This window comes from Pavona decussata, unplaced genomic scaffold (genome assembly GCF_977016875.1).
Source record: "Pavona decussata unplaced genomic scaffold, jaPavDecu1.1 SCAFFOLD_105, whole genome shotgun sequence".
In the NCBI taxonomy this organism is placed as follows: domain Eukaryota; kingdom Metazoa; phylum Cnidaria; class Anthozoa; order Scleractinia; family Agariciidae; genus Pavona; species Pavona decussata.
In genome coordinates this window covers 2,168,224-2,240,312 of record NW_028145519.1, presented here as the reverse complement: position 1 = coordinate 2,240,312, position 72,089 = coordinate 2,168,224, and the positions used below count along the sequence as shown (strand labels likewise).

General features: G+C 39.2%; 3 protein-coding genes across 3 annotated transcripts in view; all 3 read left to right on the top strand.

Annotated features, from left to right (window-relative positions):
• Positions 1 to 13,179, top strand: part of LOC146471371 (uncharacterized) — a 14,828-nt gene extending 1,649 nt beyond the window's left edge. Inside the window, exons 3-4 of the mRNA XM_085120981.1 lie at positions 2,716 to 8,473; positions 11,566 to 13,179. Of these exons, the coding sequence (XP_084977107.1) occupies positions 2,727 to 8,473; positions 11,566 to 11,611 (5,793 nt within the window). The 5' untranslated portion in view covers positions 2,716 to 2,726 and the 3' untranslated portion in view covers positions 11,612 to 13,179. The remainder of the gene's footprint in view (positions 1 to 2,715; positions 8,474 to 11,565) is intronic.
• On the top strand, positions 8,494 to 13,179 carry LOC146471372 (uncharacterized). The gene is made up of 3 exons (XM_085121040.1): positions 8,494 to 8,498; positions 8,534 to 11,382; positions 11,546 to 13,179. Exons 1-2 carry the CDS (start codon positions 8,494 to 8,496, stop codon positions 9,450 to 9,452), a joined length of 924 nt encoding a protein of 307 aa, XP_084977166.1. The 3' UTR covers positions 9,453 to 11,382; positions 11,546 to 13,179.
• An 18,207-nt stretch (positions 13,180 to 31,386) lies between these two features.
• On the top strand, positions 31,387 to 71,321 carry LOC146471370 (uncharacterized). Its single transcript, XM_085120982.1, has 5 exons — positions 31,387 to 31,569; positions 32,446 to 32,521; positions 37,055 to 37,114; positions 37,900 to 42,950; positions 70,105 to 71,321. The coding sequence occupies exon 4, from the start codon at positions 37,911 to 37,913 to the stop codon at positions 42,273 to 42,275; it is 4,365 nt and encodes a 1,454-aa protein (XP_084977108.1). The 5' UTR covers positions 31,387 to 31,569; positions 32,446 to 32,521; positions 37,055 to 37,114; positions 37,900 to 37,910; the 3' UTR covers positions 42,276 to 42,950; positions 70,105 to 71,321.
• Positions 71,322 to 72,089: the final 768 nt, after the last annotated feature.

The following is a 72,089-nucleotide window of genomic DNA, read 5'->3' as shown; positions in this document are numbered from 1 at the left end:
TTTATCAATTCTTTCAGACCTTTCAGTCTGCCGACGAGATTCACTGAACATCGACGCAAGCCGGGGATAAGTTACGAAGCACAATTAATACGGTAACAGTTTTGTCTCGGTATGAGTTTACGCTCTTAACGAGGTTTCAATAATAGACTTTTCCGTTAGTATAAAATCGAAATACAAAAATATCTGAAATATACACCCATCAGAAACTGACATCAGGTCCCGGTTGTTCAATAAGCGGATTGTTTTATCCAGCGGTTAATTCGCTATCCGGCAGATGATAAAATATATTAGTACGTTGGAGTCCATTTTATCCGCTGGATAGCGATTTATCCACTGGATAGAGTTATCCGCTCTTTGAACAACCGAGGCCAGATGTCTTTCAAAACTGTATGCAAATTTCAAGGGCCGTTTACACGACCGAAAAAATTGGAACGGCTCGGATAAAAAGACGAACGGCTCCGACAAAATTTGACGTGTAAACGGTACTTGACCCGTTCCAGTCTTCTCCGTTCCGTTCTTAAAAAGGTCCATCGGCGGCTATGGACCCCTTTCGGAACGGAACCGATAAAAAACGGTTCCGTACCCACATTTTTGTTTTCTTTTCAACGTGTAAACGCTCGTCCTTTTTTCGGTACCGTTCTGTTACGTTTTTTCTGAGCCCGTAGTACTCCACATCGGTTGTTTAGCATACCATTGATCGTCAGAGTAAGTGCTGTATGCAAGATCAAACCAAGCGCTTGTACTTGGAATTTGCCACAAGCTCCGAGCGACTGTGAAGTGCGATACAAGGGCTGTTAATAGAAGAACCGTAAGCCTTGTTTTTCTCCTAATTCGGTGCATTCTCTCAGAAGCATTTCTTTGAAGAATCACTCGCGCTATCAAACGTGAATTTCGTGTTCTCTTCTTCAGAAGAAACCAGAAAAGTGCTTGTAAATCTATGATAGTCGGAGATACGCACAGTGTACTGTATGTGTAAGCGCATATGAACAACTAATCGAAGCAGTTTTGTTTAATTATTACGGGCTCTATCGTTACCGGTCTCGAAGAAAACAACGTGTAAACCGTCTCGTGCCCGTTCCAAGGGGCTCTCAAGTACCGTGCCTTTTTCTGTTAGGTACATTACAGAATTTATACGTGTAAACAGGAGATTTCGTCTGGAACCGGTACTTGTTTCTTATCGAGCCGTTCATTATCTTTTAACGTGTAAACGGGCTTTAATAGCTCGCTTCAGTTCGACATTTTTACGGCTTTATAGTCGCGTATGTTTCGCGGCATTTTGGTAAAATACCTTTTGAGTAGAAGAGCAAAATAGTATGCTGGCCTGTAAGTTTCATTTTTCTCAAAGATTGAAAGTGTTTTACCGAAAATGATTCGCATTATTTTAAAGTTGGACAGTGTCGGCATGCAACAGGCGAACCGAAAATACTTTCTATTTAGTATTTCTAAGTTCAACAACGAAGCTGCTGAAACTTTAAACTCAGCTTCGTTTATTGCAAATATTTCACCTTGGTAGTTACACCTTACGTACACTGAGATATAAACGGACGAAAGGGCTACGTAAAAAAGTGTCGCGCAACTTGGGGCTGCAATGCCGGACATAGGAAAGTAATTCCTATTGTTTCGTTACATTTCTCTCTATTTCTTCAACAATCCAAAGAAATTGGACGAAACGTTTTTCCGATCACACAGTTATTAATTTGAAAAGAAAACTTCAAATATTCTGCTATAAGATGCTAGTGTTGGGTAAAATACAGAAAAAAGCCAGATAAAAAAATAACGACAACAAATATTCAAATTGAAACGAGCATGAAAGGGTGCACGATTTTGCCAAATTTGTTCAATTTAAGGTGTCGAACGCGCTCTATAATCTATGATCAATGCTAGTTTTTCGCGTTTTTCGCTTTTTCAAAAAAAATCGCCAAATTTAATACAAGCGCAGAAAAGATTTAGGTAATTTGAAACATGCAAGATTTATTATCATATATAATATATACATACAAAGAATTATGCAATCTCATTGGTGGAGGCCGTCTCAATTTATCCTAAATGTATAGTGCAGAAAGTTGAAATTAGTGCAACAAAGGAAAATAACAGTTACTTTCCCCGTTTAACCTTGTATGCACAATTCCTCTTGCCTATCACTATCGTCGCGAACCATTCACATAAAGATTTATGACAGGAAACTCAGTTATATTATAGAAAAATGCCGCATAACATAATTATGCATGACTTGTGTAATCGATGAGTAATTGATGTCATCGATAAGTGATCGATGGGCCAAAAAATTTTTGTTCATCGATTAGTCATCAATTAGCTATTGATCACTGCCATTAAACAATGGCTAATCCATCGATTACTCATTGATTACCCATCGATTACTCATTGATCATTGATCATTGATTATCACCTTCAAAAATTATCACCCTCTATAGTTTAGCACACAAAAGCCGTATCCATGCTGAAACTATTCAATTTTTATCCATCCAAAATCATTACTCTCCCCTCCCACCTCTTTGCCTGATCCCTCCCCACTCAAGAACAAAAAGGAAAAGAAAACGGAAAATGGGTTAAACTTGACGTCAAATGAGGGAGACGGGGGGGGGGGGGGGTCCTAAGAAAATTAGTTTTACTAAGCGGGACACATGACAAAAAAGGAAGAACGGTCACTTTGTTTTAATATTTAAGGATTAATCTTAGAAAGGTTTCGCTTTACAGGTTCACCAACAATGGAGTACTCATCGAAGGAGCTGAATTATTTTCGAATGTGTCACATTGCTGTCAAGTTACTTCCAGAAGGACTTCGAAAGATCTTCAAACAGGAATGGGATTTCCGTTACAGCACAACTTCGTATGGACCATGGCTAGACACGGCTCGGAATGGCAACGATTTCTATTTCGAAGAAACTAAACGGAAAAAGACAACAATGAATGGCCGGTTTCTGAATATCATACAGAATGGTAATTCTTCCGAGTGGGATTGCAGTTGTTTGTTTTCGATTTTTCTTGTTTCGAACACCATCGGCTCCACCCTTGGCCCAGTGATCCGTGCTGCTGTCGACGATCTACGTCTGGTAAGAAATGATGTAGCTCATATCACCAATGACGAACTCACAGATGCTGAATTTCAAGCTTATGTAACAAGAGTGTTAAACGCATTTACAAGTTTGGGTCTTCCCGTTCGTGCGATCGAGGACGTCAAAAACCAGTCAGGGTTTCCCACGGAAGAAGTCAAAGACTTGAAGAAGAGAATTGATGATCTCAAGACCGAGCTGGACCAAACAAAGACTGAACTGGATCAAGTAAAATCAGACTTGGATGCAACGACAAACACCCTACAGAGGACGCAAGTTGAAAACAAGGTTCTCACACAGGAAATTAATTCGAAGATTGAGTCATTTTCCTCTTTACCATTTATGCCACCTCATGACATTATCAGACGTTCCAGTGACATTAAAAGGATTACAAACAAGATGCAAGAACTTTATGACGGGAGTGACGGCAAAGTTAGCACCATTTATCTGTCTGGAAATCCTGGATGTGGAAAAAGTCAACTTGCCCGTCAAATTGGAGATGATTTCTACAATTTAAAATCACGAGACTCGGACACGGGTCTTACGTTTGTTGCTACCCTGAATGCTAAAACTCTTGAGACCCTTGCTGACTCGTACGCTGCCCTGGCTAAGAGGTTAGGAATAACAGAGTATGCAGTTACTGAGATGGAGAAATCGAAAACATCTAACCCTGCCGACACCCTTAAGAAGGCGATGTCCATGATTCCTTCAAAGGTTGCCAAGTTTCAAAGCTGGTTGATAATAGTGGATGGTGTTGTTGATTTACGCAAGGTCCGAAGCTACCTGCCCCAGACTGCAAGTAATGAGTGGGGTCACGGTCAGTTGTTGATCACAACTCAAGACAGCACTGCAATTCCCTCTAATGCTCCTCTCACTTACCTTGAATCACTCAGTCAAGGAATGCAGCCGGATGATGCAATCGAACTATTAAAGCGAGTGTCGCAGATTTCTGATCAACAGCATGTAGAGGTGGTTGCCGAGGTTCTTGAGTATCAACCGCTTTCCTTGGCAGCTGCTGCCTATTTTGTGCAAAGCATTGTCAGCGGTGGTTCTCCAAATTTCAGCTGGACAAATTACCTGAAAATGTTACGTGAAGGTCAACTAGAACCAACTGAAGAGATTCTTGCAGCCCAGAATCCGGCATATTCGGAAACCATGACATCTGCAGTAAAAATGGCATTACAAAGAGCAATGGACACCAGTGACGTCATTCGCCAGACTTTCTTGTTTCTTTCAATGTGTGCTTCAGAATCGATCGCAGTAGACATTGTTGTGGACTTTGTAGCGGCTAGCGCAAACGGCCACACAATCAAAGAGTTAATAAAAGCAGACATCTTGAAATCTTCCCTGCTTGTTAAAGACGAATGCTCTACGTTTATACGATTGCATAACATTGTCCATGATGCACTGACAGCTGCTAATATCTTTGATTCCGATTCACAGAGGCATCACTGTATTGCGACAGCAATAAATGTTTTTGAAAGCCATCTTAAAGAATGTTTGTCAACAGCTGGCTATGGAAATGTTCAGCTACGAAAAGTTGCCTCACACAGCAGAGTTTTTTGTGACATTGCTTTTCCTAACATTAATAATACAATTGTCACCTCCGGTATTGATCCTGAGAAAGTTATTTCATGTATCAGATACACTGCCAAGGCCTGTTGGTTTCTCTCTCAGCTAAAACACGCAAGCAGATTTTGCGAAATTGTTTGTGATTTGATTAAAAACGATGCTTCCACAGAAATGGAGTCTTCCAAAGTAAAATCAAAGATTTTTAAGCTACGTGGAGACGTAGCTTTTGACATGCACGATTTTGGGGCAGCATTATTTTATCACGAAGAAGCCTTAAAAATCAACAGAACGATTTATGGTGAGGTACATCGAAAGCTTGCTCGTAGTTATACCTTCATTGCACGCATTCATGACGCAATGGGACAACATGATATGGCTACGGAGCTTTACAGCAAGGCACAGGTGATCTGTGAGAAAAACACGGCAAAGAAGATGCAAAAACACAAGCATGCAGCCGACAACTATCACACTTTGGCCGTTGCTCACTGGAAATTTGGAAAGTACGAACAAGCTATAGAATGTGACAAAAAGGCGCTAAACATTAGAGAGAAGATTCATGGAAAGGAACACGCTGATGTGGCCAGGAGCTATCACAGCTTAGGAGTTGATTACGGGGATATTGGAAAGCACGAACAAGCTATAGAATGTGACATAAAGGCGCTAAACATTAGAGAGAAGATTCATGGAATGGAACACGGTCATGTGGCCTTGAGCTATCACAACTTGGCACAAGACTACAGGAATATTAAAAAGTACGAACAAGCTATAGAATGTGAAATAAAGGGGCTAAACATTAGAGAGAAGATTCGTGGAGAGGAACACGATGATGTGGCAACCAGCTATCACAACTTGGCATGTGACTACAGGAATATTAGAAAGCACGAACAAGCTATAGAATGTGACATAAAGGCGCTAAACATTAGAGAGAAGATGCATGGAGAGGAACACGGTGATGTGGCCAACAGCTATTACAGCTTAGGAGTTGATTACGGGAATATTGGAAAGCACGAAAAAGCTATAGAATGTGACATAAAGGCGCTAAACATTAGAGAGAAGATTCATGGACAGGAACACGATGATGTGGCCAACAGCTATCACAGATTAGGAGTTGATTACAGGAATATTGGAAAGCACGAACAAGCTATCGAATGTGACATAAAGGCGCTAAACATTAGAGAGAAGATTCATGGAGAGGAACACGATGATGTGGCCAACAGCTATTACAGCTTAGGAGTTGATTACGGGAATATTGGAAAGCACGAAAAAGCTATCGAATGTGACATAAAGGCGCTAAACATTAGAGAGAAGATTCATGGAGAGGAACACGATGATGTGGCCAACAGCTATTACAGCTTAGGAGTTGATTACGGGAATATTGGAAAGCACGAAAAAGCTATCGAATGTGACATAAAGGCGCTAAACATTAGAGAGAAGATTCATGGAGAGGAACACGATGATGTGGCCAACAGCTATTACAGCTTAGGAGTTGATTACGGGAATATTGGAAAGCACGAAAAAGCTATCGAATGTGACATAAAGGCGCTAAACATTAGAGAGAAGATTCATGGAGAGGAACACGATGATGTGGCCAACAGCTATCACAGATTAGGAGTTGATTACAGGAATATTGGAAAGCACGAACAAGCTATCGAATGTGACATAAAGGCGCTAAACATTAGAGAGAAGATTCATGGAGAGGAACACGATGATGTGGCCAACAGCTATTACAGCTTAGGAGTTGATTACGGGAATATTGGAAAGCACGAACAAGCTATCGAATGTGACATAAAGGCGCTAAACATTAGAGAGAAGATTCATGGAGAGAAACACGGTGATGTGGCAAGGAGCTATCACAACTTGGCATGTGACTACAGGAATATTGGAAAGCACGAACAAGCTATAGAATGTGCCATAAAGGCGCTAAACATTAGAGAGAAGATTCATGGAAAGGAACACGATGATGTGGCCAAAACCTATCACAACTTGGCATGTCACTACAGGAATATTGGAAAGCTCGAACAAGCTATAGAATGTGACATAAAGGCGCTAAACATTAGAGAGAAGATTCATGGAGAGGAACACGATGATGTGGCCAACAGCTATTACAGCTTAGGAGTTGATTACAGGAATATTGGAAAGCACGAACAAGCTATAGAATGTGACATAAAGGCGCTAAACATTAGAGAGAAGATTCATGGAGAGGAACACGATGATGTGGCCAACAGCTATTACAGCTTAGGAGTTGATTACAGGAATATTGGAAAGCACGAACAAGCTATAGAATGTGACATAAAGGCGCTAAACATTAGAGAGAAGATGCATGGAGAGGAACACGGTAATGCGGCCAACAGCTATTACAGCTTAGGAGTTGATTACGGGAATATTGGAAAGCACGAAAAAGCTATCGAATGTGACATAAAGGCGCTAAACATTAGAGAGAAGATTCATGGAGAGGAACACGATGATGTGGCCAACAGCTATCACAGATTAGCAGTTGATTACAGGAATATTGGAAAGCACGAACAAGCTATCGAATGTGACATAAAGGCGCTAAACATTAGAGAGAAGATTCATGGAGAGGAACACGATGATGTGGCCAACAGCTATTACAGCTTAGGAGTTGATTACGGGAATATTGGAAAGCACGAACAAGCTATCGAATGTGACATAAAGGCGCTAAACATTAGAGAGAAGATTCATGGAGAGGAACACGATGATGTGGCCAACAGCTATTACAGCTTAGGAGTTGATTACAGGAATATTGGAAAGCACGAACAAGCTATAGAATGTGACATTAAGGCGCTAAACATTAGAGAGAAGATTCATGGAGAGGAACACGATGATGTGGCCAACAGCTATCACAGATTAGCAGTTGATTACAGGAATATTGGAAAGCACGAACAAGCTATCGAATGTGACATAAAGGCGCTAAACATTAGAGAGAAGATTCATGGAGAGGAACACGATGATGTGGCCAACAGCTATTACAGCTTAGGAGTTGATTACGGGAATATTGGAAAGCACGAACAAGCTATCGAATGTGACATAAAGGCGCTAAACATTAGAGAGCAGATTCATGGAGAGGAACACGATGATGTGGCCAAGAGCTATCACAGATTAGGAGTTGATTACGGGAATATTGGAAAGCACGAACAAGCTATAGAATGTGACATTAAGGCGCTAAACATTAGAGAGAAGATTCATGGAGAGGAACACGGTGATGTGGCCATGAGCTATCACAGCTTAGGAGTGGACTACGGGAATATTGGAAAGCACGAACAAGCTATAGAATGTGACATTAAGGCGCTAAACATTAGAGAGAAGTTTCATGGAGAGGAACACGGTGATGTGGCCATGAGCTATGACAGCTTAGGAGTGGACTACGGGAATATTGGAAAGCACGAACAAGCTATAGAATGTGACATTAAGGCGCTAAACATTAGAGAGAAGATTCATGGAGAGAAACACGGTGATGTGGCAAGGAGCTATCACAACTTGGCACGTGACTACAGGAATATTAAAAAGTACGAACAAGCTATAGAATGTGAAATAAAGGGGCTAAACATTAGAGAGAAGATTCATGGAGAAGAACACGATGATGTGGCCAAGAGCTATCACAGATTAGGAGTTGATTACGGGAATATTGGAAAGCACGAACAAGCTATAGAATGTGACATTAAGGCGCTAAACATTAGAGAGAAGATTCATGGAGAGAAACACGGTGATGTGGCAAGGAGCTATCACAACTTGGCATGTGACTACAGGAATATTGGAAAGCACGAACAAGCTATAGAATGTGACGTAAAGGCGCTAAACATTAGAGAGAAAATTCATGGAGAGGAACACGGTGATGTGGCCGGGAGCTATCACATCTCGGCAGTTGACTAGAGGAATATTGGAAAGCACGAACAAGCTATAGAATGTGACAAAGAGGCGCTAAACATTAGAGAGAAGATTCATGGAGAGGAACACAGTGATGTGGTCAACAGCTATCACATCCTGGCAGTTGACTACAGGAATATTGGAAAGTACGAACAAGCTATAGAATGTGACAAAGAGGCGCTAAACATTAGAGAGAAGATTCATGGAGAGGAACACGATGATGTGGCAAGGAGCTATCACAACTTGGCATGTGACTACAGGAATATTGGAAAGTACGAACAAGCTATAGAATGTGACATAAAGGCGCTAAACATTAGAGAGAAGATTCATGGAGAGGAAGACGATGATGTGGCCAACAGCTATTACAGCTTAGGAGTTGATTACGGGAATATTGGAAAGCACGAACAAGCTATCGAATGTGACATAAAGGCGCTAAACATCAGAGAGAAGATTCATGGAGAGGAACACGATGATGTGGCCAAAAGCTATCACAACTTGGCATGTGACTACAGGAATATTGGAAAGCACGAACAAGCTATAGAATGTGACATTAAGGCGCTAAACATTAGAGAGAAGATTCATGGAGAGGAACACGATGATGTGGCCAACAGCTATCACAACTTGGCATGTGACTACAGGAATATTAGAAAGCACGAACAAGCTATAGAATGTGACATAAAGGCGCTAAACATTAGAGAGAAGATTCATGGAGAGGAACACGATGATGTGTTCAAGAGCTATCACAGATTAGGAGTTGATTACGGGAATATTGGAAAGCACGAACAAGCTATAGAATGTGACATAAAGGCGCTAAACATTACAGGCGCGGATCCAGGGGAGGTGAAATGGGTGAATTTTCACCACCCTTTTTCTGAGCCCCCCTCTTTCTTTTTTTTTTTTTTTCTTATCCCTCAAATATTGAAATAATATTTGATTTCTCTGATTTCTCTGATTGAGGTGGAGAATGTGCATAAGCGATGACTGGTTCTACCAATCAATTTATTCATTTTGAGCCTGCTAAAGCTAGTAGTGCACGGTAAAGTAGAATGAAAATGTATTATATATATTATTTATTAAACTATTTTCAGAGTGTAAAGCACGTTTAAATGGGGTTGACAGACCTGCATGGCTCCCGCTGTCTGCCCATTGTGTTGATAAAAGCCTTTATAGTTTTGCTTTAACAAGCATGTCTTTAAGCGATTTCCCTTTTCTTTAAGAGATCAAGGGAGGTTCCTTGTATATCTCTCTTAGTAGCGGCTGGTTTTGTACTAAATGCCATTTGTCCATTAGAATATTTTTCAAACATGGCAGTGATGGTTGAAATTGTGTCACGAAGGGTAGAATTTTCTTGTGCGCTTACTGTTTTTGTGTAAGAGCGTTCTTCCTTTCTGCGAAGTTAACTTCGGATAGGATTTTGTCCACCAGGTTACTAGAATAACCTATCGATACCAGGCGTGTTTTAAAGTTTTTAATGTTTTCCCCAAACACTACTTTAGAAGAGTTTGTCCTCAGAAGTCTAAGAGCTTCTCCTTTAACGAAGCCTTTTTTGATGCCTGCTGGGCAACTGTTGTAGTTTGTGTACTGAAATGTTTCAGTAGGTTTGTAATGTGTGCGTACGTCGAGAATCGATTCTTTCTCGAATTTCTCTCCCTTATAGACTGCTGTATCCAATTGTTTCTAATTGTGAGACTTCAGAGGTAAACTTTATGGTAAGCTGTATGGTAGGGTGGTACGAATTTGCTTGCTCAATGAAATGTTCTATTTCTTCTTTGTTTGTATCCCACAAGCAAAATACATCGTCAACGAATCTTTTCCACGTTATTGGTTTGTTAATGCTCTGCCTTAAGATCTCCTTTTCTATAGATGCCATAAAGATGTTGGCAAAAGCTACCGCCATTTTAGTGCCCATGGCGGTTCCGTGTGTTTGGAGATAGTCTTTCCTGTTAAATTGGAAGGAGTTCTCCTTTAGTATAAGGCTGAGCATTTCTCTGAGGAAATTTGTAGCTATAGGAAGGTTATTGGCATGAAAGTTCTCGTATGCATTGCATACTATAGTGATTCCTTTCTCCCGTGGGATATTCGTGTAAAGGCTAGTGACATCCATTGAGACTAGAAAAGCGTTTCTAGGCACCCTAGTGCTTTCAATAAACGTTATGAAATGTGTCGTATCTTTAAGATACGAGTCCTGTATTTGTGCTACTGGCTGAAGTAGTTTGTCTACGAATGATGATAGGCGTTCTGTTGGGCCATCACACCCAGATATGATAGGTCTTTCGACTAATGTCGGTTTGTGAATTTTTGTGAGGGTATAAAACACTGGGATTCGAGGCGGATTTGGTGTTAGGTTAAACCATTTAACCGTCATTTCGTCTATGCACCCTGCTTAGAGAAGGGCATTAGTGAGGTGTTTAACTCTCTGGGATGTGTCTCTAACGATTGGTTCGTCCAGTGGCTGATAGTTATTTCTATCATCCAATTGTTTCTGTCCCTCATTTATTTTGTTTTCTCTGTTCATAACGACGGTTGTTGTGCCTGTATCTGCTTTTTTGAGAATAATTTCTTTGTTGTTAATAAGCTCCTTGAGAGCTCGTGGCTGCACAGACCTCAAACACCTCAACCAGGCTTTGGTTCTATTACATTATTACAAAAATTCACCCCCCATTTCAAAATCCTGGATCCGCGCCTGCATTAGAGAGAAGATTCATGGAGAGGAACACGGTGATGTGGCCGGGAGCTATCACAACTTGGCATGTACAGGAATATTGGAAAGCACGAACAAGCTATAGAATGTAACTTGGCAGTTGATTACAGGAATATTGGAAAGCACGAACAAGCAAAAGCATGTTATAATAAGGCCGTGAAACATTAGAAAGAAGATGGGGGGTCAGCGAAATCAACCTGAACTAAAGTAACTCTGGAGAGTATGAGCTGAATTAAGAATGTAACAAGAAGGAGCCTAGAATAAGAAGATATACAGTACCAATACATCAGAAAACAAGATGAAGTCAAACTGAGCAAAGCACGAGAAAACGGAGAAGATGAAAGGAGAAAGAGCGTGCTTAATTAATCGACTGTGGAAAAGCTAACCTCCTCGCCGATTAAAAGATGTTCCCAAGACATGACCTTAAAGGCATTTCAATTTAACATTTTGTTACTACTTTCTAGTGAAAGCAATCAAAAGGTGTACAGAAAAAACTGGTCCGTTTGACATTTCCGTACTAGCATTGCTACACGCAAAGGAAGATACGGACGGTGCCTTCTTTTGCTAATGCGCATACATTCTGCGCATCTTTAGATGGTCAGAGAAAGTCATTTTTCTTACCGGCGATGCCTGGTAAAACAGCGATATTTTTGTGCGGTTTATAAGTACGCCAGAAAAGCAGATCGTGGCAAGGGTTATTGGGATATTAAAAGAAAATTTGGGGTAACCACGCATTTTTCAGAGATAAGTAAGCTACAATTAGGGGAAAACATGGTATACATTGCTTTGTATTTTAGCACCTTTCAGAATTCTCGTTGCTTAATTATCTATAAAAAAAAAGTGTATGGTTTCCCCCCAATTTTATTTTTTGGATTCCAATACCCTTGCTAAGATGCTTTTCCCGCATAGTCATCAGCTGAGCAAAAATACTTATGTATTAGTAGGCAACTTCCTTAATGAAGTCATAAACTGGAAACCGTGTTGCCTCTAGCATTGTCGTGAATAAGAAAGTCACGTGACTGTTGTAGGAAGAGTTGTGTGATGCTTAGGCATTGTATAATGTTGAACACTCGTCATAGAATTGAATGAATCCTCAAAACCGCTTAACACTATAGAAAAACACACAACAAAAACAAGGAAGCTTAAAAGCAGTTTGTATAGGCAAACGTAGACAAGATTAAAAGAGATTCCATTTTGGTAAGGCTAGAGTGTTTTTCAAGTTTAGCGCAATTTGCGGTATGAACGTATGATAATTGTCTTTATATGTTATGTGGCCATGATTTCATCAATAAATGAATTTTGTATCGCCATTTTCACGTTTAGAGCTCATAATCAACGAAAATGCACAAGAGCACCCAAAACACTGTGACCTTGGCCCTCTAAGCAATCAGGCATTGCTGTTATTTGCAGAAAACGTCAAAGTGAAATTTAAAAGGCATAGGATAAGCTATTAAGCTTATTGTTTTTTATTTACTTTCTTCATTCGCACATTGCGTCGCTATGATTCTAAAACCTATATTCTCTAATTTAAATTTACTGATTTATTTTTGTAATCCAATTCAAAATTTTGACAAGCTACAGGACTACGATTTTATTCTGACATTTTCATCACAAGTAACAATAGTTCACAACTGAACTTTTTTCCAAGCAACATGTTCAGAGAGGTTATCGCAATTTTTCTGCTTGTGACATTGTAATTTTTGTACAAAGCTTCATGTATGTTAGCTTTAATTCACTTGTAATTGTCAGGGAAGAAAATTACAATCATTTGTATTATTTGTTATTCACTTTCGCTGTTAAAGTAGAAGAGCTGACGTTGAATTATTTCCTCGAGATATTTGAGATTATAAAACCGTAACTACTACCTTTTTTATTAGCTCACAACTAAAATTAACGTTGAAGAGTAGTATTAAATCAACCCGCGTTTTAAAACCGTTAGAGCTGTTTTCAATGGATCTTGTTCGCTCTCTAGTTTTGTTGCCCCAATACAGATCGTGTGACATTATGCTGAGAATAACCTATTTCAGAATTCAGTGGTTATATTCATGCTGGCATGCTTTCTTTACTTCAAAAATGACAAAGGATCGATTCTGCTGAGATAATAAGGTCTATTAAGTGTCTCGAAACCAAAACCACTGTAATCACTCTTGCCAATCAAATTTGACTTAAACAGCACAACGAACCAATCACGACTAGAAGCAAATACATTTACTTCTGGTGCCAAGCGCGGGGACTTGAAACATGTGCGAGCAAGGCACGATTTTTGCTAACCAATCACGGAGCGAAGTAAAGCAAAACCGAGGCAAATGCGAAATTACCTCAGCGCTCGAGATGCGGTAAATAAAAACCGCTCTATCAACCTTTCATTTTTAAAGTTATTAGTTTTACACCAAAAGTAGTTGTTGTTGTTGTTGTTGATCTTTTAGCGGCTAGAATTTCTCAGTGAAACACGTCGTCAGCTTAGTCTAAATAAAGGGGCTGTTTAAGATAATAGTTGGAATATGCGCTGTGTAGTTATGTCCCTAGTCGGATCACCTCTAGCTCATACCAGAGTTCCTATATTGGTTTTGATTATTTCTCGTTCACTGAATTTTGGCACTTTCCTGAAGTTTTCGGAAAATCCAGAAATCCAAGATGGAATCGTGGCCTAATTATCGCGTCATATGACGTCGTAACTTCACGTTGTGGACAACAAAGGGGACATATTTGGTTGTATTATCTATCCCCCAAGTCCCACTTTCATAACTTATACTTGCGAAGTTATGAAGGGGAGCGGAATCCTGCGACCATGGAGGTAAACAAAAAGGAGGGATTTCACGAGCCGAGGTGAGAAAAGGGTCTTTCCAAATGTCTCGAACAAACCCACTATAGGTATGAAAAGGCCTGAGAGGGGTACCATTTCCTATGAAAAGTATATGAAAGAGTTACCTTTCCTGTCAAAAATGGCAAATAAAGGGTGACCGTCAGGATGTGGACATTGGGGCGAAGCCTCACCGTATAAAACTTTCTTGAATTCCATTCCCTTCCCGGTCGACCTTAGTGATGTATTAAGAATAAGTTGTGCGATTTCTTCACTGCAGATCACTGTAGGTTCGCCTGTAGTGTAGTGGTTATCACGTCTGCCTTGAATGTAGGAGACTGGGCTTCGAGTCCACGCCGCCGCGATGAATCATATTTTCACATAGCACGGTCTGGACTCGTCTTAGCGTATGGCTGCAAGACTTTCGCCTAGTATTTAGCAGTCCGAAATCGGTGACGTTCATCTGTTTTTATTTAGCACGATAGGCTTGTTACCGTTTGATTTCCCACATCTTAACAGGGAATTGTTCTACTGAGTCCGGTCGTAGTTTGAAGATGTGTTTTTTGAGAAGAAAGATCCTCACCGAAAAGAAAGCCTGAGAAAAAATTCAACAGGATTCGAACCCATGACCTCTGCGATACCGGTGCCGAGCGATACCAACCGAGCTATGAAGCCAACTGGGAACTGGTCATATTGTATAAGTCAGTGTTTGCAAATAATTGTTTGACGTCACCACCTCCCCACTCTATGGTTTTGTCGAAGATGTTATTCTATTCCTGCTGATGTTACCTGACACATTCACTATTGTAATTGAATCTATATTTAGCCTCCCTCGCAGACGCTCTTTTGGCTCGTCACGCAATCGTTTCTGGTTGTGGAGGAAAGATTGCGTGACGAGCCAAAAAGACGTCTGCGAGGGAGGCTAAATTGAATCACGGTGGTCTAGGCTAATGTCGCTCGAGCTCTCTAGCTCTTAGGCATATACAGTAGCAAAAATAATTGACTGACTGACTGATTGATTGATTGATTGATGGACTGACTGTTTGATTGATTGATTGATTGATTGATTGATTGATTGATTGATTGGTTGGTTGATTCATTGATTGATTGATTGATTGATTGATTGATTGATTGATTGATTGATTGATTGATTGATTGATTGATTGATTGATTGATTGACCGATCGATCGATCGATCGATTGATTGATTAAGTACATCTGTCTATGGACCATGCGCTTATCCACGAAGTAAAGGAACGCCAGATACACTGAAAAAAATGAGGGTTTGTATAACGAATCTGTATACATCACGTGTATGGTGACATTTACTGATGGATGGGACATCGATGTACAAGGACTGTAGAACGACCAGTATTGGTTTGATTCCATAGCTTGTACTTATGTATACGGAATCCTGGTACAAGTGTATAAAACCCAGGGTAAAATCCGCTTATTTTCTTGGCGTACCCCGACGTATACTGATCATCATATGGATCTCATACTCATGCCATGTCCTTATATTTTCCGTATACGACTCAGTTGTGTACTGACTGTGTGCGCTTTCTTGTCTAAGGCTCAAACGTGACTCATTAGAGATACTTATAACATTTGTGACCACTTGTGCAGGGGCGTAGCCAGGATTTCTAGGAGGGGGGGTTCCAAATTGGTTCCGACGAAAATAGTTGGTCTAAAATCATTATATTACGTACGAAGGTACGTACAAGACTTTGGCGTTTACGCTACGCAAACAGAAGACGCCTTGGTTGCCGTTGAGCGAACGTGTTCATCACTTCCTCGATATTTATGTCTCGGTGGTAATTGATGTTCATCAACGCCAGCCCAGACTCTCGCTCGCTTGACATGGTCGACCTCAGGTATGTTTTTAACCTTCTTAGTGTACTGAGCGCTCACATTCAGCTGACGTTATCGGCAACGTGCACAAAATGCAGATCAAGGTGTGGATGTTAGGAAAGAACTCTTGATCGCATGCTGCGAGTGTTTGAACTGCACTGGTGGGAAGGTTGGCATCCTCAGTGCTGCACCACTTTCTCTTCCATCGCAGGAGCTCAACATCAACCACATGAGGAGAAGGAAGGTCGTTCTCATAAAACTCCAGCGCTGCTTCAATGTCAGGATTTCTGTCTCCGACGGCTACCAGCTCAGATTAAAGAGGCTGCACAAGACAGCACCATTAGTAGGAAAACCACCAGCTCGAACAACACCAATGGATCGTCTACTAATTTCGCGGACTTTTCTGCTGTGCACACACGTGCATCTTGTTACAGAGGAATCCCAGCTCTGCTCATGTCTCGAGTGTTGTCCAATACACACAAACGGATTCCAATGGAATGGATTGGTATTCCATTGGTACTCCATTGGTGAATTGTATCTCATTAAGGAGACTTAGGCTATTCTCGGTACCGTTCTGTTGAGTACAGCTGGATTCCGTTCTTCCATTGGTACCAATGGTACGATTGGTTCCAATAGAATGACTTGGCATTCCATTGGTACACCGATGGTGAATTTCATCTCATAATGGGGACTTAGACTATTTTCGTTACGGTTCAGTTTAATTAGAGCTGGATTCCGATTGTCCATTGGTACCAATGGTACGATTGGTACCAATAGAGTAACTTGGCATTCCAATGGTACCCCATTGCTGAATTGCATATCATTAAGGGGACTTAAACTATTTTCGGTACGGTTGGGTTTGAGTACAGCTGGATTCTGTTCGTCCATTGGTACCAATGGTACGATTGGTACCAATAGAGAGACTTGGCATTCCATTGGTACACCATTGGTGAATTGCATCTCATTAAGGAGACTTAGGCTATTTTTGCTACGGTTGGGTTTGTGACAGCTGGATTCCGTTTGTCCATTGGTACCAATGGTACGATTGGTACCAATAGAATGACTTGGCATTCCATTGGTACACCATTGGTGAATTGCATCTCATTAAGGGGACTTAGGCTATTTTCGCTACGGTTTGGTTTGAGAACAGCTGGATTCTGCTCGTCCATTGGTACCAATGGTACGATTGGTACCAATAGAATGACTTGGCATTCCATTGGTACACCATTGGTGAATTCCATATCATTAAGGGGACTTCGGCTATTTTATGTATGGTTCTGTTTGAGTACAGCTGGATTCCGCTCGTCCATTAATACCAATGGTACGATTGGTACCAATAGAATGACTTGGCATTCCATTGGTACACCATTGGTGAATTGCATCTCATTAAGGGGACTTAGGCTATTTTCGCTACGGTTTGGTTTGAGTACAGCGGGATTCTGTTGGTCCATTGGTACCAATGGTACGATTGGTACCAATAGAATGACTTGGCATTCCACTGGTACACCATTGGTGAATTGCATCTCATTAAGGGGACTTAGGCTATTTTCGCTACGGTTTGGTTTGAGTACAGCTGGATTCCGTTCGTCCATTGGTACCAATGGTACGATTGGTACCAATAGAATGACTTGACATTCCATTGGTACACCACTGGTGAATTGCATATCATTAAGAGGACTTAGGCTATCTTCGGTATGGTTCTGTTTGAGTACAGCTGGATTCCGCTCAGTTTGGTTTGAGTACAGCTGGATTCCGTTCGTCCATTGGTACCAATGGTACGATTGGTACCTATAGAATGACTTGACATTCCATTGGTACACCATTGGTGAATTGCATATCATTAAGAGGACTTAGGCTATTTTCGGTATGGTTCTGTTTGAGTACAGCTGGATTCCGCTCGTCCATTGGTACCAATGGTACGATTGGTACCAATAGAGTGACTTGGCATTCCACTGGTGCACTATTGGTGAATTGCATCTCATTAAGGTATGGTTCTGTTTGAGTACAGTTGGATTCCGTTCGTCCATTGACACCAATGGTACGATTGGTACCAATAGAATGACTTGGCATTCCATTGGTGAATTGCATCTCATTAAGGTATGGTTCTGTTTGAGTACATCTGGATTCCGCTCGTCCATTGGTACCAATGGTACGATTGGTACCAATAGAGTGACTTGGCATTCCATCGGTACACCATTGGTGAATTGCATCTCATTAAGGTATGGTTCTGTTTGAGTACAGTTGGATTCCGTTCGTCCATTGGTACCAATGGTACGATTAGTACCAATAGAATGACTTGGCATTCCATCGGTACACCATTGGTGAATTGCATCTCATTAAGGGGACTTAGGCTATTTTCGGTATGGTTTGTTTGAGTACAGCTGGATTCCGTTTGTCCATTGGTACCAATGGTACGATTGGTACCAATAGAATGACTTGGCATTCCATTGGTACACCATTGGTGAATTGCATCTCATTAAGGTATGGTTCTGTTTGAGTACAGCTGGATTCCGTTCGTCCATTGGTACCAATGGTACGATTGGTACCAATAGAATGACTTGGCATTCCATTGGTACACCATTGATGAATTGCATATCATTAAGGGGACTTAGGCTATTTTCGGTATGGTTTGTTTGAGTACAGCTGGATTCCGTTTGTCCATTGGTACCAATGGTACGATTGGTACCAATAGAATGACTCGGCATTCCATTGGTACACCATTGGTGAATTGCATGTCATTAAGGTATGGTTCTGTTTGAGTACAGTTGGATTCCGTTCGTCCATTGGTACCAATGGTACGATTGGTACCAATAGAATGACTTGGCATTCCATTGGTACACCATTGGTGAATTGCATCTCATTAAGGTATGGTTCTGTTTGAGTACAGCTGGATTCCGTTCGTCCATTGGTACCAATGGTACGATTGGTACCAATAGAATGACTTGGCATTCCATTGGTACGCCATTGATGAATTGCATATCATTAAGGGGACTTAGGCTATTTTCGGTATGGTTTGTTTGAGTACAGCTGGATTCCGTTTGTCCATTGGTACCAATGGTACGATTGGTACCAATAGAATGACTTGGCATTCCATTGGTACACCATTGGTGAATTGCATCTCATTAAGGTATGGTTCTGTTTGAGTACAGTTGGATTCCGTTCGTCCATTGGTACCAATGGTACGATTGGTACCAATAGAATGACTTGGCATTCCATTGGTACACCATTGGTGAATTGCATCTCATTAAGGTATGGTTCTGTTTGAGTACAGCTGGATTCCGTTCGTCCATTGGTACCAATGGTACGATTGGTACCAATAGAATACCAATAGAATGACTTGTCATTCCATTGGTACACCATTGGTGAATTTCATATCATTAAGAGGACTTAAGCTATTTTCGGTATGGTTCTGTTTGAGTACAGTTGGATTCCGTTCGTCCATTGGTACCAATGGTACGATTGGTACCAATAGAATGACTTGGTATTCCATTGGTGAATTGCATCTCATTAAGGTATGGTTCTGTTTGAGTACAGCTGGATTCCGTTCGTCCATTGGTACCAGCTGGATTCCGTTTGTCCATTGGTACCAATGGTACGATTGGTACCAATAAAATGAGTTGGCATTCCATTGGTACACCATTGGTGAATTGCATATCATTAAGGGGACTTAGGCTATTTTCGGTATGATTCTGTTTGAGTACAGCTGGATTCCGTTTGTCCATTGGTACCAATGGTACGATTGGTACCAATAGAATGACTTGGCATTCCATTGGTACACCATTGGTTAATTGCATCTCATTAAGGGGACTTAGGCTATTTTCGGTATGGTTCTGTTTGAGTACAGCTGGATTCCGTTTGTCCATTGGTACCAATAAAGTGACTTGGCATTCCATTGGTACTCCATTGGGGAATTGCATCTCATTAAGGTATGGTTCTGTTTGAGTACAGTTGGATTCCGTTCGTCCATTGGTACCAATGGTACGATTGGTACCAATAGAATGACTTGGCATTCCATTGGTATACCATTGGTGAATTGCATTTCATTAAGGGGACTTAGGCTATTTTCGGTATGGTTCTGTTTGAGTACAGCTGGATTCCGTTCGTCCATTGGTACCAATGGTCCGATTGGTACCAATAAAGTGACTTGGCATTCCATTGGTACTCCATTGGTGAATTGCATCTCATTAGGGGGACTTAGACTATTTTCGGTAAGGTTCTGTTGAGTACATCTGGGTTCCGTTTGCTAGAGTACTAATGGTACAATAATTATTGGCTCCAATAGAGTGACTAGGCATTCCATTCGTACACCATTGGTGAATTGCATCTCAGTAAGGGGACTTAGACAATTTTAAGGGCAGTTAATTTTAAAAAGAGGGGCATTTGGCAAAACGGCATCGTTTCCAAAAAAAATATACCATGCAAATACTTACTTCACGCAGTTTCTCTGGCAGAAGCGTCCAGTCAAGGTCATTTTAATAACACTTTTCCAAGTCTAAATCAAGTCGATGCAAGCGACTGGCCATTTCTCCATACAGTTGTAACAAAACTCCAATGGCAATCCCGACAACGCGTGCAAACTGAACAGTTCAATTCAATTCAATTCAATTCAATTCAATTCAATTTATTAAAGAACATTTTTCACGAAGGTAAGGCAAGAATGACTAGCCCGCAAATAGCATAGGCTAATCTAGGCGGGTAGTGCAGTTGATTAGTATATATTTACAGAATATAATTTAAAGATATACCAATAATTAATGTGTAATATAATAAGTTAAGTAAAAAATAATGACTGTCTAAATTAAAATTAAGAAAGTTTCATATTAGCTAATCATACCACTGATATTTGAAGTTTTTAATCAGAGTGTTGACGTCAACATAAATATCCTCTTGATCAAGAAGTTTTAGTAATCTGGTCTGAAGGCATTTCTTAAAGGAGGCTTTAGTTTTTGCACGGAAAGATTCCGGTAATTCATTCCAGATTTTACAACCTAATCTCGAAAATGAGTGGCTCAGTTGTGTCAGCTTTGAGCATTTTATATGAAATTTGCCCGTGGATGCAGACCTGGTTCTATACGAGTGCACAGAATCTACTCGATCAAAAAGATTTATTAGGTTCAGGGGAGCACTTTGGTTATTGATATCATGCATAAGACTGGCTATAGATTTGAAATAAAGCATGTCAACTGGAAGGATATTAGAACATACGAATAACGGAATGGCATGCTCTCTGTTATTGCGGAAATAAATTAGACGTAAGGCTCTTTTTTGGAGGATTAAGATTTTCTCCAGATTTGATTTTGAAGTTTGGCCCCATACTGAAAGACCGTAAGAAACGTAAACAGTCCGTTTAGAAAGCGCCGACTATTATCAAAAATGTCTATACATGGACCAATTAGAAAGTGAGATGTGAACACATATTGTCTTTTCGAATGCAGCCTTTGTGATCATTCTTGACCGAAAATGATTGCAACTATAACAAATAACAATCATGATTGATCACTACAAATCTATTAAAACTAACATTGCCTAAAGTGGCGGAATGCAGTGTTCATTAAGTGTATTGCGTGAAATATACCTAACGGTATTATTTATTTTAATACAGTAAGTAAGTAAGTAAGTAATTTATTTAGTGTCAAATACACAGGGGGTGGTCTCCCAGTCCCCCGAGCCACAGGCTCATGATATAAGTGTTTGACAGTATAAAAAAAAGATAATAACTACTAATTAAATTAAAAAGTAACATCTAAATATAAATAAATAAAAATAAATCGGGTCAGAGGCAATTGCTGCATTGACAGCCGTTAAAATTTAACTTAGTTAAAAGTCTCCGAAAGGATGATGCATTAGGTGCGTTTTTTACAGCAGATGGCAACTGGTTCCAGATGTGTGAGATCATGTACGCATATGAGTCATGAAGGAATCTACTATTGTATGAAGTTTGTACAACATTTAGACCATTGCTTCTAAGATTATATGGTGTAACTCGGGATTTGAATAAATTGGCTACATAGCCTGGACCATTCTCCTTGAAACATTTAAAAAATATCATCAAAGATTGTTCTATGCGTCTATGTTCCAATGTATTCATGTCTGCCATCCTAAGAATTGATTCATAATCAGTACTTTTCCCCATGTTCATTATAGTTCGTAGACCATAATAGTTCGCATCTTCAAGTTTCTTGTTAAGTGTTTTACCTATACCCATAAGTAAAGAGTTGCAGTATTCAAAATGTGATAATACAAAACTCTTATAAAGAAGCAACATAGTGTTTGCCGGTACTAAGCGCTTAAGGCAGCGAAGTGCGCCTATCTTAGAATATACTTTCTTCAGCATGATACTTATATGTTCTTTAAAAGATAATTTGTTATCTAAACATATTCCTAGGATCTTTAAGTGGTTGTTAATATCAACGGGAGTGCCGGCAAACTCCAGGTCATATCGATAGGATGAGTTCCCAAGGATCATCGCTTGGGTCTATAATAAGACAGATTGCCAAATTTCAACACAAGATGATAAACATTCAACGTTGCTCACACGCCGATTCAATACTCTCTGGACCACAAAAGGCATACAAGGCAGTATCCAATAAAAAGGTGTGACAAAATTAAACTCACACGCCAGTTCAATGCTTCTTCAGTATCCATAGAGAGGTATAAGGCAACATCCAATAAAAAGGTGAGAACATTAAGTCATTTATAATTTCAATGTCAAACTTTAGAATAAAGATACCGAAAAAGTGCAAATCTGCATAAGACATTTACCTTATAACGCCGTGGTGCCTTTCTTGAAGTAGCCACTCATCAGTTTAACGAATTAAACGAAGACTGTCACTCCAGAGCGATGGCTACACTACGTGAATACCGCGAGACGGTCAGACACCTTTCGAAAAGTGAAATTTCCGAGGAAAGAGCGGACCTCTTCAAGACCATCAACGGAGACGCTTTCTTTCCCATTAAATGCTGGCCAAAAGATCTACGAATGGCTTTTTGGCGGAAGCCTATCGGAGATCGCGATACCTTCAAGATGATGCTATTCTGTTTAGGCAACGGCTGTTCCCCAATCTTGATTTCAAGGTGGATCCTGCTGTCACAAACTTGGGAGCCAGAGAAAGCGGAAAAGAGGGCTAGACAGATAGACTTCATCTTAAACAATGCAGATGGAAAAAGAAACACGTGGTTTTACTACGACCTTGATTACAAGAAACTGTTGTTTCTCAACGGGCTGCCAAAACAGTAAAGCCAGCACCTGCACTCAAGATGATGCATAAAGAAAACAAGAAAACATAAAAAAAAAATTAAAAAAAAAAAAAAACCCTGCGCTGCAGAAAAAAAAAAAACGGCTCCTTTAGGAGCCACCAAATGTATAAAAGATATAACCAATACGTGTTATTTTGTGTGCAATCGCGTTTTTTCGTACGGTTCACTTTTAGATCGAGGAGATTCAAGTTATGACGTTTGTCAGTTTTACTCAGTCGCTTGATATAGAACATCTATAGCGCGCTTGTTTCGGCTCATAGATTAAAGAACGCGATAAATTCATGTGTAGTGCACTTGTTTCGGCTAATAGATTAAAGAACAAGATATATTCATGTGTAGCGGGCTCTTTTCGGTTCTTGGATTAAAGAACGAGTTACCTCTATGTGCAGCCGCGCGCTTGCTTCGGTTCATGGATTAAAGAACGAGTTATATTCATTCATGTGTAGCGCGCTTGTTTCGGTTTATTCATGCGTAGCCCGCTTGTTTCGGTTCCTGGATTAAAGAACGAGGTATATTCATTCATGTGTAGCGCGCTTGTTTCGGTTTATTCATGCGTAGCCCGCTTGTTTCGGTTCCTGGATTAAAGAACGAGGTATATTCATTCATGTGTAGCGCGCTTGTTTCGGTTTATTCATGCGTAGGGTAGCGCGCTTGTTTCCGTTCATGGATTAAAGAACGAGTTATATTCATTCATGTGTAGCGCGCTTGTTTCGGTTTATTCATGCGTAGCCCGCTTGTTTCGGTTCCTGGATTAAAGAACGAGGTATATTCATTCATGTGTAGCGAGCTTGTTTCGGTTTATTCATGCGTAGGGTAGCGCGCTTGTTTCCGTTCATGGATTAAAGAACGAGGTATATTCATGTCTAGCGTGCTTGTTTCGGTTTATTCATGCGTAGGGTAGCGCGCTTGTTTCCGTTCATGGATTAAAGAACGAGGTATATTCATGTCTAGCGTGCTTGTTTCGGTTTATTCATGCGTAGGGTAGCGCGCTTGTTTCGGTTCATGGATTAAAGAACGAGTTATATTCATTCATGTGTAGCGCGCTTGTTTCGGTTTATTCATGCGTAGCCCGCTTGTTTCGGTTCCTGGATTAAAGAACGAGGTATATTCATTCATGTGTGGCGCGCTTGTTTCGGTTTATTCATGCGAAACGCGCTTGTTTCTGTTTATGGATTAAAGAACGAGTTATATTCATGTATAGCGCGCTTGCTTCGGTTCATGCATTAAAGAACTAGATATGTTCATGTGTAGTGCGCTTGTTTTGAGATGCAGATTCCAATGGTTAACCAATCGACTGACTAGTTTTCCATTTGTACCAATGGTACCAATGGTACCAATCGACCATTCGTTTTCGCATGGCTTACAAGTCAGTTAATGAGATGCAGTTTACAAATGGTATATCGATCGACTGAGGAGCTTACCATTCGTTCCAATGGTACGAATCGACTGACTAGTTTTCCCTTTGTACCAATGGTACCAATGGTACCAATCGACCATTCGTTTTCGCATGGCTTACAAGTGCTAATGAAATGCATTTCACCAATGGAATTCCGATCGACTGAGGAGCTTACCATTCGTTCCAATGGTACGAATCGTAAGGTGTCTTTGACAAATCGTAATCTTTTACCAATGGTTCGATTGGTGAGGGTGCTTTGGTACCGAGAATAGCCTAAGTCTCCTTAATGAGATACAATTCACCAATGGAGTACCAATGGAATACCAATCCATTCCATTGGAATCCGTTTGTGTATATTGGACATGAGTGCGCATGTCTCCGAAAATGCAAGTGAAACGCAAATAGATACCACAACGACGTTCACTGTACTTATTGTAAGGATAGAACAGAACGAAGAATTTCAGGAATCGAGAGTCCATTACACTCTTGCTGGGATAAAATCACTGTTAAAAATAGGAGAGAAGGGGGGTTCCTTGACGCGAGAGGGGGGGTTCCGGAACCACTGGAACCCTCCCCTGGCTACGCCCCTGTTGTGAGTGGAGGAATTGTAGACTTGCCTGACGGAGTGGCCAAATTTTGTGCTCTTTCTCTAATGTCGATTTTCGACATACTATGTTGTAGTATGTAAAAGAAGAGCACGCGTTTGCTTCCATAGAATCCAGGAAAAATCCAGTTTGGAGGAATTGTTCGTTAGTTATTATTATTTTGTCGCCAGTTTCTTTGAACTGTTTCTAGCTGTTCCCAAAACTAAGAAATCGCCGGATTTTTGCAACTGCCATTTATCATTATCACTCTCCTCTAAATCCCACGTAGCACTTTTTCTACCACAGTACTAAAGAGCAAGATTTAAGTAACATACATTCTGCAGGGAGACGTTTGTGACTTTCATTATGTGTCTTCGAGCTGCATACGGAATCGAAAGTTGTACAAAAAAGGCTGAGAACTCTGCTTAACAAACTTGATGGTTTGTCGTGTCCTGAATCCAAGAAGTACAAATAGGCAAATAAAAGCAGAGGTATTTTTTCTATTAAGCCAGAATTTTAGGATCAAAGGGAAATTTTGCAGAAAATACGGATGACCTGTCCTCTGGAGGTGCAATGCAAAGGAAATAGGCCTTATCATGGTTTTCGACGCCATTTTGACGAGTAGGCAAACACGTCTTAATAACAGTGTTTGTATGGAAATCTGATGTCAAACAATTTTCGTAAAACATCGCTTCTGAAAAATTCATCAATTGGAAACTTTAGGCACTATGCAAAGGATGTTACAGGAAAATAACTGAGGAATGTAGCTGTGCTAGAGAGCATCTAGCTGCGTTTTGACATTTCCAGCTAGACATTTGTCTGTATAGCGAGCGCTCGTCGGCGAAAACGAGTGAACGAGGAATCGAGTGAACGAACCCGCGAAAGTAGATGAACAGCTGGACAGCTCTTTTTTTTTTTTTTGCAGTCATAAGCGTTTAAAAGGATTAATTTTCTGATATTCTAATATGCCAGTGGAACAATTGTTTACAAGTCGTACGAGTTGAAAACGCACTTTCATGACCCGAACAAATGGTGAGTATTGAACAACCCTCGTCGAATGTTGACACAACTGACAGCAAAGGCAGATACATCAAAGCTTACAGGCGTACTAACAATAAAACTAGTAATCCTTACAATGAGAATGATGTATTATCCTAGAAAGTGACACAGGCATACTCGGAAAAAAATCCGAGTGCTCCTATCAGGAGTCGAACCGAAGACCTTCCGATTACTAGTTCGGATGCTCTACCACTGAGCTACAGGAGACTCGTGAAAGCTAAGGCCATTAAACCAGGTTATGGGACAAATATCCTGCATATTGCTAGACTTTAAATGGCTGAAAAAAATATATACCATCACATTTATTTCATAATCCTTACAATATCACTTAACAACAAGTATGATCAACTATGGTGTTTACTGCAACACAGCAATAATCTAAACCCATAAGTTTTTATATTATTGATAGTTGATTTTTAAACTTAATCACGAGTATAAGACGAATTACAACATATTTACAAATATACTAAACAGAAATGATCAAAGTGTTTGTTACAATAACAGTCGCAAATATTACTGCTGATGGGACTGGGTTACAAGTTAAGAGCTTGCCTAAATGTATTTTTTTTTTATAATAACTTTATTGAACTTAGACATAATACAGCATAACAAGATACAAATTCGAAATAATACAAAATCAAGCTTAAAACAAGGAATCACTGAGTAACACAGTACGGTACCTACACTACCTACGATACTTACACCACGGTACTTACACGGCTTACAGTACAATGCTTACTAGCACAACTTACAATACAATCTTATTAATTATTGCTATAAAGGTATACATTTATAATGTTCTTAGTAAGTGTCTTCAGATTACAAAACAAAAGCTATACAAACAATTCGGTTACTTAACAGGTAGACTGGCGTTACTTGCATCACTTACAATACAATCTTATTAATTATTGCTATAAAGGTATACAGTTATAATACTCTTAGTGAGTGTCTTCAGATTAAAAAAACAAAAAATACTATACGCACAATCCGGTTACTTAACAAGTAGACTAGCATTACTGCGGAAAACGCGTGGGTGATTTAGGCTGAAAGATTTGAAAAAAAAAAAAAAAAACATTGGTAGAAAAAAAAGGATATGAGTTAGGGCTTACCAGGTGCCAGCAAACCAAGTTTAACGAAGAAAGAGCCTCCATTTATTTTTAAAGGCAGATGAACGATAACTACGGAGAGCTACTTGTTTTTCAATTTGAATAATTGTGTTCAGTTTACTATTAAAGACAGAAAAACAAGGCCACACTCCCCCTAATTTACAAGAGTGAATATGGTATCTTGCGAGTAGAAGAACCAGATCAATTGCTGTATGAGTAGGGACATTTGACAGCCCCGTCAAATGAAGATCTGTGAAGACAAAGTCACTTCCAAGGCCCTTTTGAAAAAGGAATTGTTTAACATCGTTCCAAAAACCTTGTGTCATGTAACAGTGCAGAAAAAGATGAATAATAGTTTCTGTTTCTTGTTCACAGAAGCAACATTTATCTGATTGAACAAGGTTGATTTTCTTTAGAAAATCATTCGTTGCAATCCTTCGATGTAAGAACTTAAAATGGAAGGTTCTTAATTTGGTAGAAAGAGTACAGTTAAAGGCAATTGTGTATGCTATCTTCCAATTGACATCACAGTCATTATGACCACGCAGGTCTCTGCGCCACTTTCCTTGGCTCCGGATGGGTGGGGAAGTTTTTTTCTTCAAAAGAGAAGTATAGATAAAATTATTGACCTTACGTTTGGAGATAAGTTCAGTTAAAGTCACTCCTTTCACAGTTTCATTGGCACGCATCGGAGTACTATGAAGCTTCCTCATAAAGGTTTTTACAGATGATAGAACTCCATAGAATTCTAACCATTTCAGTTCTTGAAAAGCGGTCCTCAATTCGTCATACCTAAGGAGGGTACCATTCTCGGCTTGTAAGTGAGAAATTTTGCTGATGCCGTGGCTTGACCAATGTTTATAGAAAACGGGCCGGTCATTTATTCGAATTAGGGAATTGTACCAGATAATCTGATCACCAATATTTTCACTATTAATAGTCGCGACGTCAGAGAAATGTAGCTCCGCCCAGGTTTCTAGGGCCTCAAGGACATATGGGTTACTTATCCCTAATATAGGGATGTCTTCTTTATGGAGGTTATATGAGAAAATTGCCTCACCTCCATGTTTCTTTAAACTGTCATCAAAAATAAATTTCCATTTTCCCCTATTTGTCTGATCAAGGTATTTTTTGATCCAGGAGACTTAAAGAGATTGATTGAACACGTTAATATCGATCATCTTCAAGCCACCCTTATCGTAGTCCTTGGTTATGACAGTTCTTTTAATCTTGTCGCCTTCACCGTTCCAAAGAAAATCGAAAAGGAGTTTATTGACCTTTTGTAATACCTCCGTGGAGGTGGGTAGAGGTGTTAGAATATAGACAAGTTGGGAAACCAGAAGACTTTTAATGAGAGTTATTTTGCCAAGCAAAGTAAGCCTTCTGAACTGCCATAATTCGATCACACTCTTTATTTTCGTGATCCTCTCATCGTAGTCGGAACGAAACATTACATTTCTGTCTGCTGCGAACCAAACGCCCAACGCAAAAACTTATCCTTTCACCCATCTGGCTTGTCACACTGTATTGGTCCCCTCTCTTTTGCTGAACCCACCCAAAGCACTTTGGTTTTCTCGAAATTTACTTTGAGCCCAGAGATCATGTGAAATCTGTCCAAAACCTATACTGCGCGTAGAAAGGAGCCATCTGAGCCATCGAGTATTAATGTCGTGTCGTGGGCGTATTGGCTTAGTCTGTGTTCGATCCCGTTTGTTTCAAACCCCTTTATGTCATTCTCTGTCCTTATGAAGTTGGCAAATATCTCGACTGCTATTATAAACAAATAAGGGGACAATGAACACCCTTGCCTGACCCCTCTACTTAGAGTGAAGTGCTCTGAGACCCAACCATTGTTCTGGATAGCGGTCGACGCATCGTTATAAAATTATTTGAACCAGGTTAACAGCGAGGGACCAAAATTAAAATGAACAAGAGCTCTTTCTATAAAGGTCCACTCGATCGAATCGAATGCCTTTTCGAAATCTACGAACATCAACAAACCGGGTTTATTCGTGTCGTCCGCAAAATTTATTATTCCGTCAATTAGTAAAATATTTTCTGCAATGGAGCGTCCTTTTAAAAAACCACTCTGGTCATTGTTAATAATTTCAGGGAGTAGCCGTTTCATTCGATTTCCTATTGCTTTCGATGAAATTTTGTAGTCACAGCCTAAATGTATTACAAGTTTCAATTTCTAGAAACCTTAATATAAACGGGAAAATATCTACAAAGATTGAAAAACCAAGGTTGAAAAAAAAATATATTCTTTTATCTACCTGTTCGGAATTTTGGCAGCGTGTAATTGGTGAAGATGTAAACAATTCCACTGAAAAACTATTAATACTTGAAGAAAACAACTAATAAAGAGTTTAACAATCAGAATTCGGTCGCACATGCAACATAACGAGAATGATAAATCAAACGATGAAATACGAAATACACATAACATTGAATAGATTTAAACTTATAAAAGATGAAACGACATGAACATTTTGCATCGTTGTGTCTGTATCATTAATTCCTTTCGCGTCGCTTTTACCTTCTCCACACTAGTGACATATAACTTTAAAAGATCTTGCCGCCATGCAACGTAGTTATTGGTGATCCTAAAAAAATAAAAATTGCAGAAGTAGCCATTGGTAGGCACCGCTAATGTTACACTTATTGGTTTTGTTTTCTTCAATAACTCTCACGTAAAAAAGGGTTTTACCAGATATTCTCTCTCACAGAGTGAGAAGAAGTTTGACACTGAATTATGATTAAACTTGCATTTTTGCTAAATTAACTTGAACTTCACAAAAAATGGGGTAAAAGAAAAACTACAAGTAACCAAGCTAATTGGTTTTACATAGGGTCCTCACACTCTTACAATCATCCTTATGACCTTTTTTAATAATAATAATAATAATAATAATAATAATAATAATAATAATAATAATAATAATAATAATAATAATAATAATAATAAACTGAATGATAATAATAACTATTAAAATAGATTAGGAAACGATGTGTTTTCTTCGCTAATTCCGTAATGATTAAATTGTAAATTTAAATTCCATTAAACTGTAACAAAACAAAACTAACTGTTGCAAACTGTAACAATAATTGTTTTAAAACTTATGGTACATCATCATCATCATTATCCATGTTATGGAAACGAGGAGTTGGGCTGTGTGCTCTTTCCTTCTATAAGACTGTTTTGAAACGTCTTCTTCAACAGACAAATATTTAAGTAAATTAAGAGCTTTGACCCTTTGAATCACGCTCTCGATAACTTTCAGTCTGTGTGAGAATTTAAAATCTTGCTCTACACTCCCTTAAACGAGGAACTACTTATTAAACCACAGCTCGTTGCAAGATTTGAACACCTCACATCCACACCAAGCAGGCCTTCAATTCACTGCCGTCTACGTGTCAACGTTTTTTAACGGGAGTAGATTCGGCATTACAGACACCAGCTGAATGATAACAACTTTATGACCTGACCAGTACATTTCGAAATCTTACGGCAACATGACAAACTCGGTAGTTCGACAGTTCTTGGGTATTTGTGGGTAAAGCCTATAGAATAAATAAATAAATTGCGACCCGGAATAAAATCAGTAAATCCACCAAATGATTTTCATCAGACTTCGCTCCTCTAGCGCGCTTCGGTTCCGATTTGCTGACTTACCTGGAATTTTCCCTCACTCTACCTGTAGTTTCACTTCGCTACCTTCCGACAAATTTAACAGCCTTTTTTTAAAACAAGTTGAAACGGGGTAACCAGAAAATGGATGAAACAAAAGAGGAAGAAAGTATGCACTCAGGTAACTTACCGCTTTAGCCCTCAGCACTTCTTAATTGGAGATTCCGCCATCTGTACATACGGTCTGAAGGAATTCACGTTGCCTCTCTCTGTCCCGTAAGTTATTGCTTCCTTTATAAACAGCGTTGTTTTATTTTATGCCAACGAGTGATTTAAGTTTTTTTTATTCCGTCTTTATTACCCCAAGTCATATATTTCACCATGAAATATTTCTCTCTCCGATTTCGGGTTCCGGGTTCCGGGTTCCGGGTTCCAGATTCCCCATTCCGGATTCCGGTTAGTGCTGCCCATAATGATAGAAACGAAACCGGAAAAAGTACAGTATGCAAGGAAACATTCGAAGGTGATCAAGGGATAATGATTTATCATTCTGTATTTTGCTCGCTTTTATATTCCTTATTTTCACCTGCTTCGTTTTCAGGGTTTGGCTGTTAAGTTGAGAGGAATATACGCCATCAGAAGGTCTCGTTGGAGCTACAGGTAAGGAAAAACGTTTCATTGAAGCTTCTCGATCCAAGATCGCTAGATCAGAATCCCAAAAGTCGCGTCGCCGTTTTGCGACAAAATCACAAGAACTGTTTAAACTATGACTTAATTGAGTCAAAAATACAGTCAGTTTGGGCGATTCAATTTATCAAACCTGGAACAGGGGAAGTCTTAATTGCTTTGCTGGATGATTTTGTACGTTGTTTTAATGTGTCAGAATATGATTACCGGCACAAATAACTCGTCTACCGGTATCCACAACAAAGCTTACGTATGATCCATTTCATTTTGGGATTTATAGATCACGATGCCGCAAAAATACGCCTTTTAGTTTTGAATTATTTCCTTTATCGAACCAGGGGCAGCCATAAAATCGCTTTCTCGAACGACGTAGTGAAAATATGCTTAGCAAGCACAATTTACAAATTTTAATATATGGCATACAAAAACAGAAGCCAAGGGATGAAATGCAAAAGAGTCTATAAAGACCCCATATTGAAGAAGATCTGATCACCAATCACGATCACGATCCCGCAAAAAGCCTTTCAGTTTTGAATTATTTCCTTTTATATCGAACCTGCAGGCCGGCCGGCAGCCAGATATATATATAATGCAATTCTCGAACGACGTAGTGAAAATATGCTTAGCAAGCACAATATAAAAAGAGAAGGCAAGGGATGAAATGCAAAAGAGTCTAAGATCGCATATTAAAAGATAAAAATAATGATGCAAATTAAAATGTGCTGGTTATAAATATATTTAAAATGGAAAAAAGGCGATTGTTAGCAGATGTAGATTTCTATAAATTAAGGAAACTGATCACTATTCGTTTAGACACAATGATATTAATAAGCTTTAATTTGATATAAGGGTTCAGGTATCTACAGTTTAAACCGGACGCGCTACATCGCTAGGACGCGAGACACCTCTGAAGACACCTCTGAAGGTACAGGGTAACCTTAAGTTAAAAAGTTTTTTTACGGATTAGTTCATTCTCTTAGTGTTTTTATTGTTAAAATATTTATTATTAAAAACTGAATCATTGTATAATGCAATTCAAGGGATTTGATTGGCTTAGCGGCCGTGGTATATGAGCCAGTTTTACCATGGCCGAGAAATGCCGTGACCATTAGATTGTCTGTTGGTTATTCTTGCACTAGCGAAATCAGTAAGATCTAGCAATATTAATTTCTTGATTGTTTTTGATAAAACAATTATTCCACTTGGGCTTGTTGGATATGACATGATTAATTATAGCCAACTCGGCGCTACGCGTCTCGTCGGCTATCTATCATCATATGTCCAACCCACCCTCGTGGAATATTGGATAACAAATTTAGTTTCTTTAGGCCGTCAGCACAGCAGTCCTCCGTACAGTCTTTAAGATAAATTGGCTGCCCTTTTATTTTTCATATCACTTGTACACATAGGACCCCATAGGACAAATAACTCAGGTACCTTTTTTCCTAATTCTTTCCCTATCTGCAAGAAAATATTCTGGGATTAATATATTGATCACGCAGTACAAAATTCTTTTGAAGGTCATATATTCACGTATGTGGACAAAGTTGGGGGAGGCGGGGTGGGGGTACTTGACCCGTGTTTAGGTATAGGGGTGCCGCTGGGGTTTTGAAACCCTGACCCTGTTTAGGACGACAACAACGTTAAATACCTATCCTGCGTGAAGGACAACACCCTCTATTTGAAGACTCTATTTAGGACAAAGGACAACTTCTAGCTCTTGTTTTACATAAGTGTTTATTGGCAATAGTAATTACATTTTAAGACCCACTGTCACTTACCTGACGTGATGTTCCACGCATTGAAACGCGAATTAACACCAATCACAACAGATAAAATAATACAATACCTAGAAGTGATGGCAAAAAATCCTAAAATTTCGCATTAACAGCGGTGAACCTTAGATGGAAACTTAATTGATGCAAGGCATTGTTCACTAAAACAAACACAGACAAATGTCTCTGATTTAGGGTTGCCAAATAGTCAATGACAGTCTTGCAACCATACCCCGAGTCTAGGATGGGTCCAGGACAGACTCACTTGAAATTATATACCTGCAGTTCAGGGCAGACGGGCCAAAAACCATACCCTATCCAGCGGCACATCCCCGTATAGCCCAATAGGGCTTCTGGCCGCGTGACGAGATGCAAATAGCTTGCAACCGGAAAAGGGTGTTGAGCAAACTCACAACATGGAACACTCCAGAACATTCCGGAGAATGAAATAGAATGAAATAAATTCATGACAAAATAAAAAAACATGAAAACCGAAAGTGAGACGAACTGAATTACATAAAAAAAGATAAATGAGCTGAACTACCTTGTTGTTACTAACTTTTAAGGGTACAAATTTTGGGTGTCTCGACAACTCAAACCTCGAAAACTCAGACCTGAGACCTTAGAAAACTCAGACCCTCTGGGGATCTCGAAAACTCTGACCCAAAAATAGAACAAGTTTACACTGCGTGATGCTGCAAGCCGACTTGTTTACTGTTCGTAAAATCTACGGAGAAAAGAAACACAGCTCGCAGTGGTACATATCTGCCGAATATATAAGGACCCTATCTGTCACATGACGCTGTTTGCAAAACCATGACATGCAACACACCGCGTTAGAAAACAATCACATTTTGGCTAAACTTGGCTTATACTCATAAAGAAACCAAGAATCAATGCCAATGTTGAGTATTATTTTCTTGATCAGTGCAGATATCTACCACTGCGAGCTGTATTTCTTTTCTTGGCAGATTTTACGAACAGTAAACAATGCAAGTCGACTTGCAGCATCACGCAGTGTAAACTTGTTCTATTTTTGGGTCTGCGTTTTCGAGACACCCAGGGGGTCTGAGTTTTCCAGACATCCAGGGGGTCTTAGTTTTCTAAGGTCTGAGTTTTCGAGACACCCTACAAAATTTTGCATTTTCCCCTTTTTAAAAAAAGTTGCCAAATTTAATACACATGCAGAAAAGATTTAGGGAAATATTATTTAAACACCCAAGATTTTTTTATCATATATAATAAACATACAAAAATTTATGTTATCTGATTCAGGTGGAGAGCATCTCAATTGATCTTGAAATGTAGTGCAGAAAATTTCTGCACTAAATGTGAAATTGAGTGCAGAAAGTTGAAATTAGTGCAACTTAAAGGTTACAGTTACTTTCCCCATTTAACCTTGCATGCACAATTCCTGTTGCCTAATCACCATCGCCAACCATTCACATAAAAATTTGTAACACTAGGAAACTAAGTTCGTTATATTATAGAAAAATGCTGCATAACGTAATTATACATGACTTATGTAATTGATGAGTAATTAATGATATCGATGAGTGATCGGCCACAAAATTTTTGTTCATCGATAATAGTCATCAATTTAAGCCATTGATCATTACCATTTTATAAACAATGGGTTATCAGTTGATTACTCATTGATTACCCATTGATGTCATTGATCATCAATTTGTTTATATCTGGAAATAATTTTGTACATTGTATGAGCACCCTGGTCGCTTTTTTAGCTCGGTGGGTTTCATGAGCTGAAAAATCTAGATAGAAGCATCTTCGCTTTTAAGAAAGAGTGATGTGAACATAGGGAATAGATGTAAAGATTGAAGGCACATTCAAGCCTGGGGTCATGCAGATTCCTCTGATTTCAGGTCAACTCTGATTTTAATGATTCCCCCTGCTGGCCAATGATAAAGACAATTTTTTAATTACTATTCTTTTTTTCAAACTCAACACTTAACTCCAAACACATAAACTGTACATGGGAATTTGAATAACCATGCAACAACATTAACATTCTGGAAATAATCTGTATCCCAGTTTTGTAAAAAAATATATCCCTTAACTAAAAATTTCTACAACAACCTATATATGGTAAGCCCCCTTTACCATCCTGTGTCACATGAATAGACTTATAGGTACTGTATGTCAGATATGTCAGGTGTTGTATTTCTATACCCCTGAGTGATGAAACGTAGGGGTGGTTACTCAGAGGTTATGTTACTAAGGCTGTGACCTTTGAACGCATGTTTGATGAAAGTGTTATGACCTATATTAATACACAGGCATTGGGGGCTTGGAATTTTGACCAAGAGACGTTACCAACCGGAGATGAATGTGTGTCATTCTTTTTATAACTTTTATGACCTTTTAATACTTTTTTATTTATTTTATTTTAATTTTTAATATATTTTTTTTTTTGGGGGGGGGGAGGCTTTTATTAAAAAAAAAAGATGTGACAATTATGCCCGATAATAAGCCATTAATAATTCTAAAATGCAACACAAATAATCCATAATATTTAGTGGTCAATAAGCCATATTCCTTGTCTAAAAAACCCCTAATAATCCAAAACCCTAAAACCCTAACATGGCCTCACTATAATTTATGAAAATGGATGAAAACAATGAAGGATGTCTAAAGGGGATGGTCTTTCATTTATTCATTCTTTCATCTGCAGTTCACCTTCTTCCATCACTTCACCTCTACTGGTATAATGCAAATTCCCATGATGGCCAGCTCCCAGTTGGCTTGATTTCTCAGTTGATAGTGCACCTAGTGCACCAATATCACACGGATCATGGGTTTGATTCCCATTCAAGCCTGAATTTTTTTAAGCTTAATCTTTTTACAACACAGACAGACCAAGCTCACAGTCTTTTAACGTGTTATAACTCTCACCGGTGGCCTGTAACACTTGCACTCAAAGGTCATTGTCCCACTAGCAATTAATTATTAAACACTCTCTACTGGTATGAGCTTGGGCTGCCTCTGTTTACAACTGCTTAAGTTGTTTACACAATTCTGATGTTCTCTCTCTTATTCACTCTTTCATCTGTGGCTCAAACACATGTATTTCACATATTTCATCTCCATCAATACCCTTTTGATCAATTGCCTTACTCTCTTAGCTGTTTGAGTTCCAGAATCAATGTGCAGACTCTTCTCACCGTTTTGTTTAATTTTTATATAGATGCATTTGGGAGAATTTGTTTCAACATCAAGAAATTTTATCTTTGTTGATCATTTACTTTATTGATTTACCCAGCATGTTTGATGAAGTAGTGACATTGTAAGAGGAAAATAGATTCTGGTCACTACTCAGTACTGGGGCCCAGATGGTTAAAGGTTCTCAGGATAAATCTATAGTGTTTATTATAAATTAACAATGACAATCAAACCACAAATTTTGCAACTGAGTTACAGTTACTTAAATACAGGATGTCGCTTGGCACTTAGCCGTTAGGACAGCCTGCCTGTTGTAGGTAAAGAAACAAGATTTTTTTAAAAGTCAACCAAGTATTTTCGACTAACAATTGACTTGTGGAGGTAGAGAGAGGGATGCTTAGGGAGAGGCTGGAAACAGGGATAAAAGTTTGGTATTTTGAGGGGGTGGGGGTGGGAGAAAAGACAAACAATGTTAATATTGTATTTGTAATGCTTTGTAACAGAAACAAAGTACAGAGGTGGGAAATATCAAGGAAGAGGTGAAAACCAGGAGTTGATACCAGGTATGACTACCGTGATATTCAGATCTCCTTACGCTTTCCCCTTATAGCACATTGAGTAGCCATTATTCATTGTGGACTTTTGAGTAAACTCCTTTTCCATTCATTTGTTTGAAAGGTGTGACTTCCTCCAACTCCCCTTTTAATTGCTTTTATCTTCACTTTCTGAAGGTTAAGACTTTGTAGGGGGGGGGGGGGGGGAATATTTGGTATAATAATGATACATAATTTATATTATTGAAAAGTTTTTTGCAGAAGATGCATATTTCGACATATTAGAGCGTATAAAAGGTGAATTTCGAAGGATGCGTTTATCACATCAAATTGCTACTACATTAAAGGAAAGGTAGCTTTCGCCCCCCAAAAATTATCACCCTCTATGGTTTACCACACAAAACCCGTATTCATGTTAAAACTATTCAATTTTATTCATCCAAGATCATTACTCTCCCTAGGCTCGATTTCCGCTGCTCTTTCGAATCCGGTCTTTGTTCCTTCCCGAGAAAAGACTTTTCGGGGGAGGAGCGCGGGCTCGTTTCCCGAACACCGGCTGGAAATCGAGCCTATACTCTCCCCTCCCCCCTCTTTGCTTGACCCCTCCCCACTCAAGAACGAAAGGTAAAGAAAACGGGAAATGGGTTACACTTGACGTCAAATGAGGGAATAGGGGGGGGGGGGGTTCTAAAAATACTAGTTTTACTTAGCGGGGCACATGACAAAAAGGAAGGAAGAACGGTCACTTTGTTTTCATATTTAAGGATTAATCGTCGAAAGGTTTCGCTTTACAGGCTCGCCAACAATGGAGTACTCATCGGAGCAACTGAATTATTTTCGAATGTGTCACATTGCTGTCAAGTTACTTCCAGAGGGACTTCGAAAGATCTTCAAACAGGAATGGGATTTTCGTTACAGCACAACTTCGTATGGACCATGGCTAGACACGGCTCGAAATGGCAACGATTTCCATTACGAAGAAACTAAACGGAAAAAGACAACAATGAATGGCCGGTTTCTGAATATAATACACAATGGTAATTCTTCCGAGTGGGATTGCAGTTGTTTGTTTTCGGTTTTTCTTGTTTCGAACGCCATCGGCTCCACCCTTGGCCCAGTGATCCGCGGTGCTGTCGACGATCTACGTCTGGTAAGAAATGACGTAGCTCATATCACCAATGACGAACTCAAACATGCTGAATTTCAAGCTTATGTAACAAGAGTGTTAAACGCATTTACAAGTTTGGGTCTTCCCGTGCGTGCGATCGAGGATGTCACAAACCAGTCAGGGTTCCCCACGGAAGAAGTCAAAAACTTGAAGAAGAGAATTGTGGATCTCAAGACTGAACTGGATCAAGTAAAATCAGACTTGGATGCAACGACAAACACCCTACAGAGGACGCAAGTTGAAAACAAGGTTCTCACACAGGAAATTAATTCCAAGATTGAATCATTTTCCTCTTTACCATTTATGCCACCTCATGATATTATCAGACGTTCCAGTGACATTAAAAGGATTACAAACAAGATGCAAGAACTTTATGACGGGAGTAACGGCAAAGTTAGCACCATTTATCTGTCTGGAAATCCTGGATGTGGCAAAAGTCAACTTGCACGTCAAATTGGAGATGATTTCTACAACTTAAAATCACGAGACTCAGACACGGGTCTTACGTTTGTTGCTACCCTGAATGCTAAATCTCTTGAGACCCTTGCTGACTCGTACGTTGCCCTGGCTAAAAGGTTAGGAATAACAGAGTATGCAATTACTGAGATGGAGAAATCGAAACCATTTAACCCTGTCGACACCCTTAAGAAGGCGATGTCCATGATTCCTTCAAAGGTTGCCAAGTTTGAAAGCTGGTTGATTATAGTGGATGGTGTTGTTGATTTGCGTATGGTCCGAAGCTACCTGCCCCAGACTGCAAGTAATGAGTGGGGTCGCGGTCAGTTATTGATTACAACTCAAGACAGCACTGCAATTCCCTCTAATGCTCCTCTGACTTACCATGAATCACTCAGTCAAGGAATGCAGCAAGACGATGCAATGGAACTATTAAAGCGAGTGTCGCAGATTTCTGATCAACAGCATGTAGAGGTGGTTGCCGAGGTTCTTGAGTATCAACCGCTTTCCTTGGCAGCTGCTGCCTATTTTGTGCAAAGCATTGTCAGCGGTGGTTCTCCAAATTTCAGCTGGAAAGATTACCTGAAAATTTTACGTCAAGGTCAACTAGAAGCAACTGAAGAGACTCTTGCAGCCCAGAATCCGGCGTATTCGGAAACCATGACATCTGCAGTAAAAATGGCATTACAAAGAGCAATGGACACCAATGACGTCATTCGTCAGACCTTCTTGTTTCTTTCGATGTGTGCTTCAGAATCGATCGCAGTAGACATTGTGGTGGACTTTGTAGCGGCTAGCGCAAACGGCCACACAATCAAAGAGTTAATAAAAGCAGACATATTGAAATCTTCCCTGCTTGTTAAAGACGAATGCTCTACGTTTATACGGTTGCATAACATTGTCCATGATGCACTAACAGCTGCTAATATCTTTGATTCCGATTCACAGAGGCATCATTGTATTGCGACAGCAATAAATGTCTTTGAAACCCATCTTAAAGAATGTTTGTCAACAGCTGGCTATGGAAATGTTCAGTTACGAAAAGTTGCCTCACACAGCAGAGTTTTTTGTGACATTGCTTTTCCTAACATTAACAATACAATTGTCACCTCCTCTATTGATCCTGAGAAAGTTATTTCATGTATCAGGTACACTGCCAAAGCCTGTTGGTTTCTCTCTCAACTAAAACACGCAAGCAGATTTTGCGAAATTGTTTGTGATTTGATTAAAAACGATGCTTCCACAGAAATCGAGTCCTCCAAGGTAAAATCAAAGATTTTTAAGCTACGTGGATACGTAGCTTTTGACATGGACGATTTTAAGCCAGCATTATTTTATCACAAAGAAGCTTTAAAAATCAACAGAACGATTTATGGTGAGGAACATCTGAAGGTTGCTCGTAGTTATAACTTCATGGCACGCATTCATGACGCAATGCGACAACATGATATGGCTAAGGAGCTTTACAGCAAGGCACAAGTGATCTGTGAGAAAAACACGGCAAAGAAGATGCAAGAACACAAGCATGCGGCCAAAAACTATCACACTTTGGCAGTTGCTTACTGGAAACTTGGAAAGTACGAGCAAGCTATAGAATGTGACAAAAAGGCGTTGAACATCAAAGAGAAGGTTCATGGAAAGGAACACAGTGATGTGGCCAAAAGCTATCACAACTTGGCAATTAATTACAGTAATATTGGAAAGTACGAACAAGCTATAGAATGTGGCAACAAGGCGTTAAACATTAACGAGAAGGTTCATGGAAAGGAACACGGTCATGTGGCCTTAAGCTATCACAACTTGGCAGCTTGTTACACGAATATTGGAAAGAACGAACAAGCTATAGAATGTGACATAAAGGCGCTAAACATTAGAGAAAAGATTCATGGAAAGGAACACAGTGATGTGGCTAAGAGCTATCACAACTTAGGAGTTAATTACGGGAATATTGGAAAGTACGAACAAGCTATAGAATGTCACAAAAAGGCGCTAAACATTAGTGAGAAGATTCATGGGCAGGAACACGGTGATGTGGCAGACAGCTATTACAACTTGGCAGGTGATTACAGCAGTATTGGAAAGTACGAACAAGCTATAGAATGTGACATAAAGGCGCTAAACATTAGAGAGAAGATTCATGGAGAGGAACACGGTGATGTGGCCAGGAGCTATTACAGCTTGGCAGTTGATTACAGCAATATTGGAACGAACGAACAAGCTATAGAATGTGACACAAAGGCGCTGAATATTAGAGAGAAGATTCATGGAAAGGAACACGGTGATGTGGCTGGCAGCTATCACAACTTGGCAGATGATTACAGGAATATTGGAAAGCACGAACAAGCTATAGAATGTGACATAAAGGCGCTGAACATTAGAAAAAAGATTCATGGAGAGGAACACGGTGATGTGGCCTGGAGCTATCACGACTTGGCAGGTGACTACAGGAATATTGGAAAGCACGAACAAGCTATAGAATGTGACATAAAGGCGCTGAATATTAGAGAGAAGATTCATGGACAGGAACACGGTGATGTGGCAAGGAGCTATCACAACTTAGGAGTTGATTATGGGACTATTGGAAAGCACGAACAAGCTATAGAATGTGACAAAAAGGCGCTAAACATTAGAGAGAAGATTCATGGAGAGGAACACGGTGATGTGGCAGACAGCTATTACAACTTGGCAGTCGAATACAGGATTATTGGAAAGCACGAACAAGCTATACAATTTGACATAAAGGCGCTAAACATTAGAGAGAAGATTCATGGAGAGGAACACGGTGATGTAGCCAGGAGCTATTACAACTTGTCAGTTGATTACAGGAATATTGGAACGTACGAACAAGCTATAGAATGTGACATAAAGGCGCTGAACATTAGAGAGAAGATTTATGGACAGGAACACGGTGATGTAGCCAGGAGCTATTACAACTTGGCAGTTGATTACAGGAATATTGGAAAGTACGAACAAGCTATAGAATGTGACATAAAGGCGCTAAACATTAGAGAGAAGATTTATGGACAGGGACACGGTGATGTGGCAGGCAGCTATCACAACTTGGCAGGTGACTACAGGAATATTGGAAAGCACGAACAGGCTATAGAATGTGACATAAAGGCGCTGAATATTAGAGAGAAGATTCATGGACAGGAACACGGTGATGTGGCAAGGAGCTATCACAACTTAGGAGTTGATTATGGGAATATTGGAAAGCACGAACAAGCTATAGAATGTGACATAAAGGCGCTGAATATTAGAGAGAAGATTCATGGACAGGAACACGGTGATGTGGCAAGGAGCTATCACAACTTAGGAGTTGATTATGGGAATATTGGAAAGCACGAACAAGCTATAGAATGTGACATAAAGGCGCTAAATATTAGAGAGAAGATTCATGGAAAGGAACACGGTGATGTAGCGAAGAGCTATCACAACTTGGCAGTTGATTACAGGAATATTGGAAAGTACGAACAAGCAAAAGAATGTTACAAAAAGGCGCTAAACATTAGAAAGAAGATGGAGGTGTCAGCTAAATTAACCTGAACTAAAGTAACCCTGAAAAGAATGATCTGGTTTAATAACGTAACAAGTAGGAACCTAGAATAAGAAAAAAATACAGTACCAATACATTAGAAAACAAGATGAGGTCAAAGGAAAACACGAGAAAACGGAGAAGATGAAAGGAGAAAGGGCGTGCTTTATAAATCGACTGTCGAAAAGCTAACCTCCTCGCCGATTGAAAGATGTTCCCAAGACATGACCTTCAAGGCATTTCGATTAAACATTTTGTTACTACTTTCTAGTGAAAGCAATCAAAAGGTGTACAGAAAAACTGCTCCGTTTGACATCTCCGTTTTTGCATTGTCACACGCAAAGGAAGATGCGGATGGTAGATCTGATAAGAAGAGTACTCAGCGGCGTAAGGACGGTGCCTACTTTTGCTGCGCATACATTCTGCGCATCTTTAGATGGTCTGAGAAAGTCAGATTTCTTATCGGCGATGCCTTGTAAAACAGAGATATTTTTGTGCGGTTTATAAGGACGCAGGAAAAACAGTTCTTGGCAAGGGTTAATGAGATATAAAACTAAAATTTGGGGTAACCACGCATTTTTAAGAGATAAGTAAGCTACAATTTGGGAAAAAATGGTATACATTGCTTTGTATTTCAGCACCTTTCAGAATTCTCGTTGCTTAATTATCTATAAAAAAAATGTATCGTTTCCCCCCAATTTTCTTTTTGGATTCCAATAGCCCTTGCTAAGATGCTTTTCTCGCATAGTCATAAACTAAGCAAAAAATACATCTGTATCAGTAGGCAACCTCTTTGATAAAGTCGTAAACTCGAAACCGTGTTGCCTCTAGCATTATCGTGAATAAGAAAGTCACGTGACTGTTGTAGGAAGAGTTGTATAATGTTAAGGCATTATCTTTACTTTTCCATTTTCTATCTATCCATCCATCCATCCATCTACCTACCTACCTACCTACCTACCTACCTACCTATCCAGGTCCAGGGGACACAAACAACGGAAATAAATAAAGATATGATTATTCAGTTTTCTTTGTTTGTGTCCTCTTAGCTTTGTTATCAAGCTCAATTTTGATATATCGAAAGGAGCCTGTTGGCATTGGCAATCAAATCCTTGCAGTTAAAGGGGCTAGGTCACGCAATTTGAGGGCATTTTAACACGTTGAACACTCGTCATAGAATTGAATGAATCCTCAAAACCGCTTTATGCTATAGGAAAACACACAACAAAAACAAGGAAGCTTAAAAGCAGTTTGTATAGGCAAACGTAGACAAGATTAAAAGAGATTCCATTTTGGTAAAGCCGGACTGTTTTTCAAGTTTATCTCAATTTGCGGCATGAAAGTATGATCTATAATGTTCAGAAATTGTCTTTATATGTTATGTGGCCGTGATTTCATCTATGAATAAATTTTGTATCGCCATTTGCGCGTTTAGAACTCATAGTCAACGAAAATGCACACGAGCACCCAAAACTCTGTGGCCTTGGCCCTTTAAGCAATCAGGCATTGCTGTTATTTGTAGAAAACGTCAAAGTGAAATTTAAAAGGTATCGGATAAGCTATTTATTAAGCTCATTGGTTTTTTTCATGAACTTTCTTCATTCGCACATTGCGTCGCTGTGATTCTAAAACCTATATTCACTAATTTAAATTAATTTATTTTTGTAATCCAATGCAAAATTTTGACACGCTACAGGACTACGATTTTATTCTGACATTTTTCAACATAAGTAACAATAGTTCACAACTGAACCTTTTTCCAAGCAACATGTTCACTGAGAGGTTTCCGCAAATTTTTGCTCGTGACATTGTAATTTTTGTACAAAGCTTTATGTATATTAGTTTCAATTCACTTGTAATTGTCAGGGAAGAAAATTACAGTTATTTGTGTTATTTGTCATTTACTTTCGCTGTTAAAGTAGAAGAGCTGACGTTGAATTATTTCCCTGAGATATTTCAGATCATAGAACCGTTTTTAATTAGCTTACAACTGAAGTTAACGTTGAAGAGTAGTATTAAAACAACCCGCGTTTTAAAACCGTTAGCGCTGTTTTCAATGGATCTTGTTCACTCTCTTGTTTTATTGCCCCAATACAGATCATGTGACATTATGCTGAGAATAATCTCTTTTAGAATTCAGTGGTCATATTCACGCTGTCATGCTTTCTTTACTTCAAAATCGACAGAGGATCGATTCTGCTGAGAATGTCACGTGGTTTGTAATAGGCAATTACTGGGTCATTACTACATAGCGCGAATAAGGTCTATTAAGTACCTCGAAACCAAAACCACTGTAACCACTCTTGCCGATCAAAATTGACTTAAACGGCGCAACGAACCAATCACAACTAGAAGCAAATACGCTTGACCGGTGCCAAGCGCGGGGACTTGAAACGTGTGCGAGCAAGACACGATTTTCGCTAACCAATCACGGAACAAAGTCAAACAAAACCGAGGCAAATGCAAAATTACCTCAACACTCGATATTCAGGAAATGAAAACTGCTCTATCGACCTTTCGTTTTTAAAGTAATTATTTTTACACCAAAAGTAGTTTTCTATATACATCTTTTAGTTAATAGGGCTTTTTTTTAAAGTTTTCTCAGTAAATCGTGTCGTCAGCTTAGTCTAAATAAAGAGGCTGTTTAAGATAATAACTGGAATATGCGCTGATTAGCTATTTCCCTAGTCGGATCACCTCTAGCTCATATTAAAGTTCCTTTAGTGGTTTTGATGAGAAAGCCTGAGAGGGGTACCATTTCCTATGAAAAGTATATGAAAGAGTTACCTTTCCGGTCAAAATGGTAAATAAAGGGTGACCGTCAGGATGTGGACCTTGGGGCGAGGCCTCACCGTATAAAACTTTCTTGAATTCCAGCCCCATCCCGCCCCCACCTCTCCCAACCCCGGGTTTATAAACTTTATCTAACAAAGCAGGCTACAATAAAATGGCTAATTTCTTATAACATATTTCAGTTGTTCTAGCCATTTTGTTTATTTTTCGCCATCTCCGCCGTTAGGATTCGTCTGCCGTTTATATTTTACAATAAAATGGCACTCTTCTCTTTTATGTTCAAAATGACGGCTCAGAGAATTAACTCTACAGTGTATGTTGAAGTGCTTAGTGAACCAATCAGTTTCCCATTGAGCGTTAGTAAGGAAGGAAATGGCAGACCGCACAAGAAAAAAAACGTGCCCACGGCCGCCATATTTGATCACTGCTGCTCTACCGACTGAGCTACGAGGCCAGACGCGAGCGAGTGCGAGCAACACAATATTCATTGTTCTTTCTTATTGTCTATTTTCTTTGACCACGCATAAGCAATTACTTTCCCTATCTTGAGGTTTCAGGTTGGTGCCTACTAATGAAGAAGTATTTTTGCGCGGTTGATGACTATGCGGGTAAAGCAGATCTTAGTAAGGGCTATTGGAGTCCGAAAAGAAAATTGTAGGTAACCACGCATTTTTTAGAGATAATTAAGCAACAATTATAAAAAAAAAAACAGTGAAATACAAAGCAATGTATGGCGTTTTATTTCCAAATTAAAGATTTATTATCTCTGGAAAATGCATGATTACCCTCAATGTTCTTTTTGGATACCAAGAGCACTTGTTAAGGCGGGGTACACTTGAATTTGAGTGAAATTTGAAGAGGTTTTAAGAACGGATAGAAGAAAGAAAATGGAATTGGAACACTAACAGACAGTCGATAACCACGCAAGAGCGCCGCAGGTTGCTAGTGGACTAACTTGGTATCCGTCTATTAATTATTAACCGCAAATTCTAATTTTAAAACTTCACTAAATCTTCAATATTTCTTATTTCTCTTAATTTTACTACTCTTTTGAGAAAAACTATCTCCTCCCAAATATACCTAAAAATCACCCAAAAATTTACAAAACACCCCAAAACATTGATTTGTGTAATGAGCATAGGGTTTTTGTATTGCTTGAAACGCGAACGAGATATTTCCGTTGAACCGATTAAAAGCGGCGTGAAAACGGCTTTCAGGTGTACCCCCGCCTTAAGTTATGCTTTCACTGCATAGTTTTAAACCGCGCAAAAATATCCTTGTATTAGTAGGTAGCACACATAGGAAACTCGAGTATCTCGAGATGCGCAGAACGTATGCGCAGGAACAAAAGTAGGCACCGTTATTAACGGATCATGAACCAAACTTTGTTTGAACTAAATCCGAACCCAACTCCTCGTAAATGACTCGTCCCTAGTCGCCTTTCTTGTCTTTGGGGAGAAGCGCTTACGAGGGTAAACGACCCTCGCGAAAAAAGGCAGCAGAGATGACTGGGGATGAATCGGTCGGGTGCAGTGTGTGATCTGCCATTATCAAAAATTATCGAACATCTTAAAAACTCAACTAGACAGCCAAAAATATACGATAATTTAAAGAGACTGCAACATCTAATGGCAAATGTGAGTGGGGAATGCTGAAACTTGAAATATCCCTCTTGAAAAACCTCAAATTTACAGAGGCTTATGTGGCCATATGGCAAGAAACGCCTATAGAGGTTGCAATTTTTAATTATCATTTGAAGTCGTTTTCTAACTTTTCTTTCAACTGACTAAGCTTATACGCGGTTTCGTCATTAAGCTATGTGGTCTTGGGTCATTGGTTGATTAAGAGGAGCTGCCTACCCAGCTCACTTCGGAGTGGCAAAAAAAGAATAAGAACTAATTATGAAAGAAAATAAATGTAATCACTCTAAACAAGTGCCTTGTTAGATTTTTTATGCTAAGGCAGTGACAAAAATACGATATTTTCTGAGGTGAGTTGTAAGCCGGAGCTCACAGGCCTCGAGATGGGAAGCAGCTGTCCACCGAGAAGTATCAAGTCTCGTTCAGAGATGTTGACAGTGAATACACAGATTTTGGTGACTGCCAAATTTCCAATCTTCTTTAAGGTTTCAGGAGTTTCTGTTAAGATCACTGGATTTCTTCACTGCAGATCACTGTAGGTTCGTCTGTAGTGTAGTGGTTATCACGTCTGCCTTGAATGCAGGAGACTGGGCTTTAAGTACTCGCCAGTGAACCATGCATATTTTCACATATTACGGTCTGGACTCGTCTTAGCGTATGGCTGCAATACTGTCGTCGAGTATTTAGCTGTCCGAAATCGGTGACGTTCATCTGTGTTTATTTAGCATGATAGGCTAGTTACCATTTGACTTCCCAAATCTCAACAGGGAATTGTTCTACTGAGTCCGGTCGTAGTTTGTAGAAGTGTTTTTTGAGACATTAGTCCATGTTGCAAATTTTGCAAATAATTTTGATTCGACGTCAACACCTCCCCACTCAATGGTTTCGTCGAAGATGGTATTCTATTCCTACTGATGTTACCTGACACATTCGCTATTGTAATTGAATCTATATCTAGCCCGATCCCTCGCAGACGCTCTTTTGGCTCGTCACGCAATCTTTCCTGGTTGTGGAGGTAAGATTGCGTGACGAGCCAAAAGAGCGTCTGCGAGGGAGGCTAAATTGAATCAGGGTGGTAAAGACTAATGTCGCTCGAGCTCTCTAGCTCTTAGGTATATAAAGTGGCAAAAAATGATTGATTGACTGATTGAATGACTGACTGATTGATTGATTGACTACTTCTCTCTATGGACCCTGCGCTTATCCACCAAGTAACGGAACGCAAGATACACTGAATGAAATGAGGGTTGGTATAACGAATCTGTATACATCACGTGTACGGTGACAAGTACTGACGGATGGGGCATCGATGTACAAGGACTGTAGAATGACCAGTATTGGTTTGATTCCTTAGCTTGTACTTATGTATACGGAATCCTGGTGCAAGTGTATAAAACTCAGGATAAAATTTGCTTATTTTCTTGGCATACCCTAACGTTTACTGATCATTATATGGATCTCATACTCATGCCATGTCCTTATCTTTTCCGTATACGATCCAGTTGTGTACTGACTGTGTGCGCTTTCTTGTCTCCAAACGTGACTCACTAGAGATACTAATGACATTTGCGACCACTTGTAAGTGGAGGAATTGTAGACTAGCCTGACGGAGTGGCCAAATTTTGTGCTCTTACTCTAATGTCGATTTTAACTGTAATACGTTTCTAGCTGTTCCCAAAACTAAGAAATCGCCGGAGTTTTGCAACTGCCCTTTATCATTATCACTCTCCTCTAAATCCAACGTCGCACTTTTTTCACCACAGTACTAAAGACTAAAGAGCAAGATAAAAGTAACATTACAGTTTTTCTGAATTCTGCAGGGAGGCGTTTGGTTTGTGACTTTCATTGTGTGTCTTTGAGCTGTATACGGAATCGAACGTTGTACAAAATTCACTGAGAACATGACTCTGCTTAACAAACTTGACGCTTTGTCGTGTTCTGAATCCAAGAAGTACAAATAGGCAAATAAAAGCAGAGGTACTTTTTCTACTAAGCCAAAATTTTCGGATCAAAGGAAATTTTTCCAGAAAAAACGGACGACCTCTGGAGGTTTCTTCCATCTTAACCGCGCGGTTGCCAAGGAAACAGGCCTTATCAAGGTTTTCGACGCCATTTTGACGAGCAGGCAAACACGTCTTGAAATAACAGTGTTTTTATGGAAATCCGATGTCAAATAATTTTCATAAAACATCGCTTCTGAAAAATTCATGAATTAGAAACTTTAGGCACTATGCAAAGGATTTTACAGAAAATAACTGAGGAATGTAGCTGTGCTAGAGAGCATCTATATATAATTGCGTTGTGACATTTCCATACATTTGTCTGTATCAGGCGTGAACTGCAGCTAAAAATAGTGCGCGGGAAAAAATACAGGGAAATGTATGAAAAATTCAAAACACGACTGGACGCTTTCTGGCACAGCTACATCCCTCCATTTTTTTTCTTAAAATCCTTTTCCAAGTTAATGATCAAACGGTCGACCGAGCGCTTGTCGGCGAAAACGAGCGAACGAGAAACCGAGTTAACGAACCCGCGAAAGTAGATGAACAGCTGAACAACAGAGTGGACGGCTCATTTTTTTTGCAGTCATAAGCGTTTATAAGGATTGATTTTCTGATATTCTAATATTCCAGTGGAACAATTGTTTACAAGTCGTACGAGTTGAAAACGCACTTTCACGACCCGCCGAACAAGTGGTGAGTATTGAACAACCCTCATCGAATGTTGACACAACTGACAGCAAAGGCAGATACATCATAGCTTACAGGCGTACTATAAGACTAGTAATCCTTACAATGAGAATGATGTATTATTCTAGAAAGTGCCACAGGCATAAATCGGAAAAAAGTTCAAGTTTCAAGTTTCAAGTTTTATTAAGTGTTTTCAAACGTTACTTACAAATGAACACCGCCTGCAAATAGCGAGCTAATCTAGGCAGGCCGTGTTAAGGACATACATAAACGAATTACTATTTGAAGGCGTTAAAAAAGTCAGTTTTGAATACATTATTTGTCAAAAGAGTAAAAAGTAATGTAAAGTGAAGAAAAAAAAATTATGATGTATGATTGAATTATAATTAAGATGACTTTTCTTATTTCAGAAATAAGAGCGCTAATGTCAGCATAACTGTCCAGAGTTTCTAAAGTTTAAATAGTAATGCTTGAATTTTCTTTTTGAATATGTGCTTTGGCAGTCTTCGGTAGCTTTCGGGAATGCTATTCCAAATTTTAGCTCCAACGATGGAAAAAGAGTTTTTATGATGATTGAGCCTAGAATAATTAATATAGTAGTTACCAGAAGGTGCTGAGCGAGTATTGTACTGATGTATGTCTTGTGTAGAAGTAAAAAGATTGCAGATATTTTGAGGTGCAGAATTTAATAGTAGTTATATCAAGCATTAAGGTTGATAAAAGTACTTGGCAAAAAATCCGAGTGCTCCTATCAGGAGTCGAACCTAAGACCTTCCGATTACTAGTTCGGATGCTCTACCACTGAGCTACAAGAGACTCGTGGAAGCTAAGGCCATTACAGTCAACCCAGGTCACGCGTGAACGATATTTTTGAAATTTGAACGGAGTTTTGAAATTTACATGTCAGTTTTCAAAATCGCCAACGAGATTTCAGAGTTCCCGTATAAATTTCCCCAGCTTTTGACAGTATAAAGCTATGAATTTTTCTTTACATTGCAAAAGTGAATATTTCTAGAATAACAATTGTTTCCCAAGTATTTTGAATCTTTTTTTCAGTTAATGCGTCTTTTTCGGAACGACTTCCAGACAGATGTCCAACATTTCATTCACACGTCAGACATTACAAAGAGAAATTCGAATGTTCATTTCATTCTTGGAATTACTGTTCACGCGTGACCTGGACTGACTGTAAACCAGGTTATGGGACAAATATCCTGCATACTGCTAGGATTTAAATGGCTGAAAAAAAAATATACCATCACATTTCTTTCATAATCCTTACAATATCACTTAACAACAAGTATGATCAACTATGGTGTTTACTGTAACAAAACAATAATCTAAACCCATAAGTTTTTATATTATTGATAGTTGATTTTTAAACTTAATCACGAGTATAAGACGAATTACAACATATTTACAAATATACTGAACAGAAATGATCAAAGTGCTTGTCACAATAACAGTCGCAAATATTACAGCTGATGGGAGTTAAGAGCTTGCCTAAATGTATTACAAGTTTCAATTTTTAGAAACCTTAATATAAACGGGAAAATATCTACAAAGATTGAAAAACCAAGGTTGAAAAAAAAAAATTCGTTTATCTATCTGTCCGGAATTTTGGCAGCGTGTAATTGGTGCAGATGTAAACAATTCCATTGTAGGACGATAAATACTTGAAGACAACAACTAATAAAGAGTTTAACAATCAGAATTTTGTCGCACATGCAACATAACGAGAATGATAAAACGATGAAATGAATATGAAATACTCATAACCCATGAATAGATTTAAACTTATAAAAGATAAAACGACATGAACATTTTGCATCGTCAAGCCAGTATCATTAATTCCTTTCGCGTCGCTTTTACCTTCTCCACACTAGTGACATATAACTTTAGATCCTGCCGCTATGCATTGTAGTTATTGTTTATCGTAAATAATAAAAATTGCACAAGTAGCCATTGGTAGGCACCGCTAATAATGTTACACTTATTGGTTTTGCTTACTTCAATATATTATATAACAATCACACGAAAAAGGATTTTACCAGATATTCTCTCCCAAAGAGTGAGAAGATCTGGGTACTAGAATAGTTTAACACTGAATTTTGTATAGCTTTCTAAATAAACTTCAACTTCACAAAAAATGGGGTAAAAGAAAAACTACAAGTAACTAAAGTGATTGGTTTTACATAGGTCCTCACACTCTTACAATCTTCCTTACGACTTCTTTTTTAACAGCAATAATAATAATAATAACTATTATATTAGATTAGATTTAGATACACAATTAAGGATAAAAATTAGCCAAGAAAACACATTGAGTCAAAGATAGTTTAGACGGTGTTTAACAAAACCACGTTCTAAGCTGTTTTCAATTTTGCCACCAATCATATCTAAACATTGTCTGCTGCTGACGGTAACAAGAAGGCTTGCATCCCAGACTAGAAAACTATTTATCTACTTAAGATAAACCACTTATAAACAGATTTGGAGGCCCACTGATCGTATTAAGCCACGGCCTAAGTTAGACTTTGTTTAAGTAACTGGCCCATTGTTTCGATGTCAGCATTTTGTCACATGAGAATGATATCATGGCGACATGGAAACGATGTGTTTTCTTCGCTAATTCCGTAATTACTAAATTGTAAATTTAAATGCCATTAAATTGTAACAAACAAAACTAACTGTTGCAAACTGTAACAATAATTATTTTAATACTAATGGTACATCATCATCATTATCCACGTTTTAGTAGATAGGAGTTAGGCTGTGTGCTCTTTCCTTCTAGACTGTTTTATCATTATTGAAACGTCTTGTAAATCAAGAGCTTTGAGTCTACGTGTCAATCTTTTTTAACGGAAGTAGATTCAGCATTACAGACACCAGCTGAATGATAACGCTTTATGACCTGACCAATACATTTTGTTTAAAATGACGAACATCTCACGGCAACATGACAAACGCGGTAGTTCGACAATTATCCAGTATTTGTGGGTAAATTATATAGAATAAATAAATAAATTATGACCCGGAATAAAATCAGTAAATCCACCAAATGATTTTCATCAGACTTCGCTCCTCTAGCGCGCTTCGGTTCCGATTTGCTGACTTACCTGGAATTTTCCCTCACTCTACCTGCAGTTTCACTTCGCTACCTTCCGACTAATTTAACAGCCTTTTTTCAAAACAAGTTGAAACGGGGTATCCGGAAAATGGATGAAACAAAAGAGGAAGAAAGTATGCACTCAGGTAACTTACCGCTTTAGCCTTCAGCACTTCTTAATTGGAGATTCCGCCATCTGTACATACGGTCTGAAGCAATTCTCGTTGCCTCTCTCTGTCCCGTAAGTTGTTGCTTCCTTTATAAACAGCGTTGTTTTATTTTATGCCAACAAGTGATTTAAGTTTTTTTCTTCCGTCTTTATTACCCCAAGTCATATATTTCACCATGAAATATTTCTCTCTCCGATTTCGGGTTCCGGGTTCCGGGTTCCGGGTTCCGGGTTCCGGCTTCCTGGTTTTGAATTCCGGATTCCGGATTCCGGATTCCTGTTAGTGCTGCCCATAATGATAGAAACGAAAAGTACATTATGCAAGGAAACATTCGAAGGTGATCGAGGGATAATAATTTATCATTCTGTATTTTGCTCGCTTTTATATTCCTTATTTTCACCTGCTTCGTTTTCGGGGTTTGGCTGTTAAGTTGAGAAGAATATACGCCATCAGAAGGTTTCGTTTAGTGGAGCTACAGGTAAGGAAAAACGTTTCATTGAAGCTTCTCGATCCAAGATCGCTATTGATCAGAATCCCAAAAGTCACGTCACCGTTTTGCGACAAAAATGAGTCAAAAATACAGTCAGTTTGGGCGATTCGATTTATCAAACCTGGAACAGGGGAAGTCTTAATTGCTTTGCTGGATGATTTTGTACGTGGTTTTAATTTGTCAGAATATGATTACCGGCACAAATAACTCGTCTACCGGTATCCACAACAATTAGCTTACGTATGATCCATTTCATTTGGGGATTTATAGATCACGATCCCGGGAAAATACGCCTTTCAGTTTTAAATTATTTCCTTTATCGAACCAGGGGCAGCCATAAAATCGCTTTCTCGAACGACGTAGTGAAAATATGCTTAGCAAGCACAATTTACAAATTTATATATGGCATACAAAAACAGAAGCCATTAGAGATAAAATGCAAAAGAGTCTATAAAGACCCCATATTAAAGCAGATCGCCAATCACGATCACGATCCCGCAAAAATACGCCTTTCAGTTTTGAATTATTTCCTTTTATATCGAACCAGAGCCGAGGCAGCCATAAAATCACTTTCGTAGTGAAAATATGCTTAACAAGCACAATTTAAAAATTAATATGGCATACAAAAACAGAAGCGGGACGAAATGCAAAAGAGGCTAAGACCCCATATTAAAGGAGATCACCGATGGTACTAATTAAGATGAAAATAATGATGCAAATTAAAATGCGGTAGTAATATTAATACTTAAAATGGAAAAAAGGCGATTGTTAGCAGATGTTACTTTTTTATACAAAGCTCTTCACGGAATAATTGATATTGATATTGGACCTTATGAAGATTTTCTATCAGGAAACTGATCACTATTCGTTTAGACACAATGATAAGTTGACTCTAAAGATGAGATATCCAAGAACCAATGTTCTTAAATATACTTATCTTCATAGAATTGTGGGAACAATTTTGGAACTCCCTTCCCCTTTCCATTCGTGAGGCAACAAGTGTGAGTTCTTTTAAAGCCTTATAAGTTAAAAAGTTTTTTATGGATTAGTTCATTCTTTTAGTGTTTTTATTGTTGTAATATTTATTATTAAAAACTCAATCATTGTATAATGCAATTTGAGGGATTTGATTGGCTTAGCGGCCGTGGTATATGACCCATTATACCATATGGCCGAGAAATGGCGACCATTAGCCTCATTGGTTATCTATCATCTCATATCCAACCCGTGCTCGTGGAATTTTGGATGACAAATTTAGTTTCTTTAGGCGGTCAGCAAGGGCAGCATAGCAGTTCTCATGCAGTCTCTAAGATAAATTGGCTGCCCTTTTATCACTTGTACACAAAGGACAACTTAATTCTAGCTCTTGTTTTACACAAGTGTTTATTGGCAATAATAATTACATTTAAAGACCCTCTGTCTCTTAGCGAACGTGATGTTCCACGCATTGAAATGCGAACACCAATCACAACAGATAAAATAATACAAATACCTAGAAGTGATGGCGAAAAATCCTAACATTTCGCATTAACAGAGGTGAACCAATGGGTGGAAACTTAGTTAACGCGAAGCGTTGTTCACTAAAATAAACACAGACAAACGTGTCTGATTTCAGGTCGCCAAATAGACAATGCAATGACAGTCTTCCAACCATACCCAGTCTAGGACGGGTCCAGGACAGACTTGCTTGAAATTATATATACCCTGTTCAGGGCAGACGGGCCAAAAACCATACCCTATACAGCAGCACGTCCCTGTAAAGCCCAATATGGGGCTTCTGGCCATGTGACGAGATGCAATTAAATAGCATCATGCAACCGGAATAGGGTGTTGAGCGAACCCACAGCATGGAACACTCGGGAACATTCTGGAGCATGAAATAGAGTGAATTAAATTCATGACAAAATAAAAAAAAACACGAAAACTGAAAGTGAGACAAACTGAATTATATCAAAAAAAGATAAATAAATGGGCTGAACTACCTTGTTGTTACTAATTTTTAAGAGTATAAATTTTTCTCTTTTTTTAAAAAAATCGCCAAATTTAATACGCATGCAGAAAAGATTTCGGGATTTAAACTCCCAAGATTTTTTTCATATATATAATAAAAAAAATACAAATTTATGCAATCTAATTTATATTGGTGGAGGGCATCTCAATTGATCTCAAATGTAGTACAGAAATGTGAAATAATTTGAGTGCACAAATTAAGTTGAAATTAGTGCAACAAAGGTGAATAACAGTTACTAATTCCCCATTTAACCTTGCGTGCACAATTCCTCTTTGCCTATCACTATCGTCGCAAACCATTCACATAAAGAATTTATAACAGGAAACTAAGTTATAGAAAAATGCGGCATATAACATTAATTATACATAACTTGACTGACATCAGCATTTTTGTTCATCGATTCGTCATCAATTAGCCATCCCGTACGAAAATTTACCGCCTGACACGGCGAGAATCCGGCCTGATTCTGACCATAAAGTTATTTTTGCGGCGTAAATTGAACGAGACAAAGCGAGACACCAGATTTGTCTCGCTACAGCAGTAGAACAAGACATTTGTCTTGCTATGTTCAGAGCGATAATATAGCCAGAAATTAGCGTGATCGAGTGAGACGGGTTTTACACCGTTTACGCGGTGAACGTGACATTTGCTGGGCTGTGTTATGGCCGAGAATGGAACGATACATCAACGTGATAGTTAAAAAAATATTTACCTCCTCTGGGTTTGTAGACCATGAATTTTGCAGTGCACGAATATGGGCGATAATATGGCTGGCTCTGAGCGTGTTCCAAACATGACGAAAAACCAACGTTCGTGAAGATGATCGATTGGCATGTTTCGAGGATCTTTTACGAGTATTGATACGGCTATAAATTGTTTTTGGCGAAATACTTGACTCCGAGTGCAATTATTAGCTACACGAAATAAAATACAACAAGATGCCTGTTACACTGGCATAACGCGTGATGCTGGGGCTGATTCATTTATTCCAACTGTATGCTTCGCCGATTTATAAAACTATCCTTGCTAATGGAATAGTTTGAGTCACGACGATCGCGTTACGTTGCTTCCCTTGTGTTACGCGACTCAGACTATCAGCGGAAATTCGTGAAATTCCATTACGATAACGTAAGCTTCTCAATGACCTCTTTTCAGTCTCGCGTGTTTGATCTAAGACTGTCAAACAAAGCACGATTCCTTCGCTAAGAACTCACCAATTTCCACCGTTTTACGTGTCGGGTGCTTCTTAGAAGTTATTCTTTCGATTTACGGCTTCAAAATGGTGAAATTTCCGTTTGAAAACGGCACACTTGAGTCCAAAACATGTTAAGACAATATGGCGCCACAATTTAATCTGTCTTTAATAAATAGATCAAATGATGCATTGACGTCACACAGGTAGGGGTGAGTGGGTCCCCTCCCTCGCGATATAAGCGACAAGAATGGATTTTGATTGGCGGGCTGTTGTTGAAGACAATCAGAAGAATACATCCCGAGTAGGAGAGGGGAGAGTTTAATGAATAAACAAGATGCCTGCTATACTGGCATTACGCGAGATGCTGCAGCTGATTCATTTATTCCAACTGTATGCTTCGCCGATTGATAACACTATCCTTGCTAGTGGAATAGTTTGAGTCACGACGATCGCGTTACGTTGTTTCCCTTGTGTTATGCGACTCAGACTTTCACCGGAAATATGTAAAATTCCATTACGATAACGTAAGCTTCTCAATGACCTCTTTTCAATCTCGCGTCGTGGTTCAAGACTGTCAAACAAAGCACGATTCCTTTGCCAGGAACTCACCAATTTCCACCGTTTTAAATTTCGGGTGCTTCTTAGAAGTTATTCTTTCGATTCACTGCTTCAAAATGGTGAAATTTCCGTTTGAAAACGGCACACTTGAGTCCAGAACATGTTAACAATATGGCGCCAAATTTAATACGTCTTTAATAAATAGATCAAATGATGCGTTGACGTCACACAGGTAGGGGTGAGTGGGTCCCCTCCCTCGCGATGTAAGCGACAAGAATGGATTTTGATTGGCCTGCTTTTGTTGAAGACAATCAGAACAATACACCCCGAGTAGGAGAGGGGAGAGTTTAATGAATAAATTAATGTACCGATTTGTGGATACGAGGAAGAAAAAAAAACAAGATGCCTGCTATACTGGCATTACGCGTGATGCCCGGACTGATTCATTTATTCCAACTGTATGCTTCGCCGATTGATCAAACTATCCTTGCTAATGGAATAGTTTGAGTCACGACGATCGCGTTACGTTGTTTCCCTTGTGTTACGTTACTCAGGGTTTCCAGGGAAATTGCGGGAATAGGTAAGCTTCTCAATGACCTCTTCTCTGTCTGCAATCGTGGACTAAGACTGTCAAAGAAAGCACGATTCCTTTGCCAGGAACTCTCCAATTTCCACCGTTTTAGATGTCGAGTGCTTCTTAGAAGTTATTCTTTCGATTTACCGCTTCAAAATGGTGAAATTTCCGTTTGAAAACGGCACACTTGAGTCCAGAACATGTTTAAACAATATGGCGCGACTATTTAATCTGTCATTAATAAATATATCAAATGATGCATTGACGTCACACAGGTAGGGGTGAGTGGGTCCCCTCCCTCACGATATAAGCGACAAGAATGGATTTTGATTGGCCTGCCTTTGTTGAAGACAATCAGAACAATACATCCCGAGTAGGAGAGGGGAGAGTTTAATGAATAAATTAATGTACCCTACGAAGAAAAAACAAGATGCCTGCTATACTGGCATTACGCGAGATGCTGGGGCTGATTCATTTATTCCAACTGTATGCTTCGCCGATTGATAAAACTATCCTTGCTAATGGAATAGTTTGAGTCACGACGATCGCGTTACGTTGTTTCCCTTGTGTAACGCTACTCAGGGTTTCAAGGGAAATTGCGGGAATTCCATTGCGATAACGTAAGCTTCTCAATGACCTCTTTTCAGTCTCGCGTCGTGGTCTAAGACTGTCAAACAAAGCACGATTCCTTCGCCAGGAACTCACCAATTTCCACCGTTTTAAATGTCGGGTGCTTCTTAGAAGTTATTCTTTCGATTTGCCGCTTCAAAATGGTGAAATTTCCGTTTGAAAATGGCACACTTGAGTCCACAACATGTTAACAATATGGAGCCAAATTTAATCTGTTTTTAATAAATAGATCAAATGATGCGTTGACGTCACACAGGTAGGGGTGAGTGGGTCCCCTCCCTCGCGATGTAAGCGACAAGAATGGATTTTGATTGGCCTGCTTCTGTTGAAGACAATCAGAACAATACACCCCGAGTAGGAGAGGGGAGAGTTTAATGAATAAATTAATGTACCGATTTGTAGCTACGAGGAAGAAAAAGAAAAGAAATCGACCCGTTTTTAGACACGGTATGCCCCCTCAGGGCATCCCGCGTAAAAAAAGAAATCGACCCGTTTTAAGACACGGTATGCCCCCTCAGGGCATCCCGCGTAATTAATGTGGCGATTTGTAGCTACGACGAAGAAAAAAAAGAAATCGACCCGTTTTTAGACACGGTATGCCCCCTCAGGGCATCCCGCGTAATAAAAAATTGGGGTAGAATCACGCACTGCTGAAATAACAAACAATTCAAGCAAAGAGATAGATGATACCTATCGCATGATCAAGAACTCGACTTTCCTGATTGGCTGTTGTTTTGAAATCTTATCCCGTTACGTTAGCGCCAGGCAGTTCAAGTAGGAAAGCTCAGCATTCAGACGTTTGACCGTTTAGCCCCATTTTCTTCAAAATAATCTTTTTGATTGTGTTAGTTTCCGAAGATATGGATGGAATTTTGTATGCTTACATATACTTTCACAGCGATAAAAAGGTCAGTGTACCAAATTCTCGTTGTACCCTGGCCGGTGGATGAATTCTGATGAATTCAAAGAGCTTGGTAAAACTGGCGCATTCAAGAGAAGCAAACGGCTTTCCTCGGGATTCATTTATTCTCCATGTGCGTCCCAAACGTAAGTATAATGATAAAATAATTGATATACTTTACCTGAATTCCCACTGGATGGAAAACGATCGATTCACGGCTATAAAAATGTACATGCACGTGGGGTTGTTCCGATGATGATGCTGTTTTCAGCCCGGGCATTTAACGGTTAAACTTATTTTAGCCATGAATCATTAGTGCGTGCTCAAATGAAGCTCAAACGGTCCTCAGTGAAGCTCAAACGGTGTTGATAAAAAGCTGACTAACACTATAGCAGCTCTAAATTATTTCTTCGTTTTCTACGTTGTTTTTCAGAATGCGTGATGTGTTTCTGCAAACCAAAAGGACCGCCCCGCAACCAAAACAAATCAATTAAATCTTTAGGAATCAAGTTAGCTGTTCAAAACGAAAGCTTCTGGTGCAGCAAGGGAAACAGCAGGAAACAAACGGCACACCTTGAGCGACTCTTCTTTTCTTTTGTAATATAAATATTTTGGAGGTAACAGAAAAAGGTTTACGTTTAATACCCAGCAAAATACCGTCCGCTACTTGTATACAAGGCGTTTCGCGGTTTAGGTATGTACTCCACAGATCGGAGTGAGCTAGAATGAGGTATTGTAAAATTATACTCGGTTTTTCTGTCATAATTTTAAAGTCACAATAGCACCAAGTAGGCTAAAAGAGTTTCGTTTTTGAATAGCCTTTCGAATAGCCGTGTATTCGTTTCAATTTCCAGTTGTATCGAAGAGTCGCAAACAGAAAACATTGCGTGCAGAGTACACCGCCTAGATCAAAAGATAAACAATTTAACTCACATATGTCAGTTCACTTCGTAGTAAACATCCCACTAATTCTGATGTTTCAGTTACCTCAGAAAGTACTATTAAATGCAGAAACGTTTAATTTTGTTAAAATATATTGTAGTCATAATTTGTAGTCATTGCGTAGATTTATAATAAACGAGTTTTTGACGCGAAGTACGACAGGTAGTTAATGTGTGCGTGCTATTTTTATTATCTGGTGTTGCATTACCTACATTATAATTTAGGCCATAATACAGCCCGACTCTAGCGAGACAAATTCAAGCCACAATTTCAGCAAAACATCAGCAATACAAATGTCTTGCTCCATTCCCGTTCATTTATCGTTCAAATTGTCACGCTCTTGCAAGCCTGATTAGTGTTTGGCTGTGTCTTGCTCATTTGTCTTGGTGGATTCTCGCTCACGTATCGTTCAAAATGTCACGCTCTTGCAAGCCTGATTAGTGTTTGGCTATGTCTCGCTCATTTCTAAGGCCGGAATCTCGCTCGTGTCTCGCTCAGAATTTTCGTACGGGATTGATCATTGCCAATAAACAAACAATGGCTAATCAGTCGGTTACTCATTGATTACCCATCAATTTCTCATTGTTGTCACTGATCATCAATTTGTTTACATCTGGAAATAATTTTGTACATATTGAGCACTCACTGGTCACTTTTTTAGCTTTGTGGGTTTCATGAACTGAGAAATCTAGACAGAAGCATCCTCGCTTTTAAGAAAGAGTGATTGTGAATGCAGGGAATAGATGTAAAGATTGAAGGCACATTTAAGCCTGGGGTCATGTGGATTCCGCTGATTTCAGGTCAACTCTGATTTTATTGATTCCCCCTGCTGGCCAATGATAATTTTTAAGACAATTTTTTAATTTACTATTTCTTTCTTTCAAACTCGGCACTTAATTTAAATTCTGAAAACATAAATGGCATGTACATGTGAATATTTGAATAACCATGCAACGTACATTAACATTTTGGAAATAATCCGTATCCCAGTTTTGTAAAAAAAATATTTATCCCTTAACTAAAATTTTGCAACAACCTATATATGATAAGCCCCCATTACCATCCTATATCAAATGAAAAACTTAGGTACTGTATGTCAGATATGTCAGGTGTTGTATTTCTATACCCCTGAGTCATGAAACGTAGGGGTGGTTACTGAGTTTAAGTTACTAAGGCTGTGACCTTTGAACGCCTGTCTTCATAAAAGTGTTATTACCTATAAATTACCAGCTGGCATTGGGAGCTTGGAATTTTGTCCAAGAGATGTTACTAACTGGAGATAAACGTGTGTCATTTTTTTATAACTTTTATGATTTTTTAATACCCTTTTTTTTTTATTTTATATTTTAATGTTTTTTTTTTTTTGGGGGGGGGCTTTTACGTAAAAAAAATGGATGTGATAATTATGCCTGATAATAAACCATAAATAATCCTAAAATGTAACACAAATAATCCATAATATTTAGTGGTCAATAAGCCATATTCTTTCTTCCTTCAACCCTAATAATCTGTAATCCTAAAACCCTAACAGGGCCTCACTATAATTTATGAAACTGGATGAAAACAATGAAGCATGTCTAAAGGGGATGGTCTTTCACTTATTGATCATTCTTTCATCTGCTGTTCACCTACTTCCATCACCTCACCTCTACTGGTATTAATGCAAAAACCCATGATGGTGGTGAGCTCCCAGTTGGCTTGATTTCTCATTTGGTAGTGCACCACTATCACACGGATCATGGGTTTGAGACCCGTTCAAGCCTGAATTTTTTTCAAGCTAGCTTAATCTTTTTACAACACAGGCAGCCCAAGCTCACAAAGTCTTATAACCTGTTAAAATTCTAAACAGTGGCCTGTACTGTAACCCAGTACTGCTTGCACTCAAAGGTCATAAATATTTAATGTCCCACTTATAGCAATTAACTATTACTCAGTACTCTCTACTGGTATGAGCTTGGGCTGCCTGTGTTTACGACTGCTTTTAAAAGTTGTTTACACAACTCTGATGGTCTCTCACTTATTCACTTTTTCATCTGTGGCTCAAACACATGTATTTCACATATTTCATCCCCATCAATACGCTTTTGATCAAATGCCCTTCTCTCTTATAATAGCTGTTTGAGTTCCAGTATCAATGTGCAGATTCTCCTGACTTTTTTCTTTAATTTTTGTATAGTTGTATTTAGGAGAATTTGTTTCAACATCACGAAATTTTAATCTTTGTTGATCATTTACTTTATTCTCATTACCCAGCATGTTTAATGAAGTAGTGACATTGTCAGAAGAAAATAGATTATGGTCACTATTGGGGCCTAGGAGGTTAAAGGTTCTCAGGATAAACTTACTTGTTACTCGGGCCGTAAGGCGGCACGAGTTAAGGTTTCGGTAGCATCATGAAATTCTTTTTTATTTTTGGGGTCGCGATGGGCCGAGAGATAAGACTTCGGGCCACGAGTTATTGTTCTCGGTTTCGTTTTTTGTACTGGGCTGGTACGAGTTAAGTTTTCTGTCGTGTTATCAAATTCTTTAAATTCTCGGTCGCGTTCTTTGTTTTCGGGCCGTGAGAAGTGTTTACAATATGCGAGCCAGACGTGCGAGGCATGCGAGGCATGAACAACCCCATCATAAACTGCTAACCGTTAAGCTAACCCGGGAGCTATTTAAGCTAACCTAAGTGCTATTTAGGGTAACTGGAGTGCTCTTTAGGCTAATCTGAGTGTTTTTTAGGCTAACCTGAGTGCCTCACACGTCTGCCTCGCATGCCTCGCTCCCGGGCCTCGCTGGCTCGCAGATTGTACATCCCCGCCGTGAGGTGCCGAGTCTGAAGTTCACCACTGACGTGTCACATAAAGGATGGCAGATGCAAGACACAAATGACTAAAAATAAGACTTGTTCCAGGTTCTGCTAGAATTTATCAACTTTAACAGAAAGGGCATTCGCTAATACCTAGAGAGGTATTTTCTATTTCCAAGGGGAAGACTTTTAAACTTTATGCGATTAACAGATGCGAGGAAACTTAATCTGTTTATGTGTCTATTTTTATAGTGTCGTTTGTGCATCTTTTAACTTTCCAAGTTTTTCAACCATTCATATTTCATCTTTTCATTACTAGCACTTTAAAAATTCGAGAGGTTTTTATGTTTTTTTTTTTACTTAGCTTTCTTAGTTCCTCGAGGTTAGTTTGTTTAACCGAAAATTTGGCAGCCAAATCAGTCTATGACCCCGCGGGCCAAGATAGATAAAGATGTCTCACGTTTACTAAAGAAAAACAATCAATGTAGAAACGGTTTCTGTCTTCAAATGAAAGGTGAATAACAAATGCTTTCCCCTGAATTTCATTTAAAATATAAACAGTGAAACATTGAAAAACGTACAAGGGTAACGTACGCGTAATGCGTAACGTTACTTTAGATCCCGGAGGGGGGGGGGGGGGTACTCAACAGATGCTTGGGTAGGGAGGTACGGCCCGGGCGTTCATTAGGTCATTAGGTCATGTAGGGATACCCTGTTTAAGACAGAAAGTGATGAAATAGATACCCCGTTCAAGACAAAACACCCTGAAAACCATACCCTATCCGACCACCCGTCCCCGTTAAGGTCACATAAGGGAATACCCCGCCGGGTCTAGATCATACCGAAAATTACGATCCGTCATTGACCCGGCATCACATACATATTAGGACCGTACAAATGGTTTCTGTCTCTAAACAGAAGGTGAAAACGTAAGGATTAAAACCCGGGGGTTTTAAAAAGCGTTGGTATGACAAATGTCGTTTTCCCCTGTATTTCATTTTTACTGCAAGAAATGCAATTCTATCTGGTGATTACTTATTGCCTCACTATATCTCTGTATCTATCTATTTGGTAGCCTGCGAGCAAGCTCTCTTGGGGGTGGGGGGCGGAAGGGGGAAAGAGAATCTACCCCCAAGAGAGCTTGCTCGCAGGCTATCTGTTTGGGGGAATTGGCGATGTTGGAGGTTATCACTGCTAAAACATTGTAGGCTTACGCACCACACAGTCAAATATGACCCGAGTATAAGCTGGAAACAGCTTCTTATTTATTATAAATAAACAACGATAATCAAACCACAAATTTTGCGCCTAAGCCACAGTTCCTTAAATAAAGGATGCCCTTGTGCCCTTAGGACAGCCTGGCTGTTGTAGATAAAGAAACAAGTTTTTTTAAAAGTCAGCGAAGTATTTTCGACTGACACTTGACTTGTGGAGGTGGAGAGAGGGATGCTTAGGGAGAGGCTGGAACCAGGGATAAAGTTGTGGTATTTTGAGGGGGTGGGGGTGGGGGAAAAGACAAACAATGTTAATATTGTATTTGTAATGCTTTGCAAATGGAACAAAGTACGAAGGTGGGAGATAACAAGGAAGAGGTGAAAACCAGGAGTTGATACTAGGTATGACTACCGTGATATTCAGATCTCCTTACGCTTTCCCCTTTTAGCACACTGAGTAGCCATTATTCATCATGGACTTTTGAGTAAACTCTCTTTTCCATTCAGTTGTTTGAAAGGTGTGACTTCCTCCAACTCCCATTTTAATTGCTTTTTTATTCACTTTCTGAAGGTTAAGACCTTTGTAGGAAAGGAATATTTGGTATAATAATGACAATAGATAATTTTTATTATAATTGAAAAGTTTTTGCAAAAAAGGGGCATATATGAGCGTATAAAGCTTTCTTGGCCAAAACTTAACAAAACAACGCTCCGGATCGGACTTGCTCAGTTCTATTATATACTGGATTTTGTGTGTTGAATGTTGAGCCATATTTGCTTAAATTGCTTAAAAGCTGAATTTGAAGGATGCGTTCATCACATCAAATTGCTACTACATTTAAAAGCAAAGGCAAAATTCGTAGCAAAGTAGCTTTGGCCCCCCCTAAAATTATCACCCTCTATGGTTTACCACACAAAACCCGTTTTCATGTTAAAACTATTCAATTTTTATCCGTCCAAATTCATTACTTTCCCCTCCCCCCTCTTTGCTTGACCCCTCCCCACTCAAACAAAAGGGAAAAGAAAACGGGAAATGGGTTACACTTAACGTCAAATGAGGGAGGAGGGTCCTAAGAGAATTAGTTTTACTAAGCGGGACAGATGACATAAAAGTAAAAACGGTCACTTTGTTTTAGTATTTAAGGATTAATCTTAGAAAGGTTTCGCTTTACAGGCTCGCCAACAATGGAGTACTCATCAGAGGAACTGAATTATTTTCGAATGTGTCACATTGCTGTCAAGTTACTTCCAGAGGGACTTCGAAAGATCTTCAAACAGGAATGGGATTTTCGTTACAGCACAACTTCGTATGGACCATTGCTAGACACGGCTCGGAATGGCAACGATTTCTATTACGAAGAAACTAAACGGAAAAAGACAACAATGAATGGCCGGTTTCTGAATATAATACAGAATTGTAATTCTTCCGAGTGGGATTGCAGTTGTTTGTTTTCGGTTTTTCTTGTTTCGAACGCCATCGGCTCCACCCTTGGCCCACTGATCCACGCTGCTGTCGACGATCTACGTCTGGTAAGAAATGACGTAGCTCATATCAACAATGACGAACTCAAAGATGCTGCATTTCAAGCTTATGTGACAAGAGTGTTAAAGTGCCCCTAACCCTTCAATTTGTTTTCTTTTGGTAGATTTCCATATCTTTCAAGAACTCATTTTCGAAAAAATTTTTGAGAAATATTGAATCCTTTTGTTTTTACAAGCGCTAGAAGTGAAGGCAGTCTTGTCGATATTTTCACCTATCGTTCGCATTAGTCCCCCACTCGGCCAAATATGGAGCGTGACGTAAGAAAAGGACATCGTGCAAAAATATCCGAAGATTCGCGGTAATGCTTCAATTGTAAACAGAGAAAATGGTTGGAAATTGTGTGGTTTTTGGATGGAACAACTCTCAAAATGTAGAGAAAGGAATCAGCATGCATAAGATTCCTTCTGATAACGATGCGAGGCCTTTTCTTACGTCACAGCGAAGAAAGTGTCGCTTCCCATTGGCTCGTTCCTAATGAGCCCACGAGACAAAAAATTGTCCAGCGGGGCTTAAAGGGCGCAAAAATTCAAAAATTTCAGTAACTTTAAGCGCTCGTAAAAAAAAAAGGATTCAATATTTCTGAAAAAAAATTTCGAAAATGAGTTCTTCACAGAAATGGAAATCTACCAAAAGAAAACAAATTGAAGGGTTAGGGGCACTTTAAACGCATTTACAAGTTTGGGTCTTCCCGTTCATGCGATCGAGGACGTCAAAAACCAATCAGGGTTTCCCACGGAAGAAGTCAAAGACTTGAAGAAGAGAATTGATGTTCTCAAGACCGAACTGGACCAAACAAAGACTGAACTGGATCAAGTAAAATCTGACCTGGATACGACAACAAACGCCCTACAGAAAACGCAAGTTGGCTTATCCTCTGTAAAAGAGGAAAACAAGGTTCTCACACAGGAAATTAATTCCAAGATTGAATCATTTTCCTCTTTACCGTTTATGCCACCTCATGACATTATCAGGCGTTCCAGTGACATTAAAAGGATTACAAACAAGATGCAAGAACTTTATGACGGGAGTAATGACAAAGTTAGCACCATTTATCTGTCTGGAAATCCTGGATGTGGCAAAAGTCAACTTGCCCGTCAAATTGGAGATGATTTCTACAATTTCAAATCACGACACTCGGACACGGGTCTTACGTTTGTTGCTACCCTGAACGCTAAAACTCTTGAGACCCTTGCTGACTCGTACGTTGCCCTGGCTAAGAGGTTAGGAATAACAGAGTATGCAATTACTGAGATGGAGAAATCGAAAACATCTAACCCTGCCGACACCATTAAGAAGGCGATGTCCATGATTCCTTCAAAGGTTGCCAAGTTTAAAAGCTGGTTGATAATTGTGGATGGTGTTGTTGATTTGCCCATGGTCCGAAGCTACCTGCCCCAGACTGCAAGTAATGAGTGGGGTCACGGTCAGTTGTTGATTACAACTCAAGACAGCACTGCAATTCCCTCGAATGCTCCTCTGACTTACCATGAATCACTCAGTCAAGGAATGCAGCCGGATGATGCAATGGAACTATTAAAGCGAGTGTCGCAGATTTCTGATCAACAGCATGTAGAGGTGGTTGCCGAGGTTCTTGAGTATCAACCGCTTTCCTTGGCAGCTGCTGCCTATTTTGTGCAAAGCATTATCAGCGGTGGTTCTCCAAATTTCAGATGGAAAGATTACCTGAAAATTTTACGTCAAGGTCAACTAGAAGCAACTGAAGAGACTCTTGCAACCCAGAATCCGGCATATTCGGAAACCATGACGTCTGCAGTAAAAATGGCAATACAAAGAGCAATGGACACCAATGACGTCATTCGCCAGACCTTCTTGTTTCTTTCAATGTGTGCTTCAGAATCGATCGCAGTAGACATTGTGGTGGACTTTGTAGCGGCTAGCGCAAACGGCCACACAATCAAAGAGTTAATAAAAGCAGACATCTTGAAATCTTCCCTGCTTGTTAAAGACGAATGCTCTACGTTTATACGGTTGCATAACATTGTCCACGATGCACTGACAGCAGTTGATATCTTTGATTCCGATTCACAGAGGCATCATTGTATTGCGACAGCAATAAATGTTTTTGAAAGCCATCTTAAAGAATGTTTGTCAACAGCTGGCTATGGAAATGTTCAGTTACGAAAAGTTGCCTTACACAGCAGAGTTTTTTGTGACATTGCTTTTCGTAACAATAACAATACAATTGTCACCTCCTTTATTGATCGTGAGAAAGTTATTTCATGTATCAGGTACTCTGCCAAAGCCTGCTGGTTTCTCTCTCAGCTAAAACACGCAAGCAGATTTTGCGAAATTGTTTGTGATTTGATTAAAAACGACGCTTCCACAGAAATCGAGTCCTCCAAAGTAAAATCAAAGATTTTTAAGCTACGTGGAGACATAGCTTTTGACATGCACGATTTTATTTCAGCATTATTTTATCACGAAGAAGCTTTAAAAATCAACAGAACGATTTATGGTGAGGAACATCTGAAGGTTGCTAGTAGTTATAACTTCATGGCATGTATTCATGACGCAATGCGACAACATGATATGGCTAAGGAGCTTGGCAGCAAGGTACAGGTGATCTGTGAGAAAAACGCGACAAAGAAGATGCAAGAACACAAACATGCGGCCAACAACTATCACACTTTGGCAATTGCTTACAGCATAATTGGACAAGACGAAAAAGCTATAGAATGTGACCAAAAGGCGTTAAACATTAGAGAGAAGATTCATGGAGAAGAACACGGTGATGTGGCACACAGCTATTACAACTTGGCAATTGATTACGGGAATATTGGAATGTACGAACAAGCTATAGAATGTAACAAAAAGGCGCTTAACATTAAGGAGAAGATTCATGGAGAGGAACACGGTGATGTGGCAGACAGCTATCACAGCTTGTCACTTCATTATGGTAAAATTGGACAAGACAAAAAAGCTATTGAGTGTGACCAAAAGGCCTTAAACATTAGAGAGAAGATTCATGGAGAAGAACACGGTGATGTGGCAGACAGCTATCACAGCTTGTCAGTTCATTACCGTAAAATTGGACAAGACAAAAAAGCTATTGAGTGTGACCAAAAGGCCTTAAACATTAGAGAGAAGATTCATGGAGAAGAACACGGTGATGTGGGAGACAGCTATTACAACTTGGCAATTGATTACAGTAATGTTGGAAAGTACGAACAAGCTAAAGAATGTGACATAAAGGCGTTAAACATTAGAGAGAAGATTCATGGAGAGGAACACGTTGATGTGGCCTGGAGCTATTACAACTTGGCATGTGACTACAGGAAAATTAAAAAGCACGAACAAGCTATAGAATGTGACACAAAGGCGCTAAACATTAGAGAGAAGATTCATGGAGAGGAACACGGTGATGTGACAGACAGCTATCACAACTTGGCAGTTGATTACAGGAATATTGGAAAGTACGAACAAGCTATAGAATGTGACACAAAGGCCCTAAACATTAGAGAGAAGATTCATGGAGAGGAACACGGTGATGTGGCAGACAGCTATCACAACTTGGCAGTTGATTACGGGAATATTGGAAAGTACTACCAAGCTATAGAATGTGACATAAAGGCGTTAAACATTAGAGAGAAGATTCATGGAGAGGAACACGTTGATGTGGCCTGGAGCTATTACAACTTGGCAAGTGACTACAGGAAAATTGGAAAGCACGAACAAGCTATAGAATGTGACATAAAGGCGCTAAACATTAGAGAGAAGATTCATGGAGAGGAACACGGTGATGTGGCCTGGAGCTATCACAACTTGGCAGTTGATTACAGGAATATTGGAAAGCACGAACAAGCAAAAGAATGTTATAATAAGGCGCTAAACATTAGAGAGAAGATGGGGGTGTCAGCTAAATCAACCTGAACTAAAGTAACTCTGGAGAGTATGAGCTGAATTAAACATGTAAGAAGAAGGAGCCTAGAATAAGAAAAAATACAGTACCGATACATTAGAAAACAAGACGAGGTCAAAGCAAAGCACGAGAAAACGGAGAAGATGAAAGGAGAAAGAGCGTGCTTTATCAGTCGACTGTGGAAAAGCTAACCTCCTCGCCGATTAAAAGATGTTCCCAAGACATGACCTTAAAGGCATTTCAATTTAACATTTTGTTACTACTTTCTAGTTAAAGCAATCAAAAGGTGACTTGTACAGAAAAAACTGGTCCGTTTGACATCTCTGTTCTTGCATTGTCACACGCAAAGGAAGATGCGGATGCTAGATCTGATAAGAAGAGTAATCATGTGCACCAGGTGACTGTGTCCCTTTAAGGACGGTGCCTACTTTTTCTACTGTGCATACGTTCTGCGCATCTTTAGATGGTCCGAGAAAGTCGCATTTCTTATCGGCGATGCCTGGTAAAACTGAGATATTTTTGTGCGGTTTATAAGTACGCGGGAAATGCAGATCGTGGCAAGGGTTATTGGGATATTAAAAGAAAATTTGGGGTAACCACGCATTTTTCAGAGATAAGTAAGCTACAATTTGGGAAAAAATGGTATACATCGCTTTGTATTTTAGCACCTTTCAGAATTTTCGTTGCCTTATTATCCATAAAAAAGTGTATAATTTCCCCCCAAATTTCTTTTTGGATTCCAATAGTCCTTGCTAAGATGCTTTTCCCGCATAGTTATAAACTGTGCAAAAAGACATCTGTATTAGTAGGCAACGTCCTTAATGAAGTCATAAACTTGAAACTGTGTTGCCTCTGTTGTTGCCTCTAGCATTGTCGTGAATAAGAAAGTCACGTGACTGTTGTAGGAAGAGTTGTGTGATGTTTAGGCATTGTATAATGTTAAGGCGTTATCTTTACTTTTCCATAATTTCTCTATCTATCCATCATCCATCCATCCATCCATCCATCTACCTACCTTCGCAATAGGCTTCTTCCAAAATATTAAATTTCAACTTGATATCTAGGTCCAGAGGACACAAACACAGAAATTAATAAACATGATTATTCAGTTTTTGTTTTGTGTGTGTCCTCTTGGCCTTGTTTTCAAGCTCAATTTTGATATATCGAAAGAGGCTTATTGGCAAATCCTTGCAGTTAAAGGGGCTAGGTCACGCAATTTGGGGGCATTTTAACACGTTTACACTCGTAATAGAATTGAATGAATCCTCAAAACCGCTTAATGCTTTAGAAAAACACAACAAAAACAAGGAAGCTTAAAAGGAGTTTGTATGGGCAAACGTAGACAAGATTAAAAGAGATTTGCGGTATGAAAGTATGATCTATAATGTTCAGGAATTGTCTTTATATGTTATGTGGCCATGATTTCATCTATGAATAAATTTTGTATCGCCATTTTCTCGTTTAGAGCTCATAATCAACGAAAATGCACGCGAGCACCCAAAACACTGTGACCTTGGTCCTTTAAGCAATCAGGCATTGCTGTTATTTGCAGAAAACGTCAAAGTGAAATTTAAAAGGCATCGGATAAGCTATTTATTGAGCTTATTGTTTTTTATTTACTTTCATCATTCGCACATTGCGTCGCTATGATTCTAAAACCTATATTCTCTAATTTAAATTTATTTTTTTTTTGTAGTCCAATGCAAAACTTTTTGACAAGCTACAGGACTACGATTTTATTCTGACATTTTCATCATAAGTAACTAGTTCACAACTGAACTTTTTTCAAGCAACATGTTTAGAGAGGTTTTCGCAAATTTTTGCTTGTGACATTGTATTTTTTGTACAAAGCTTCATGTATATAAGTTTCAATTCACTTGTAATTGTCAGGGAAGAAAATTACAGTTTGTCTTATTTCCCTCAGATTTTTTAGATCATAGAATCGTAACTACAGTCGACTCCCGATAACTCGAACCCTCGCTAACTGGAACCTCGCGCTAACTCGAACCAATTTTCCTTTCCTTTCAGGTCATTTTCTATATAATTTTACCCTCGATAACTCGAACTCCCGATAACTCGAACCTTTTTCAATTTCCCTTGAAGGTTCGAGTTATCGGGAGTCGACTCTACTATCTTTTTAATTAGCTCACAACTGAAATTAACGTTGAAGAGAAGTAACAACCTGCGTTTTAAAACCGTTAGAGCTGTTTTCAATGGAACTTGTTCGCGCCCTTGTTTTGTTGCCCCAATACAGACCATGTGACCCTACTCTGGGAATAGTCTATTAAATTCGTCATATTCAAGTGGCATGCTTTCTTCACTTCAAAAATGACAAAGAATCGTTTCTGCTGAAAATGTCAAGTAGTTTGTAATGGGCAATTAGTGCATAGGCAGGATGCAAAGAAAGTCAGCATTGCAGCTTGCCCTTCGGGCAAGCTGTGGCTAGCATGTGCTAGCCCGAAAGTCATTTTAACTAGCCCGGAAAAAAACAATCATAAGACGCTAAAGTAGTATTAATTTATTCACTACCCGTTTTAATTAGATAATTATTAATTACACGACTAGTTAATTAGCTAGCTGCTTTATTAATAACTGATAATCCACCATAATTTAACGAAAACTTAACACATTGGCACAATGATTAACTCTTAATTTTTGGTCGTGGATGTCTTTGCCTTTCTTTCATTACAA

Bases quoted from the DNA above. Each gene is read 5' to 3' on its own strand.
- LOC146471370 (XM_085120982.1), top strand. From the start codon at position 37,911: ATGGAGTACTCATCGGAGCAACTGAATTATTTTCGAATGTGTCACATT.